This window comes from Setaria italica, chromosome III, assembly GCF_000263155.2.
Source record: "Setaria italica strain Yugu1 chromosome III, Setaria_italica_v2.0, whole genome shotgun sequence".
NCBI classification, from domain to species: Eukaryota; Viridiplantae; Streptophyta; class Magnoliopsida; order Poales; family Poaceae; genus Setaria; species Setaria italica.
This window is the reverse complement of record NC_028452.1, coordinates 22,735,847-22,807,525: the sequence shown is the minus strand read 5'-3', so window position 1 is coordinate 22,807,525 and position 71,679 is coordinate 22,735,847. Positions and strand designations below refer to the sequence as shown.

General features: G+C 47.6%; 3 protein-coding genes and 1 pseudogene across 3 annotated transcripts; 2 read left to right on the top strand and 2 right to left on the bottom strand.

Moving 5' to 3' along the window:
* Positions 1–8,993: 8,993 nt before the first annotated feature.
* On the bottom strand, positions 8,994–10,033 carry LOC101761337 (probable calcium-binding protein CML10). Its single transcript, XM_004962159.3, has one exon. The coding sequence runs from the start codon at positions 9,873–9,875 to the stop codon at positions 9,258–9,260; it is 618 nt and encodes a 205-aa protein (XP_004962216.1). The 5' UTR covers positions 9,876–10,033; the 3' UTR covers positions 8,994–9,257.
* Positions 10,034–14,787: 4,754 nt separating this feature from the next.
* Positions 14,788–15,394, bottom strand: LOC101764046 (annotated as a pseudogene).
* A 10,752-nt stretch (positions 15,395–26,146) lies between these two features.
* LOC101761724 (atherin) lies at positions 26,147–31,792 on the top strand. Its single transcript, XM_004962160.4, has 7 exons — positions 26,147–26,694; positions 27,389–27,798; positions 28,104–28,256; positions 29,861–29,953; positions 30,721–30,779; positions 31,200–31,293; positions 31,453–31,792. The coding sequence occupies exons 1-7, from the start codon at positions 26,223–26,225 to the stop codon at positions 31,663–31,665; spliced, it is 1,494 nt and encodes a 497-aa protein (XP_004962217.1). The 5' UTR covers positions 26,147–26,222; the 3' UTR covers positions 31,666–31,792.
* A 7,716-nt stretch (positions 31,793–39,508) lies between these two features.
* LOC101762140 lies at positions 39,509–43,877 on the top strand. The gene is made up of 3 exons (XM_004962161.4): positions 39,509–41,554; positions 41,638–43,291; positions 43,391–43,877. The coding sequence occupies exons 1-2, from the start codon at positions 39,937–39,939 to the stop codon at positions 43,278–43,280; spliced, it is 3,261 nt and encodes a 1,086-aa protein (XP_004962218.1). The 5' UTR covers positions 39,509–39,936; the 3' UTR covers positions 43,281–43,291; positions 43,391–43,877.
* The last annotated feature ends 27,802 nt before the right edge of the window (positions 43,878–71,679 follow it).

The window sequence follows — 71,679 nt, the reverse complement described above, 5'->3', positions numbered from 1 at the left end:
GCATTGTTGACGGTGATGGATCCTTCCAATGCTACATCATCAACAACCAAGAGAAAAAGCATCTCGACGAAAACTCTCTTCGACAAGCAGCAGCAGATCTCGTCGAGAAAATCAACAATTTCGATCTGTTCAAACATCGAGTTCGACTACAACACAGACTCGACCATGGCTCGGATTAGTCCACGTGAGTTGGCAATCAAGTCACCGCGCAGACCAACTACAACTCCAAGTTGTGTTCCGTTCGGACTCCGCAATGCAACCGCGGTCCATCAAGCAATCCTTACTCGAAGTCCAATCCGGACTAGAGTCAGTTGACAACTTGGATACAACTATCCGGTGACAACTTCAACTAATCATCTTGACTAGTTACTAGTCAAAGATGACTACTCCGACTACATTGTGACACTCACTGATGACTACTCCGACTATGTCACAACGCTCGCCGACGACTATTTCGACAGATGACTCGCCGGCGAGTACTTCGACTACTCATCTCGACTAGAAAACTAGTCAGGGCAGACTTCGCACCGTCAACAACTAGTCGGAATTGACTCCAACTAGCTGGCTTCACCAGCAACTATCGCGGCTTCATCGACAACTTCGACTCCCCATCACGCACCCTCAACAACTAGTCGAAATCAACTCTGGCTAGTTGGTTTCATCAACGACCGCCACGGCTTCGTCAACAATCATCCACAAATCAAGCTAAGTCTCTTTTCCAACTATTTTCCAGCTTGCTTTCCTCTCACGCACAACGCACGCTCTACTCACCAGAGGGCAGCAAACTTTTGCGCACCACACGCGCTTTACTCGCCGGAGGGCAGCAAACTCTTGCGTGCAATCGCGCTCTCTTTTTATCGCAACAGCAACTACTCACTTTTGTCTTCTCTTAAGTTCACTACTCTTCTCAAGCAGAATACGCCTTAACTCGTGAAAGCCTCAGGTGCATCTATCACGCCTAAGCTCATACACGTATACAAGACAAAGATCTCACACACGCAGTGGCAACGGCTACCCGGAGACTGAGAGCGTAAGCATAACAGGCTAACTACTCAGGAAGAGTATGACCAAAACAAGAGCTTGACTCGCAACTTTCATATTGATCACTGAATAAATTTCAGCAGTTTCAATATCCTAAAAAATACTACATAATGTATGCATCTTTTCTTTCAGATCGAGCTTCGATGACGACGCTAAACGTACCTCCGAAGGCACAGACTAGTTCCCAGGCTCGGGGGCTAAGCACCAATCACTACTCAGAATATCTACAATAGCTCATCTAGCTTCCAAGCTCGGGGGCTAAGTGCCAATAACTACTCAATGAGGCTCCATTGGCTCACCTAGCACATAAGCTCAGGGGCTGGCCGCTGCGAGACTACTCAGATGATGACCTGAGTGAAGATTCAAGATCCTTGAGTTGATTACTCAATCAATTCAAGGCTCGGGGGCTAATAAGCTACACCCAAGATTTCTTTCAAGCTGAAAGGAGAAAATTCAAGATTTTGACCCTCAGCCTGATTCTTCCATTCAACCTAAGGCTCGGGGGCTACTCCATATGGAGTGCGACTTTCGCCACCCTCCATATATGAAGACAACAATATCAAGATGATCAAAGGCTTTGAGCACACCATAGCCTCATGGCAGCCTTGAGAAACTTTGAAGATTCAGATGAAGTACTCGAAGAGCACCAAGACTACTCACCGAATATCTTAAGACTACTCGAAGACTGCTGCATTCGACTATGAAGCACTCGGGGGCTTGACGGGGATAGATCCCCAATACCCACAAGGAAGAAAGAAGTCGGACTCCTATTAGGATTCCCCTATAATCCGACTAGGACTCATACTGAGTACTCCTACTAGGACTCCTCATTGTAATCCAACTAGTTCTTCTGCCCCCTGGAGTATATAAAGGAGGGTAGGGGTATCTAGATCGGAAGATCACCTAATCTCACAAGCTCAACGAAGAACAAGATCAATACAATCAACACACGGGACGTAGGGTATTATGCGATCTAGCGGCCCGAACCTATCTAAATCGTGTTCCTTGCGTCACCATTGACTCCTTGATTCTCGACAACACCCACCGCACAAAAGACCACCTTGGGTACTCCCTAGGCGGGTTGCCGGTCTAAAACACCGACAGTGGCCAAGCTTGATTTGTTGTTATTTGATGGCTGAAAATCTTCTTCAAACCGGTGCCAACATTAAATAACAGTGTGATTTGTCCTGTCGCATATCTGACACCGAGGTCTGCTTGACTGTCCTCCAAACTTGAAATTACTGTTAATGGAGTTGCTGCTAGTTGAAATGTTGTTGCGCCCTCCAGAACGGCCGCCTGACCCTCGCCCACGGTTTCCACCGCGACCACGAGGGTTGAAGCCTCCTCGACCTCTAGAAGCTGAATTTGCCGACGATTGATAGTGACCTCCTAAACGTTGATCAAACATATCCAGCCGCATCTCATATGCCATGATTTGAGCATAGAGATCATTGATAGAGATTGGATCTGACCAACCCAAAACAGAAAAAACAATGGGATTATATTCCAAATCAAGACCATTCAGAATAAAGGATATCATCTCATCATTGTCGATAGGCTTCCCCGCAGCAGCAATTTCATCTTTGTTAGCCTTCATCTTGTTGAAGTATGTTCATCTTGTTGAAGTACATTGCGATGTTCATGCTTCCCTTCTTGAGGCTTGTAAGTTGCATCTGTAGATTGGTTACTCGTGCACGTAATTGTACCAAGTACATGTCTTCTAATGCCACCCAAACTTCGGACGACGATGTCAACATAGCTACCTACGCCAACACTGTGGACAACAAGGAGTTGACAAAATGGCCGAGTACCTGCTGGTCCTGCACCAGCCAGATCTCATACGCCGGGTTGGAGACGACGTTCTTCTCGTCATCTTGAATTGTTTTCGGTGGTGCCGGGATCGAGCCATCAAGGATGCCAAGAAGACAAGCACCCCTGATCGGCAGCAACACCTAAGCCTTCCAAAGGATGAAGTTCTCTCGCGTGAGCTTCTCGAAGACGGGCGGCCCGAGAGCACTTGACGACGATGACGACGACGAGGAACTGGAAGCCATAGCTGCGGCAGCTTAGATGTATTTTGAGGAAGTAGCTCTGATTTCCATGAAAGAAATAAGTCCCCGTTTGGATCATTGGAATTGAATTCCATCCTAATAATCATAATTTAGACACAAATTAATTAAGCTAATATAATTGTATGTGGAATATAGTTGTATATTATAGTTGGTGATATGGGAGAGATACTTGTATGATGCAGTTCTACTATAGAGAAGCGAGTCTAAGAGCGTGCTATAAGAATTGAATTCCATCTAATAACCATAATCTATAGAATCAATTTCCATCTCCCACCCCATGAATTTAAGATAGGCTTATATCTAAACTTTGGAAAGTTGTGGAATGCCACATTCCAACATAAATTAGCCTACTCCATTAAATAAATTCCAATTCCTTGGACCCAAACGGGGCCTAATGGTAATTGGGTGAACATGGCTGCCTACTCAGGCTAGCGCACGGTTTCATGTTATATATGGGGAATTCCCAACAGATTACAGAGTTTGATTACAATGTGTGACACAAGATATAGTTAGTTTAAACCTCCTCTATCTATACAATATCTATCTGTAAAATAAGGTTTAACCAACATATCTATGTGTCCAGTACCACCACGTTCATTTGACGTGTTCACATAAAATTCTTTTACAAGAACCAAAACCTATCCTTTAACAGGTTGGTGCCGAGAGTGAGAAATTGTCCATTTTTTGTATTGTCGGGATAGGAGGATTGGGCAAGATAACTCTGGCACAGCTGATCTTCAATGATGACGAGGTTAAAAAGGGTTTCCAAAAGCATTTGTGGGTTTGTGTATCTGAGAAGTTCAGGGTCCCAGATATTGTGAAGAAGGTTATTGATTCTGCAATTGCATATGATTGTGGGTTGAAGAATCATAACATGGAGTTGCTACAGCAGCGCCTCCGGGAAGAATTGAGCCGAAAGAGGTCTTCTTGTATTGGATGATGTTTGGAATAAATATGTTGAGAAATGGGATGCTCTAAGAATACTATTTGGTTCATGTGGTGTGGGGAGTGCAATAATTGTGACAACCCGAGATTTGGAAGTTGCATCTATCATGGGAACAGTAGAGCCATTCTTCCTGGAACCCCTCAGTGAACAAGATTCTTGGACTTTATTCACTAGAAGAGCATTTGGCATGAGTCAGTTGGAGTCTTCTGATCTTATTAGGATCGGTAATAAAATTGCTTGCAAGTGTCAAGGAGTTCCATTAGCTCTCAAGAGTATTGGGGGCTTGATGGGTACAAAACTTGAGATAAGTGATTGGTTTACCATCCTTGAAAGCAATACTTGGGAGGATGAGGAAAACCCAATACATGCAGCATTAATGCTGAGCTATAAACATTTGCCATCTCACATGAAGCAGTGTTTTGTTTTTTTTGTGCTGTATTCCCCAAGGATTATGACATTAATAAGTTGGAAGTGATACACCTTTGGATAGCAAATGGATTTATTCCATCTGAAAGGACATCTGATCTGGAAGCAAAAGGCCATGCTATCTTTTCACAGCTAGTTTGGAGATCCTTTTTCCAAGATGTTAAGTCGTGGGTCTTTGGGAAAGGAATACTATGCGTACAATGAAAGGAAAACATTTTCGTTGGGAAAGGAAAACTATGGGTACCATGATGTGGTAACATTCAAAATTCATGATCTGATGCATGATCTTGCAGTAGATATAAGTGGTAATGAGAGTTTTTGCTTGCAAAAACTTTCTGACATTAAAAAAATTCCAGAGGACATCCATCATCTGGCTTACCCTCATCCTCACAAGATTGATTTAGGAGTGCAGCATTGTCGAATCATCCGTAGTATGTTTTCTTTGTGTAAGAATCTTGTGACTAGTGACCCACATCCTAATTTCACAATTTCCACTTTGAGGGTGCTTGGTCTTCACATACATCAGAGTAAAGCATTTTCGTTTGAGCTGGCATTCATGAAGCACTTGAGATACCTAGATTTATCTTTCAGCCGCATAAAAGCAATACCTGAAGCCACAAGTGCACTATATAATTTACAAGTACTGATGCTCAATGGCTGCAGTAATCTGATTCAGCTACCAGAGGGCATGAAATATATTGTCAATCTTCGCCATGTTTACCTTGACAAGTGCAGCAGTTTAATGTGCATGCCAGCTGGTCTTGGCCAACTCAGTTCCTTACAAACACTTACCATGTACATAGTTGGGGATGACCTGACCGTGGTATCAAGGAGATCAGAAATTTAAAACCCTGTGGCAAGCTACAGATATATGGTTTGATGAGACTAACTAATCCATTAGAGGCCAGAGAAGCTGATCTTGAGACTAAAACAAATATTGAGCAGCTGAAATTTTGCTGGGGTACACGTACATCTCGGCACACACAAGTACGCATGTCTAAAGATTTGCACGTGGATGTTTCTAAGGAAGTCTTTGAAGCTCTGAAACCTCACAGCAATTTGAAAGTTCTAGAAATAAATCAGTATTTAGGGACACAGTTCCCAAGGTGGATGACAAACAACATGACCTTGCATAAACTTGTTGAGCTCACTTTGATTGGTTGTGCAAACTGTACTAGTATTCCGTCAGTGTGGGAGCTTCCGTGTCTAGAGGTCCTTCAGCTAGAATTGATGGGTAATTTGGCATACCTGTGCAGCAGTTTAATTTGGCTGTGCAAACTTGTTGAAGAAGAGTGCAGTCACTCTCTACAGATATTCCCCAAATTAAAGTTATTGGCTTTGGAGAAGAAGGAACTCTTAGAGAGGGGTAGTATCATCAGTTGCTTTTCCATTGCTTGATGCAGTGAAAATTGTGGACTGCCCTAAGTTGACAGCTCTACCTAAGGTTCCAGTACTCAAATCCTTGATCGTGAAAGGAAATAAAGCACTCCTTCATAGAGCAGCAGGTTTAACAACATTTATCATCCCTTTCTCTTGTTGCAAGTCATTTAAGTTCAGCAACATGACATGATCTTGGCCAGAGTGAGGAAAGCCATGATACTAGTGAGAATAAAAAGTTCACGGGTTTATCACCTGCCCCACTCTCGGTTGATCCCTCTGAGTATGAGGGCCCGTGCAATTAGGAATCCTTGGACATTAGTGACTGCCCCAACTTAGTGTCGTTTCCAACATGCTTTGCCTGTCTAAAAGTTCTTATTATCTGGGGAAGTTCTAAACTCGAGTCTATACCTGCCAAATTGGATTGCCATAACACGTTAAAACTATTGTCTATTGGTAGTTGGTAAATGCCCAAGCTTGAAGTCCATGAATGATATGCAGTGTCTTTCAAACCTACGAAGCCTTGAATTGGCAGACTGTGCCAGCCTGCCATCATTGCCTGAAGGGATGCATGATCTGGTAGCACTCACGTTCGTAGATATTTCGGACTGTCCGGCCATGGATGCTTTACCTGAAGGTCTCCTGCAGAGGCTGCCTAGCCTAGAAAGTTTCACCGTTCTTAACTGCCCTGCACTGGTAAGAAAATGCAAACCCGGAGGAGATTACTGGGACAGAGTGAGGGACATCCCTGAATTAGAAGTGACTGACGAGGCAAGTGTCCAGCAGCACTCTGCTTGGCAACATGCAGCCAGAGCCCTCGTCTCTGCATGCTCAAATGCTTGGTACAAAATATTATTTTGTGGCCAGCAGCTAGACAACCTCCTCTCCTAAGGGCTAAGGTGCACGCTACCCTCCTTCCTTCCTATGTGAATATCATACTTTGCCGCTTTTCTGTCAAGTTCGAGATCTTAATAACCTGGATGTTACATACGATCATTTCTTGGTCTTGTTTCTTTTACAGACATCAACCATATGTACTGCATCAATCTGTTTACACTTGGCAGCTATGCGGACGAGCTGCTTCTGTGTCTACTTGGAATCCCTGATGGCAGATGACTCCCTCCTGCGTAACTCCGCTGCAAGTATATTTTTTAATTTTCGTTTCAAAAAAAAAAGTATTTTGTAAATTTGTACGGGGTGCCATGCACGTAAATTTTCGATTGGATCAAGTGCCATTTGTCACAGGCTACTTACGTTACTTCTTGCCGTTGGTTTGATATCTCGAGGAACATCTGACAAAGAAAAGGCGGTGCAAGGAGAAAGCTAAGGTGTGCTCTCCGCTGCAGTTCTCATTGCCTTTCACATATATTTCTCTTACATGATCATAATTTTCTTTACGCTCGCTCCTAGCATATGCAGAGGTGGCGCGCGCTGTCCTACAAACTCGTGCTGGACTTGGAAGTTTGGAAGGATTTCCTGTTGGCGGATTGCTTGTGATGCCAAATCCTCTGTTTTGCACCAGACAACATATTGCTCTGTCAGAATTACGATTTTTCATGCTCGGCAAACAATTGAAGAAGAATGGCACCCGAAGTTTGTATGAAAAGAATTACCGAAAGAACAAAAGCATCACCGCGGTAAGCTGCAAACCTCTGGAAGTGCCAAACAGAAGTAACCAGGATCGAGGCATAACCTCTGGTAAGCATTCTACACAACAACGTAGCCGGTAACCTTTTGCATATCCATCTGACTAAGGAAGCCAAAAGGGCAGGCAAAAGCTTGCGACACCGCCTCTCACAGGTAGGAATTCGAACCTGGGGTAATGGTACCAGGTGAACATGTTGCAAACTTTTGCAGACTTTCCAGCCTACCAGCAGAAAGCTACCGACAAACCTGGTGCACAGAAGTCATTTGTAGAACAAATATACTACTCTGGACTTGCTTCAGGAAATGGACATGCCATTGCACTGGTCAAGAATATAACACTACCCATGTCATGCAAATTTCGCCGGTGGTTCCTGTTCCTTGGTTAAGTTTCCGATCCCCGTTTCTTCATGCTCTCCTTTCTTAGGACTCATGGTCTGAAAAGTTACCGGTCATACATTCACATTCACACACCGCAGTGACTTGACTTCAGGATGCTCCAGAAGCTGAATCTCTGAATAAAATTGGGCGTTAAAAGGCATGGCTTGTCATCCTCACCTAAGGGCGACAAACAAAACATCCCTTTCGATTGATCTTCACGAGCTCCGTCTTGTTCATGAAAGCCCGAGGCGCCTGATTGATCATGCTATGCACTAGCATCTGGATCATCCCGGACACATGAGTTCCCCGTGCTCGCTGGGGCATGTAGGACAGGTTTGCCTCGTGGGATAACTGTTCTGGCACATGATCTGATTGCCATTCATTCGGCCACATGGTGTAGATTGTGATCTGATGGTGTTCCTGCCAAAAGGCATTTTGATTTTTTTCCCCTTTTGCCTTACAAACCCACAACAGGATACAATTTCAGTGAGAAGATAAAATTCATGAGTCCTGGATTCCGACACGAACTTGATACTAGTATCGAAATTGTTTGTTTGATCCTATCCGTTTTCTTGGATCATCCTCCGCTCGACGTCCTCGTCATCGCACTGTCACCGGTCAGATCTAATCAGAGTATATAATACACATAATCTGCTGGCGCGTCCGAGTTTAGAATTTCAGTTTATTCCAACTTGGCCAATTTCATCTGTTCTTTTAACCTTTGGTGGAGATAGCAAGTTTGGGCTACCATTACTGGTCCTTATTTAAGTTAAACCATGCCCTTGTAAGCCGGTTGTTTTCACGAAAGGAACTTTGAGGAACACCCAAGGGGATCAACAAGGGGTCGTTTTCCTCCTTTCCTGTTGTCACCACTTTTCTCAAAGCCACGGGGCCGATACATCAGTGGAATAGTTCACATGAAGCCTGCTAGGTTTCTCTCTCTAACTGAATGTAACTCGAGCTTTCCAATCAAAAGAGAAACAAAAAGAGTTGTGGTAATTGTGAAATTAAGCAGAAGATCGTCCTTTGTCATATGAACGAAATGCACTCGTAATCTCACAAGTCGCCAAAGTTAACAAAACTCAAAAACCCCATGAGACGCAAACTGAAAAATTGAAAGCCGCAAGTTTGAACTGAAATTGGACAATCCATTAAGCCTCCATACAATGGATGATGCACATTTGCAATATATGCATATATACACAAAACCAATCGTGCTTTTTATCCGTGTAATATGGACCTACTAATTACTACTTTGGTGATAATCTCTTGTCGCTGTTATGGGGTATGTACAATAAAACGAATCGAATTTGTGAGAGCAGAGCATTGCAGAGCCGAAGCAGGGCAGGTTCCGTCGCCACTGCCTTGCCCTAAGAATAGGCGATCCTGCCGAAGCTTCCTCCGGCGGCCATCATGAGCTTGAACTCGTCGAAGGACACGAGCCCGTCGCCGTTCTTGTCGACGCCCTGGATCATGCGCCGGCACTGCGCGACGGTGGCGGCCTCCCCGATCCCCCTGAGGACGCGCGCGAGCTCGGCGGGGGTGATGAGGCCGTTGCCGTCGGCGTCGAAGACCATGAAGGCGTGGCGCAGGTCCTCCTCGACGGCGGCGGCGTCGGCGTCGGCGGAGCGCACGAGCGCGGCGAACTCGGGCAGGCTGATGCAGCCGTCGCCGTCCGCGTCCGCCTCCTCCATCATGCGGGACACCTCGTCGTCGGTGGCCGCGTGGCCCACGCTCTCGAAGAGCGCCGCCAGCTCGGAGCGCGAGATCTGGCCGTCGCCGTCCGCGTCGAACTTGCGGAAGACGCGCTCCATCTCGTCCTGCTCCCGCGGGGCCCCCGCCGCGTTCCTCGGGGACGGGGAGGAGGAGGGCGGCGCGCTGGCGGCCGCGGAGGAGGAGCGGGGCGAGGAGGACGTGCCCGCGCGGAAGCTGCCACCGCCGCCGGCGCGCTTGCCGCTGCGGGAGAAGAAGGAGCGGACCTTGCCCATGGCGCTGGTGCCTGGTGGTGTCGCGCGCGCAGGGAAAGAAGAAGAAAGATGTCGCTGGTGGCGATTGATGCCTTGCTTGTTGCGATGCCTTGAAGCTAGGAAGCACTCGTATGATCGTAGCTGCTGCTCGCCGATGATGGAGGGGAAAGCTGAGGCGGAGGCGCGCGGGGATTTATAGGCGGGAATACGGGATCCCGGGGACCGGACGCGGTTACGGCGGTTGCTTTCCATTCCAACAAGTCTTCCAACCCAACCCAGGCCAGGCGGGCGCCGCGCGGGCAATTACGACGCGTGGGCGGTGAGGGGAGGTAGGCGGCTGGCAGGTGGGCCAGCCGCGTCGCAGCGCCGAACTTGCGGGAGGCCAGCCAGAGCCAGGCTCGGCCTCGTGCTCGGCGGTGCTGCGCGTCCCTCGCGGCGGGATGAGAACGAGCCCGGCGCGGATAGGGCTGCCAGCCGTGAAGCGTCCCGGTTTTGCGGCGGCGCCGCGGAGATTTTCGCAGCGCCGCGGCGCGTGGAGCGGTAGCGGCGGCAGTGGGTTCGGAATTGAACTCGTCTTTGGCGGGATATCGTGTATGCGCGGGCGCGTGGCCGACGGATCTGGTTTCGACGGCTCCTGATTCAAAGAGGGCAGAAAGGGAGATGGGATAGAAGATCTTTTTTTCCTGGTTCGATGAACTGCTTGAGTGGCAGTGTGGTCCAACAGCCCCATGTCGTGTACGTACTCGTGTAGTTTGCTTGCTCGATACGGTGAGCTCCACCAAAAACAGGTGTATTCGGGTTTTTTTTTTTGCTTTAACGTGTTGGAATTATTTCTTCTATTTCTCCCGACACCACGTGTCTTCTCGATCCCGGACGAATCAACGGTGATCAAAATCAGATGCATCTTCTGTGCGTCGAAAGCGCTCCACCAAACTGCCACGGTACTCGAGTACTGTAGCATCGCGCGCGCCCACCCCCTGGGCCCCGTCCGAGATACGTGGCCGGCCCGGCCGCCGCGCACGGTCTATCAGGTTCGGCAGGCGGCACTGTGCCCCGCCCGCTCCGCGAGGTAGGAGCAGAGTTAACAAGGCGTCAGCTGACGCGCTCGCGCGTCACCTTTGACGTTGCGCTTGCGCGCCCGTGCGACGGGCGTCCCCGAGACTCCCCGTCGGCCCGTGCTCGCGCGCGCGCGTGGAGGTGGAGCCCGTCGTGCTGCCTGGGTCGCGTCGCGTTCGCGTCCCGTGCCCGTGGCCGCGGCCGTTGCGTGTGCGCGAGTGGGAGGGAGGGCTGAGGGCGACTCGGCGTCTCCCTCCTCCGTCGCGTCGGCTGGGACCTTGGGGGACCGAGAGCGAGCCGAGCAGCTTGACGCGGCCGTGACGCCGGCGGAAGCATCGGCGTGCGTCGTATACCGGGTGTAATGTATGGGGGTTAATTGGTTTCTGTTCCAGCCTCCCAGGCATGACAGGCGCGGTACTTGCCGACGACGCCCTCTGAAGAAAGGGAAAAGAAAGAACCACGCAACTGCTCAATGTTAGTAGTACATTGTCGCCACGACGAAGCATAAACTCTAGTCTCCTTCATGTACGTGCGAGTTTTAAGGTTCTGCATCTACTAACCTCCAAATACAGTGGCCATACTGGATAAGTACTGCTTAAGCCCGTACCGTACCGTAGCAGCGACCAATCATATGCATGCATTCATTTTTCTCTTGTTCTGCGGCCCCCATATCGTTTTCTCACGGTTCACATCATCAAAGCAGTGGGCGGTAGAATGACTAGAATCAGTAGGATCCGGCTAACCGGTCAAGAGCATACGTGGAGGGTGGAGCTGCCTCATGTCGATCTATCGATGTGCGACCTTTAATTTGGGTCCATAGATCGGATGACGTAGCACCTTTTTTCGCTTGCAGAATCAGACCGTTCTAGAACGTTCCATGGATCGATGGTCAAATGGTCACGCACCGTCCATGACTAGAAACTGGCCAGTGCTATCATTTTCAAGGTAGGTTTTGCTTTTTAGCATTTGGATAATTTTTCTAGTGGATGTATCTAAGAATCAGCATGCCATTTGTTCGGCAGCATCAGATTTGCAGTTGTAAAAAAAGAGCAAAATATACAACCTCATATCGAATTAGCGTGCAAAATGTTTTTATATCTACCATGTGTTATGCAACTTCCCATCTGCATGAGTGATTATAATTGCATCCCATTGTTTCTAAAAAGATTATGATTTTGATATAGTACTGCTACATCTCCAATACCACATCGTTTTATTTTGCTAATTTGTTTCGGAATGGTGTTTCAACCCTTTTGTATGGATTATAAACTTCAATTTAGATTTGTTTTAGACAATTGCAATACTAAAATGAGAAGGTGCAAAGATATTACTTCTTTTCTCTGCACAATATGTTTTATTACTTTTCCTTCTTGTGGTCAAGCATGATTTTGTGAATTTATTGTGCAACGAGTCTAGTCTGGATATTAGATGTAAAAGAGAGAGACATGCAAGTAAAGAAATTACCACAGTTGCTAGATTGCTCAATGGCACGCAATTCAGAAAAGGTGAGCGCCTTGACCTGCACGCTTTCAGCTCGCCCCAGCCATCCACGGCCTGGTTCTGCTGGTGCCGTAGTCAATGTCGAGCACTTTGTCGAGCATGTGTGGGCAGGAGGGTTGAGGAGGCACTGCCGATGGTGCTTGGAGAGGACGCCGTCGTTGTCGGATGCGAGGTCGGAAGGGTCTGGAAACGTTTGCGACACAAGCCTGAGAGCAACGATCGAGAAAAGAGTTAGCTGGGATCGGACGATTCGCAAATTCGGGCGACGAACGGCCGATTTTCGTGCGATTCCAGGGTGAACTTTCGTGCCTTGTTTAGTTCCCAATTCGGGAGCGGTCAAATTGGCATTTTGCCATAAATGCGCAACTGTAGCGTTTCGTTTGTATTTGTGAATTATTGTCCAAATATTGACTAATTAGGCTTAAAAGATTCATCTCGCAAAGTACAACAAAACTGTGCAATTAGTTTTTAATTTCACCTACATTTAGTACTCCATGCATGTACCGCAAGTTTGATGTGATGGGGAATCTTCTTTTTGCATAGTGCCAAAGTTGAGAGTTAGGGTGAAGTAAACAAGGGCTTAGAGATTCGACACTGCAGTACAGTTGAGATACCTGTCCGCGGGCACGATCGATCGATCTAGACATCTGCGAACGAAGCAGCAGCGAAGCTTCCCCTGCAGCTGAGAGATATTCGGCTTTGGATGGACGCAATTCCTGCGGGGAATTAGCTTTGCAACTGTGGCTATACTCCTATGCAACTAGCTAGTTTCGGTTTCTGTGTCCGCACGTTGGGCATCGAGATATCTGTCTGAATAATTCTCGTCTGGACGTCACGTTTTGGTACGGTGATGAATCAGTAGCATGATAATGCAGCAACCGTTCGGAGAACCGAATTCCTTTATCGGAGCATGGAATTCGGCACTGCTCCATCCAGCGTGACATGTAACATGTCTCGACGCTTTTGACTCGGAATCAAAGAAGTTCTAGTCCTGAGTCAAACAGCCATCACCCAGGACATATATACGATATGCATGCAATACGAGCATATACGTGTAAGCAGTGTATGCTCAGGATGTATACGTATAAGTGCATATATATACAAGTGAAGCAACAATTAACAATAATATGGAAAAGAATTCAAGGTAAAAAGAAAAAAATCTTTAATTCTGATTGGTAGGAGCCATGTGCATACGCCTGCACGGGACTGAAGAGGATTTTTATCCCAGGTAATTGACCTAGAGCTAAAAAGGTACCGAAACTAATGCTCACTTTTCCACCCATGTGTTCTCGCTAGAGCACCATTTCTTGAATCATATCCATGATAGCAGTATTATGACACTAACGTGGAGGGGCTGCATGGAGTATCGGAGTTAGGCAAGTTCATCGTGTGTGTGTGTCTGTTTGTTACGTCAAACAAGTGCTAGATTCCCTTCTGTTTTCTGATTGAAATGCGTGGCGTCATTTCTCTGTCGGTTTTTTATGTTCAAGAATGAAATTTGAGTCGGTTTCTCACTATTGTTTCCTTTTAATTTTCTGTAATTCTATTCACAATTAAGTTATTTTATGTTACGTGTATAGGTGCAATCATGCACATACCACGTACTATTTGGACTCACGCTTGGTGCGTGTTCGCCGGTTGGGCCATACTGCCCAACGGAGAGGCAACTCCATTTGGCATGGATCGCGCATATCTCTCATGCTCGAGCAACTAATTAAGGATTAGGAAGGGATTAGACAATCTTTGTTTCTTTTGGTTTGTTTCCTTCCGTGGTATAACACGTATCCCAATATGGCTATACATTGCCAAGTCGGCCAATCGAAATAGCTAATGTGTGGGTTATTTCCACTTTCTAAGGTGTTTGGAAGAGTTTAACACCCTTTTTTAACACTTTCATATCCAAACACTTGTGTTAAAAGTGAGGTGTTAAAGTTTAACACCCCATTTTTCATAAACACATGGAGGGAGTGTTAAAACTTGATAAAGGTGTTAAAAGTGGTCCCCCTATCCACTTTTTCCCAGGTTACCCCTCTCTCTCCTCTCATTTCCTCTCTCTCCTCCCCGCCACCAACGCCAGCCTCCTCCTCCTGCTCATCCTCTCCGCCTGGCCGGATCCACCGCGCCGCCCCTCCTCCTGGCCGGATCCGCCGCGCCACCCTCCCCCCTCCTCCACCGCGCCGCCCTCCCCCTTCCTCCGCCGCGCTGCCACGGATCCCCCCTCCTCGGCGGCGGGTGTGGGAGGCGGCTTCGGCGGGAGTAGGCACGGGCGTGGAGGGCGGCTCTGAGCGGCCGCGCGGGAGAGCCGGCGAGCGGCTTCTCCTCCACCACCGTCGGCCCCTAAGTGCGGCCCCTCCGTCCCCGGTCCTCTCCTCCACCGTCAAGGCCCACGCAAGATCTCTGCCGTGGGGAGGTTGGAGACCTGGGAGACGGAGACGGATCCCTCGACGGATGTGTCGTCCTCGGGGACACGTCGGGCAGGCTGCGGTGCTTGACGCAAGTGACGTGGCCGCCGCCGACGTAGACCTTGAAGATGACGCCGCCGTGGTTGACGAACTCCTGGAGCACGAGCGGTGGGCGGAGCTTGCCGAGGCCCTTGCGGTGGTAGATGAGGGACATCTTGTGGGACTTGGCGGTGCTGTCGGCGACGAGGGGCTTGGCGATGAGCGGGAAGCGGAGCGCGGCGAGGAGGCCGGAGTCGGCGAGCGCAGCGGCGTCGTAGACGACGACTTGGCTAGGATGCCGAAGGTGCGGTCCTTGTCGGCGGCGTGGTCGAGGTCGGAGACGACCTGGAGCATGAAGATGTGGTTGCGGAGGCGGTCGATGGCGTGGGGCGGGTCGACGACGAGCACGGCCGGGTGGCGCGCGGCGAAGGCCTCGAGCTGGGCGCGCCAGTCGTCGCCGTAGAGCTTGTGGATGAGGAGGTGGAAGGGGCCCTGCTCCGCCAGGGGCCGCAACGCATCCACGGGGACGAGGTCCATGCCCCGCGCCGCAAGTTCCTGGATGCCGGAGGGATCGATGTTGAGGCGGCCGCCGTCGCAGAAGTCGCCAAGCTGCAGCACCTCCGCGGGCGGCTCGACAAGGAGCCCCAAGGTCAAGATGAGCGAGGGGATGAGGAACAACATGGGAAGGGGTAGTGTGCAAGAGGAAGGAAGAGCAATATTGTCATTTCTCATGTAACGTGTTAAAGTTTAACAAATTATCCAAACACCTCAATATGTTAAAGTTTAACACTATATTTGAAGGTATATTAACCTTTAACAAACTATTAAACTTTAACAACCCCTTCCTAAACAGGACCTAAAACGCGTATCAACCCCTCCCAAACAAGACTATTCCTCTTGCTAGAGCTAGCTAGTGGTAAGGCTTGCAGCACGCTGCACGCACGGCACGACCCCCGCCGCGATCCATCGGGGTCGACCAGCGGCACGGTGCCACTCCCGTGAGGTCGCGCGCGTCAGTTTGTTGGCGTTGCGCGGCCGCGCGCCGTCGCCGTCCGATCCGATCCGACCCCGCGTGCACGTGAAGCCCGCCCGCCCGCGCTCTGATGGGTCGCGTGGGCGTGGCGTCTGAGCCAGGGAGGAGGTTCTTGGCGCGGGCATGGATCAGGGATGGAATGGAGCTTTCCGCTTTAGCCTTTACTGGGAGCCTAGCCGTCACTATCGCGTAAACAGCTGATCGAGCCAAACCGCTGCCACAGTAGTATCACGGTCCCTGGTTGATCGCAATATCGCATTGAGGAACAGCACTGGATCAGACTCTCGACCGGGAACGTCACATTGTCAGAAGCCATATCAGTATTTTTCCACCGGGTAAGGCATCCTAGTAGGGTAGAAATAAAACGAACATTGAAATATACTCCCTCTATCCCATATTACAATTCATTTTAGCTTTTCTACATGCATAACTTTTACTATGTATCTGGACATAATATATATTTAGGTGCATAACAAAACCTATATACTAAAAAAGTCAAAACGAATAATAATTTGGGATGAAAGGAGTGTGAAACACAAGAATCCGACACGAATGATCGATGCATGTGAAAAAACGACAAGATTGGAAACACGTGAAACTCTTGCTGAAAATGTCATTATTTAAGATAAGAATATAGGGAACGCACAAAAAGTTCCCAGAATCCTATCACATGTGTCCTCAGATTTTATTTATTTATGTAATAAGGTTTATTTCGTTCCTTATAACTTTTGTGATACAGATTTGATGCCACTAGGTTCGGATTAAAATGTTGGTGCATGTGTGTAAGTAAGCGTGATTCATGTGAGCGTACGTACTTTAAAACTTTTATAGGAACTCATTTTATGTTAAAATCCATATAAAATTCCTTCAACCAAAAAAAGCATGTACGTAGACTGGTGGCTGGTCAATTTTTTAAATTGACAACACCTTCTCAATGTTATGGAATCCCGCGTGTTACAAAATCATGTTGTCAGAGCGGGCGCCCCGTCATGATGATAGAATAGAGAAAGAAGGGTCGCGGTCTGTCACGTGGGGACACATGGATTTCGATTTTGGGCTCCGCGAAGCCAAGTGTACTATTTGCTCCTACCCTTTTCTCACACCATTAGCACGTTTATTAATGCGCTGTATACCGGCGTCTGGACGCAAGGTCATTGTGTAGATAACCAATCTTTTTAAATTCATCGTGAACTCGCACATGTCTGGCGGTGACGAGGCGGTCGTCGTGGCAGGTATGGCACCGTGGAACTAGTACCATACAAGTACTAAATCTTGACAAGTGGATCATACATGTATGGTGTGCTACTAGCACCAGTAGTATATCCCAGGACTTTCAGCTTGGTCACGCTGAAATTAACCTGCCACGCCAGATATTAAATACTAGGCCGCCTGACGAAAGCGCGTCAGCAGGACGACCTGTGTGTGTCATTACTCATTAATCGCGGATTTGCCTTGTACTGTCCCAAATCAGCTGCACCGTGCAGAGCTGATTTTTGCTTCAACTTATAAACCGGCTGAAAAGCTGAAACGACTGATTTGTTGTGAGAGAAAAATACTATTTGGTAGCTGATAAGCTAGCTGAATAAGCTGAAGCGAATAGGCCTCTGCTGCAGGTGCAGGCTCGTGGATCAGCGGCGACCGGAGAGAAAGAGATCGATCTCCGTACCCACTGGCGCGGCCCGGAAATCTGAGAAACGAAGCAGCCGCGAAGCTTCCGCGCAGCAGAATCTGTGTGTGGGTCGACCATGACGACGATGCCTCGTGGAGATCGGAGAGCGGCAGGACGAGCTAGCTAGGCGGCTAGGCCGGATATGGAGGCTATGGCCTGCTGTACGCCTCACGCACCATCACACGTCCACCGATACGGCGGCATGGCCCGGTGCGCGATCGAGCTGCGTGGACCGGCCGTTCCGAACATTATTTGCTTCTTGGAACATGGAATTTGTTCGGCGCTGTCTGCGCTCTCCACATTTCAGGGGAAAGAACGGCCGCCCGCTATTTGAGCCGCCGGTTCCGGCACCTGCTTCGCTCTGGTCTGGGCTCTGCGAGTCTGCGTGGAGGGCAGAAGCCGAGAAGCGTTGAGCATCTATCTGCCTTTCGCTTGGTAGTCGCCTCTGCTGTGGCGACAGAAAGTAAGATGGAGTGCACGCCGACGCAGTGGCTTCTCTGTTCTGGTTTGACATCTCCGTGGAGGGCAGAAACGCAGAAGCTAGCGTCGTCGCGTCGAGCATCTCTCCCTAACTGCCTTTCCCTTTGGTACTCACTTGCCTTTCTCCAGTGTCCGGGAACCGGCAGAAAGATACGTGGCATGGCATAGCCGAGCAGCGATCGCGGACACCTGTGCGCATCGAAGATACACGGCCGGCCGGCCGGTCGCCGCCATCGGGTTCAATTCGGCTGGCACCGCGGCCTGCCTCAACCTGCCTGCCCGCCTCCAAATCGACGCGTCCCCCCGCGACCTCGCACGGAAGGCGTTTCTGTTGACGTCACGGCGCGCGCGTCACCTGCGACGGCCCTCGGCCGTGCGCCCGCCCCGGAGTCGCATTCCGTCCGCTCCGCCCGAGCGTGCACGTGGATCGATCAACCCAGAGCACAGCAGAACGCGACCGCGAGACCATGGTCCGTACTCCGTAGCTAGCTAGCATCGGCGTCCAGCCTGAGCCGCGGGTTTTGGTTGGGGAACGGCGCTGGGCCACTGGCCTCTGAATGTCTGATCAACCGGAAGGGCACAAGTCCTCGACGACGATGGCCGCCGCCATCAAGCTAGGTTTCTATTTGCCACGCTAATTAGCTAAGCATGCCGACTAACCCCCGCACAATGCTAAATAATTGGCCTTGTCAGTGAGCAAGTACTTCCTCCATTTCAAATTATAGACTGTTTTGATTTTATTAGATTCATAACTTTTATTATGCATTTAGATATACCCTATGTCTAGATGTATAATAATCTCTATGCATCTATATTAGTTAAGTTTATAATTTAGGATGGAGGGAGTATTAGTTAGTAAGAAATATATTTGTACTTATTCACCGGCCGGGCAAACATAATTGTTCTTGGTCTTGGTCGCCGTCGTGGGGTTCATCATCCATGATTATAATTATCCATTGCGTGGCACTAGTAAACATCAAGTATTCAAGTGGAGCAGGCCCCGGTGCCGTGCGCACTGCCATTTCGGAGAAATTGACCTCTGCAACTGCAAAGAGCTAGCGATAAGCATGGCATAAAACAAGGGCGGTTCCGAGCGACCACTTTACTCGTCTTGCGCGATCTTGTCTCGCTCGCCCACTGGGTCGCTGCCGTTCCGTCGCCGCTAGATAGTGACGAGGGTACTATCTGACCGGTCAAACGCACACGTGGAACCGCACCGTGTGGACGCGCGTCCTTGGTGACGCTCTGTCACTTTCACATTCTCCTTTCTCTCGCCCTCTCCTTGACCTGCTCTCTCACTTCGCTTTCGCGGCAATCAGTTGGTTCTAGAAAGTTCGGCGCTGTGCTCCTCCATTATTCCCTTCCATCACTGCCACTGCGCACCATCCTATGAGAAGCTTTTCGAGCTACCTATTATGCCCTTGGTCTTGTTTAGTTGCTCAAAGTTTGGAGGTGTAAAATTATAACAGCACTGTAGCACACTGTAGCATTTCGTTTGTATTTATGAATTATTATCCAAATATTGACTAATTAGGCTTAAAAAAAGATTCATCTCGCAAAGTACAACAAAACTGTGCAATTAGTTTTTGATTTCGTCTACATTTAGTACTCCATGCATGTACCGCTAGTTTGATGTGATGGGAAATCTTCTTTTTGCATAGTGTCAAAGTTGGGAGTTTTGAGGGAACTAAACATGACCCTTGTTTAGTTTACCCCCAACTTCCAACTTTAGCACTATGCAAAAAGAAGATTCCCCATCACATCAAACTTGCGGTACATGCATGGAGTACTAAATGTAGACAAAATTAAAAACTAATTGCACAGTTTTGTTGTACTTTGCGAGACGAATCTTTTGAGCCTAATTAGTCAATGTTTGGACAATAATTCACAAATACAAACGAAACGCTACAGTGTGCTGCAGTGCTGGCACAGTAATTTTAGCACTCCAAATTTTAGCAACTAAACAAGACCTACGTAGGACCGGCTACGCAAAGTAAGGATCACAAAACGTGCCGCGACCTGTCCGGTGACCGGCGCCTGCTACGTCCACGGTTTGGGAGGGGAAGGAATAACGCGGCATGCGCAGCCATTCCTTGCTTGGAGCACGGAATGTTTTGTTCGGTGCTGCCCACTTGGGAGTTGGGACTTGGCCCTTGGGAAAGGAGGGGAATACCTCGCCCACGTGCATTAGTTCGTTTCTTGCTTCGCGCTTTTCCTGTTGTGACATCAACGTTGACGGATCGGATCGGAAGAGAAACGGATACCGATCGAGTGAAGAAAACTGCGACCACCAATCGCTGTGATGATGTTGTAGTGGTCATAGCACTATTCGAATCAGACCAATAGCTTGTTTTAGGGGCTGTTTGGTCCCCGACCACATCACGCCATGCCACACCACAGGCTGTGACGGTGGAAATTCGTATCACAGGTCGTAGCGTGGAGCTCGTCATGACCGGGAACAAGCACGCTCCTGGTGGCAACAGTGGTGGCTATGACGAAGCAGCGGCGAAAATGTGCCTTTGAGCTTGTTCCTATTCTAGTGAAAACATGCAAGAAGACAATAAAAGGAGCATATCGCGACCTTGATCTATTTGAAATAGTTTGAATCCCACTTATAGTTAAAATAAACTGAAACTAGCAACCAACAGTTTTCTTTTTGCAGCTTCTCTTCGCAAGCTCCGATTTATACAAACGCAGCCGTTTCTTATGCGATCGTTTTTCTCATATTTTTAGGCGGTCGAGAAGTGATTTTCCCTGCCACTGTACCAAAAGAGGGCCCTTATATCTTCCTTTTGGTTTTGCTGGGCCCAGGCCTGCTTGCTAGTCCAGGCCGATCCAACACATTTGCGGCAACGCGGCCCAAGCTAGCCCTGCTGCGTGAGACATGTCGCCGGCGTCCGTGTGGACCTAACTAGTTAGATGTAGGAGAAATTATTTGCATCAATATTTTTGTTATACGACTTATGAGTAATGCCTGCAAAAAAAAAGACAGAGAATAATAATAATAAGAGATAAAAGCTTACTACTAACTGTGACATCCACCGAATATGTTACTTATGTGTTACCTTTAGATGATGCCATGATGGACATGTTTCTTGTAGATGGTGATTAACTCCACCATTGAAGATGATACGCAGGGTTTAGAGGGCGCTTGCGCAGAGTTGCTCGAGGTCATCGATTAATTGGCAGGAGTAGTATGGTGCTTCACTTCAGCTGTTGGCATGGCAGCTCGATCTCGCATGAACCAAAGGCTTTCGCTGGACATTTTCTGTTTCAATGGGCCTAGCCAAGGCCCAGTTGGTTTTAGTTCGGTCCAACTGGGTCTTACTAGCATCCATACCATCGTGCCTTCAACTCAATTTCGTGTTTGTTTTCAGACCACGCGGTGAAAACCATTCTATCCATGTTTTCCTCGCTAACCCTACGAACGCACTAAAATTAGACCAACAGATTTTGAAATCGGCAAAAGTATTATAGATGTCTCATCATCGACCAACATATAATGATTGCAAATTTGATTTAGAACTTCATATTTGCACTGAATCTTACATCTTCGATGAGTTCGACTCAGCAAAATTTATCGTGTGAAGCAAACCGGTCTCGTTTGGCGAACGCATTTCCATTTTACAGCATCTAACGTTGAAGATATTTTTCCCCTGCTGGCATTACGAAAAGATGAAAAATTTAATTTCTCTGAAAAATTTAATTTCTCATCACTCGAAAACTGACCCCCAAGTTGACTATTCGATAGCAGAGGGGACTCCAACCCAGCTCGGGCGACTCAGGCGGCACTCCAGCCCCCGCCGCAACCCTCCACCACCGCCTCCCACCTTCTCGCTGCTGCCGGAGCGGCTGCTGGAAGCCCGCGCAGGCATGAGGAAGGTGGCGGCGGGGCCTCTTCTTTTTTTCTCCCGAGCTCGCCCATGTGGGGGCTCCTTCTAGCGGCCGGCGACGTCCTTTTGACGAGTGGCGCTCAGATCCGGTGCCCCAATGGCCGGATCCGTGTGGCCCGCCACCGGAAACAGTGAACTTCGGGGCGGATCGACCGTCCTCGTGAAGGTTTCAGCGGGGGTCGCTGCGGCAAGTTGTGGTGGCCAGAGGCAGCGATGCGCGGGGCATGGATGCCGCATGGCAGTGGCTACGCGCGAGGAGGCGGCTCAGCCGGGACTGCGCCCGTGGAGTTGTAGGCCGCGCGGCGTTGGCGTCTAGCAGGGCGAGGAGGCGCGAGGAGGATGCACAGTGAGGAGACGGCGTCGTCGCGCAGGGTGACCGCGAAGGAGGAGGAGGCCCCAGCCCCCACGTTGCTCTCCCCAGGCGGCACGGGCGGCCCTACCTTGCCGGGTGGTGGTGGGGCTGCTTTTGCGGACTCTGGGGAAGACCCGGCCGGATCTGAGCCGTGTTGAACGGCGCGGCGGCGCTGCGCGTGGAGCAGACGGTGCGCAGGCGCAGTGGAGATGGCACACGGAGGCGCTGCATGCGGGCAACGGTGGCTGTGTCGCCTGGGCGTAGAGGCAGAGTGACGGCGGCTCAGCCCTGCGGCGCGCCGGCCTAGAGTCGAGGAGGAACGGTGGGCCAACCCTATGACGGCAGCAACGAGGAGGCACGATGGCACGATGCGAAGAGGCATGGCGGTGGCGCCGCCCCCAGGAGGGCTTCCATGACTGTGGTCCTAATAGTGACGAGTTGTGTGCATGCAGCGGTTAGGGATGGGACACTCCGGGCGAAAGTCTTAGCCAGCAATCTTGCCAGTGGCGGTGGTGGCGGCATCCTAGGGTGTCGTACTCCCCATTAGGGGCGTCATATTGGAGCCCCGTCCATGCTGCACGGGGTTCTTTGGGTGAAAACCCTGTCTAGATTCTGGACGAGCGACGGCAGTGCCACTGGTGTTGTCCCCTCCTTAGAGGCGTTGTCTCTAGAGACCCAACTCGACTTATGGCATTGCTGGTGAAGCCGATGGTCATGGGAGGCTGCAGCCGGTGGCAGCAGTCCCACCACGATGACCTTGCGGCGCGGCAAGGAGGCATAGTGCAGGATAGCAAGCTTGAGGTGGATCGTCAAACTCACGTGGAGGCAATCGCAGTTATGGTGCCAACCAAGGGTTGTCGGATTCGGCTGCTTGCAACGAACCACGGCGGTTGGCGTTGTTTGGCAGCAGTCAGTATGGCGTGGGACTGCGTCGGAGGACATCGTTTGCAGCAACGATATCGTGGGACGATTAGGCTACTCCAGTGCGGCGGGGTTGCTCAGCCTTGCTGGTGTAACAACCGACCCCTAAACCTTCCCGAGTTAGTCTTGATCAGAGCCCTTGATCCTAGTCATCTATCTTGCTTGACCGCGCCTAATTGCTCATCTATCCGCCTGGTCCCGACCCCTGAGATCCGACCCCTTCCCGCTTCGCTCCTCTCCCGACCCCGGCGAGCTCAGCCCACCGTCGGATTCTGCTAATCTTCCGCCTCGCCCGAGGGCTTGGCTGTGATCTTTTTCTTCAACTCGAGGGTGTATGTGTAAAACTTGGGAACCCTTCAGCGCTTGCGTCCAAGGACCCCCAGTTTATCACATCCTCTAGTTCAAGGATCAGACCACTAATTCCTTTCCTACCCTTACCTCTTGATCATCATCAGCTCTCTCGAACCACCATAACGTCCTGCTCTTTGTCGCAAGTTTCTGGGCTCAGGCGAGCCAGTGTTGCTGTTGAAATAACCGTCTATGCTAACCCTTGCATTGCATTCGTGTAGAGCTGCACCTCGCCGACGGCTTCTACGAGCTTCACCCGGCGCCAGAAGAAGAAGCTGTAGCCGAGCTCCTGTCCTCCGAAGCCGAAGTCGCCCCCGAAGTCGAGCAGTTCCCGTCCTCCTTGCTTGAAGGCAAGCCCCGGTTGCATGAAAATCATACGTGTTTTGCCAGACTTGCGCATGCCTTCTGTAACATGCTTGTGCATTTACGTATAGGAGTTGTGTGAAACCCTAGATGCATGACTTAGTTATCCCAGTGATCTGAGGACTAGCTGTTGGACCGAGTAGCTGCATTGCTTAACTAGGAGACGGTAAAAGTCGAGTGATTTCCTGTCACTCGCGAGTTGTAGGAGTTGCATGTTTACTCTCCTGTTATAACTATAAGGACGATGGACGGGGTAGGGTTTTGGTAACTTTTTGGTGGTCGGATGGTTGCCCCGTCTGTCTATGAAATCTTTCTAAGGCCCGACAGTGGTGGTGTTCGTGATCAAGTGTTTGAAAGTACTAGCCTCATACTTAGTATGGGATGAGGAAGCTTAGTACCGGATTGAACCTAGACGTGAGCGGTCGCCCCATTGTTCTTGGAACGGAGTTTCCCCTGCTGGTTGTCGCACGTGGTGGCAAGCGTGGTCACAGAACGACAGAGGCCGGGTCTGTGGAACCTTGCACCAAAGGAAATGGGCCCGACACGGGTTAGGGGATTGATGGGGAAGGCCGACACAGGAAGCGACCTCCGGGTGCGCAGATATCGTGAGGCTAGGTTCACCATGCATGGTTAAAGAACTCGAATCGATTCGTCTGCCTCTCACAGTTTGAGATTGCTTGATCGCTATGTCACCCTGAGTAAATGAGGAATCTGATGATGGCAATGTTTGTTGTTATATCTACACATCTTGTTTGGTTCTATGAATGCTTAGAATAAGTGGCACAACCTAGACTGGTAAATGAACCTAGAACCGGAGCTAAAACTTGAAATTAGGGTTACTTAGTGCTTTTGGCAAACAAACCCCTCAGCCAAACAGCTTGCATGTCTAGAAGGAGGAGTAGCCCTTACTCCTATCGGTTAAGTCTTGTTGAGCTTAGTAGCTCAGCCTTGTTGTGGCTCCTGTTTTTCAGGTGAAGTTGCTGCTTCCGACCCCTCTCTGGTTGGTGCTTGGTCGCCCCAGCTCCCGCCAGGCTGGACGGTCGAGTGGGATCCTTCCTCGGACGGCGAGGAGAGGAGCCAGTGATGTCCCGGTTGGCCTCACCAGGGATGTCCGACCCCGACGAAGTCTTCCGCTAGTGTTTTCTCTATTGTTTCTTGAAAACTTGTAAAACTCCGATGTTGGATTTTATGGCCGAACTAAATGGGTAAAACTTGTTCAACTCAGTGGACTTGTCGTATTCTCTGTAACCACTCACCTTCGTGTGGGTTTGCTAAACTCGATCCTGTTTAAGTGGTTAAATCGGATGAAATCCGACGGCACTTCGTATTAACTCGGTTTAGGTAGGAGTGTCGCAGGTTAGGCGGCTTAACCCTGCTTAATCAAGCTAATCCGAGGTGGTTCCGCCACAGCTGGGCTACTCCGGTGCGGTACATTATCGGAAGACGACACAAGCGACTTCTTTAGCATGTTGGCACGGCAGTGGAGGCTAGCGCGGGTGGAGCAACGAGGAGAAGTCGACCTGTGGTGATGGTTTGGCTGTTTGATGGAGACCTTGGGAGCGGGGCAACATTGCTCACCATCCATCATAAGAAACGGATCCGCGGCATGGAGTACTGTGACGGACGTGGCGAGGTCCCTGCGCGTGATGTTTTTTCGAGGCGATGTGAGCGAGTTAGAGTCCAACAACGAGTGTGGCGAGACCCTGCGCGTTTGTGTTATCACGGTGGCAACTGCAAGGCAGCCTGCGGAGGTCCGGATCTGGCGGTATCACTCTGTTGGGTGAAATGTGGTGTTGCAACGGTATTACGGCGATGGGTCCCATATGACGTTAGCCTTCTCGGTATGTTGCGGTTTGTTTCTCTTGTTTCCCTATCAACGTGGGGGCCACGAGTGGAGGTTTCGATGACTACATGAGTGTAAGAATGTTGGTGGGCGCCGCGGTAAGGCTTCGGTTCTACCATGATTCTTCGAGTGGAGTGGTATGGTTGCGTTGATATTCCAATCCAACCGATCAGATTTTGAAGGTATCGATTTGACTGAGTTACCCGCGTTGACGTCCCAAATCCAGACAAGTCTTGTCTGCCTACGGCGTGTTATATTCTTTCCGTATCAATTGAAACTCACAGTATTGCGCTGTTCGGAAAAAAAAACCCCCAAAAAATCTGCTCAGCCGCGCTCCAGCAGCAGCTCACTCACGTCTCCGGTCTCCCCCTTCCCGCGCGTGCAACGGATAACAAACGCTCGGCTTGTCGCCTTCCGTCGCCGGCCGCCACCAATCACCTCTTATCCCTACGGGACTGCCCCCAAAACGATGGCCGCGGCGGCGGCGGGTGCGGCATCTTCCATCTTCTCTTCCACGCCCCCGCGTCGCCTCCCCTTCCCTCCCGCTCCCGCCCGCAAACCCCTCGCGGCGGCCGCGCCCAAGGCCCTCACTCTGTCATCTCAGAAGCTCCTACGCCTCCCGTGTCCGCCCGCTTCGTGCGCCCCCGCCCCCCCGCCGCCCCCGCCCGAGGGGACGGAGAAGCCGGACCCCATCAAGCTCGCGTTCGCCCGCGCCGCCGCCTATAAGAAGGAAAGGGACAGCCCGAGCCCGTCGCCGGCCCCGCCTCCCACTCCCACGCCTCCTTCTCCTCCTTCGCCGCCGTCGCAGCCGCAGGCTTCGGCGGGGGAGTCCGGCAGCAAGGAGGCCTTCAAGCGGGCGCTGGAGTACCGGAACGGCAACGGGACCGGAGCGCGCGCTGGTGGTGGTGAGGCCCCGCTGTTGGGAGGATCGCCGGATTTTGGTGAGCTGATTAAATCCCATGAATAGAACCGAGGAATGGTTGGCGGCAGATGGAAATGCTTGCGGTTTTAGATTATACTAGCACCGCTCTGAGCTGGTGTGTCTTGGTTCTTGACAGAGGGCTGACCAGTCTGGGTCGTGATTTTTCGGGCTGGTTCTGATCCGTGAGAAATTGAGAATTGTAGTTCATCAGCATTGGATTGTTGACACGCTATTTTAAGCATATTACAGACATGATTAGTCTTTTCAGTGAATCAATATCACTTGCTTTGTGGGGTATTGGGGCTTGGGGGTGGTGTGAGGGGGATCATATATTCTAGGTGTAGCAGTTGAGGTGTATTATTTTCCTTGGTAAGCAAGGAGCACACTAGGACACTCCTAGCAAGGTTCAGATTCGTACATATGTTTGAGATAATGCATGCTTGCAGTATATATTTTTGTATTGCATTTGCCATACACATTTGAAATATAAGGGATACTCTCATGAATCATGATCATATTTGATTGATGTTATTAATGCTCATTACAATAGCCTTTTTCACTAAACAATGAATTGGATCTAGCACATGGGCAATTGGAAATGTTTTTATGACAGTAATAGATTTTGATCCACTTCAGTAATGACATCTGTTTTATGAAATAGTAGATTTTGGTCCTCTTCAATTACACTCTTATGATGCTTATTTTGTTTTTAGGTCAAAATGCCTTACTTAGTGAAGATGTCACGCTCGGCAAGAAGGGAGAGTACGAGTTTGATGAGACTGATTTTTTGGGCCTCGATTTTTTTGAGAAAAAGCGTTATAAAGGTCCACCACCTGGGCTGGCTCCAGCTTTTGAGCCTTTGACAGATAACGATTTTCCTGAGGTGGAGATAATAATTGGAGACCGTAGCAAATTTGAGAAGTCTCGTGGCTCAACAGGAATCCAACCAGCAGATGACAGGGAGTCAGAGGATTCACAATCAACTAGTGAAACAAATGAAGCTGACAAGGTTGACAAAGCACCCCCTTCAACTGTTATCGAACCAGAAGAAGATGAAGATGTTTACAGACCCACTGTTAGATCATGGGGGATGTTTCCAAGGCCACAAAATATTTCAAAAGCGGTAAGATATATTTGTAGCATTTCACAAGCTGTATTTGTATCTTTCCTTCCTTTCAGATAAAGAAATTTTCTAGTCTGCACAATTCCTTTGCTGCTATGTTGAATTATAATTGAAGAATAAAAACAACACAACACTAACAACAACTTGATGAAGCTTGATATAGTACATGTTTTGGAACCTGTTGCCATTCTATGATATGTATCATTCATTCATTCATTCTTGATGAAGCTTGATTACAGCGTGATATACTCTATGGTATTGCTGCATTTGCTCAGATCTAATTTTCCCTTTACCTTTCCTTCTAGTATGGTGGTGGAAGAAACATTCGCCTTGGTGGAGAGACTCAAAGTGCAGAAGAAAAGGCAGCCAAGGATAAGCGCACCAAAGAGCTAATAGCTGCATATAGGAATCGGCAAAACATGGTAGTCGATGCAAAGACAAAAGCAGAATGTATTGAGGTACTGATTGAAATATAACTTCATATAAGTTGAGTACTCCAGTGATTTTAACTTGACCTTTCTTATCCCTTCAATGCTTGCACTTTTATGGGACTTCTATGTCATGTGAGGGAATAATATTCAAATTTCTTCTATTTTGTATTCATACTTTATCAGTAGTGTTAAACATGAGCTTTACTTGTGGTTCAGGAAAATTTGTTCCTATTTCATTTTATTTTAAACTAGCAGAAATGCCCGTGCGTTACTACAGGTCTTTACTTGCTCTCACATTCTTATTCACTTGTTCCTAATATGTTGGTTTCGCTTCAGCACTAGGCCACAGCGCCTCTGGCCGCCATGAGCAGGAGTGCGTTCTCCTCTTCTTCCTGTTTCCATCCACCTCCCTTCTATAATCCACTCAAAATCGTTCCAATCAAGTGCAAAATTGAGCCCCCAATTGCTAAATGTGGAGGCCTTAGTTCCGGATCTGAAGGGAATGGACGTCATAAAGAGGGGGGTGTGAGGTCCTGGGCGAGCGGCAGTAGTGCGTGGTGAGCGCGGGGAGGGCTGGTCACGCGAGCGACGGAGCGGTGGCATGCGTCCCGCGCCGCCGCTGGCAAGCGCGCTGTGTGGGCGGGACAAAAGAATAGGAGCAAAGGTTAGACCTTGGGTCAATTGCAGTAAAGTTTGGGGATCTTTTTGCAAAATCATCAAGACATATTCCAAGGACTGCGGGTTGATTAAGAAAAAGTTGAGCAACTTTTTTGCGAAACAACCACGACGGTTGGAAGAAACAACCGTACTTTAATATTAGGTAGAGATGTTTAACCTTTTTGAAAGGATCAGAATTAAAAGAGAATGAATCAGAGCATAAGCTAACAAGGAAAGATAATTTGTTCAAGTGTAGCTTAACATATGTTTGGCACCAAATGATGCTCTGCAGTGCTATATCTGGAGTTACTAATTTGATCAGCATATTGCTTATACAGTTTATCATTTTTACAATTCTGTATCTGATAATTCCAGTATGATTTTAGATCTCCACACATGATCTTTTAAATGTTCCATGTACTTATCTGCATTGCCTATGAACATGGTATATTGAGAAGCAATTTCTTGTTAATATTAGAATGCTTTGTAAGCAGTGTCAGCCTTGGCGTAAAACAATAAGAGGGCTGTATTAGTTTATACTTAACATTTAAGTAGTAAAATTAACTAATATTTAAAAAGAATAGAGAGGAGGTGCTCATGGTCCACCCTGACCCCTCCACCATTGTCAGTAAGGATAATTACATTCCTATATCTCAATCAGGCTCCATTTGCAACGCAGCAATATTTCCTGACTCCAGTAGGAATTGGACTGTTCTGGTGAAATGCCAGCCTTCCAAATAGGCTGCAAGGTTTGAAGTTAGTTGCCAGCATAGTATAAAGTTGTTTGTCAAGTTTATTAAATGTGCATAAATGTCCCACAGTGCTAGTTTAATTTACAGATACTCCCATTATGTTGGTTTGAAACTTGTTATACTTTTCTGTACCAAGTACTTTTGAAACATCTTGGAGCAGTTTTCATGCTATGCTATGGTACACATGACTTTGGTATGTGATCTAAAATTTTAATGCTGAAGGCCTTGAGGGAAGGTGATGAGATGATGAATACTGGAAGGCTTAAACAAGCATTGCCTTATTATGAAAAAGTGATGGATGCTGTGGACTTTAAGGTATTACATTACATGACTGATATTATGTTCAATAAAAGTTATTAAATGTATTGGTTTGATATATGTCTGCGGTTCTTCTATTATTAGTGATGAATTGTTGGATTCTGGTGAGAAAATGAACTTTTGAACTGAACCCTTGTCTTGGTGAGAAGTCTATTACTTTACTGTTGAATGTTTAATTAACATACTTTTATGCAGCTGTGATTTGTTTCTCAAACATAGTAGAGAAATAAACTGCACTTGTGTGTCTCAAACATAGTAGAGAAATAAACTGCACTTGTGTGTGATAGTTTACCAAAACCGTTTTCGGATATTTCCTAAACTCAGGAAGCCATGTTTTCTATCATTCAGCAACTACTATATTGCTACTTTAGGCAGATCTGTTCAGCTGCTTTTGGTTCTGTGTTTCTCCTTTCAATTACTTCACTCTTTAGATATTATTATGACAATAATGTAGCAATTGAACCTAGCCTCAAAGCACAACCCTTCATTAAATTGCTTCAGATGCTGAGCTCCTAATTTTGTAAAATAGCTGAACATTGAAAGAACAAAAGAGTTGTGTATTTTCTACATTGTTATAGTGCACCTTGATGATGTATAAACAATATGCTATATAATCGATTAATGGTTGTCCTATTAAACTCATGTATTTCTTTCTCATGCTATCTGTGCATTCTAGTTTGCAAGTATCCTGCCTTGCCATTGTTTATTGCTGTGCCCTTCTCAGTTCCTACTATATATTTATTTGCTCATTAAGTTAAGTGCAGACTGAACTTCATGGAAGGGCTGCTTTGCAATGGTCCATCTGTCTCGATTCACTCTGCAGGTAGTTCCCTTTGTTTTCTGCTTCTTATGTCCTTACCCTGCAGTGCTCTATTCATCAAGTTTTATGTTTTTCCTGCTAAGATACAAATGAACGGAAATTTCCTAATCCCTTGATGAAAGCTACATTTCATGCTTACATGCTGAATAACACTGGATTTCCCTTTTGGATTTGAAAAGATATCATATTTATAAATGTCTGCATGTTTCCATGTTCATTTGTGCAAAATGCCCATGTGGTTACTTGTAAGCATAAAATATAACTAACTAAATTGCAGTTTGATTCAGAGTATCATCGGCTTGCACAATGCTTAGTGTATTAAACTAGCCTGTTCCCAATTCGGGACACTAACCTGGCGGCAGTTTGCTATCTGTGGTTCCCTTCATGTTGCACATGTACTTCATGGACACCCTACTTTTACAGGTCCAAGGAAGCAATGAGCATGTATAGCAAACTCAAAAACCACCCGAATAGTGAGATTAGCAAGAAGGCAAACATGTTTGTGTTCAGCTTTCAGGTGAGTCTCGAAGTCTTTAGCTATTCCTTCCTCGCTCCAGTGAAGTAGAATCCGAGCAAACTGTAAGCTTATTAGGCATGATAAGCTGATGCGATGTCCTTTGAGCAATATCTTCTATGGTCACTTGACTGACATGTTTCCCTTTCTGACCATCTTAAGGCGATGGACTTCATGAAGGTGAACAGCACGCCGGTGCCCAAGAGCACAGGCTACGAGACGTACTTCACAAAGTTTAGCGGGCAGAAGAACTACTACGCGAGCCTGGACGAGCCCGAGGTGGGATTCGACCAGATCATCCCTTACATGCTCTTCCTCGTCTCCCCGATATTTATAGTCGCGTTTGCTGCGCTGAGGAAATCCTTCCAGCTATGAACAGAAATCACGAACGAATCACTGAAGCTTGAATACCATACAGGAGCATATAGCTTGGTAAATAGAAAAAAAAAATCATGCTGTATAGTTTCGTTGAGGCGTTCCTTTTGCATGTTCACTTTTTCTACGCTCGCCTTTACTGAAAGTTCCTCGGTTCCTCCCCCTCTCGCGGCTACTTGGACCGAGTGAAGCCCAGAAGCCTGGTTGGCCCAAATTGTGTGCGCGGCATCATGGTTTCTGAACTTGCTTCCTTTCCCGTGGCTTGTGGGTCAGTGCATTGTTGAAATTCGAGTGCCACCATGCAGGAGTAAAATTCTCCTGCATTGACATTGAACCAGTAGATCTTTGTGAGGCGCCGTCCTTGCTCCGCACATCTCCCCCTCTTGACCTATCTGCGGTCTCGCTGCGTGGTCTATTGCCGCTCTACGCACGGCACGGCCAAGGAAGGATTCGCACCCAAAATGTTAACTGCCGCAACTGCCCTCTGAAATCTTTAGCACCTTACCGAGTCACCGGTCCAAATTTCACCGTCCGGGTGGGCTATTTCTACCAGAAACTTGGTCCACACCCCCAGCCCCCCAGAGGATGAGAGGACACCCCTCCCTTCCTCCCGCTCACGTACGCGACCTTTCTCCGCAGCCGCGCCTCACGTTCTTGCCCCTGGACTGCTGGACCGCGTCCTTTTTCCTGGAGCGGCGGTTTCAGCATAAACAAAAAGGGCGTAAAAGCTGGTCCATAAAGCTGCGTCTGCGTGTACCGCCGGCCCCTCTCGCGCCCGATCCGGCCTTCCAGAAACACGAGGCAGTGGCGGACCACCGGAATACCGGATGATCGTCCCGCACCGACCAACGCGACCAAAACGCGGAGAGATGTGGAGCACGCATTTCTTCGCCGCCGCCGCCGCCCGTCCGTCCTTGGTTCAGTTGGTTGGCCCTGGCTGGAGGAATTGATAGCGAGCGGGCACACAGGGATGGAACGGGAATGGAACGGCCGGCCGCGCGCTGGTCGTTGTTGGGCCGGACCACACGTACCTTTCGAGCAGCAGCAGCTCTCTCGCTTTCCAGCCGACCACAGGCTGGTGGGCTGGCCCGCGCGGCCGCCCACACGGCCACACACACCCTTCCAAGAACCGCTCGTTCTCTCTGTTTTTTTTCCTTGCAGTTCCATCGCCCATCGCTCGCCCCACTCCGGGCCGTGCCGACTCGGCGGCAGGCAAGCGACTTGCCGAGAGGACTTGCCGTCCCGTCATTGCCTTTCCACCTTCTCGGACCTCCTTCGTCGCCAGTTGCCTTTTTACCTTCCGCCCGGCCGTCCTCACGTTTCTTCCCTCGTACGAATGCTCGTACACGCGCGTAGGGGTAGGAGTATTAGTGTAATGGTGTAAAGCATCTTTGCACAGGCCCCGGTTGGGTCAAAGCTGTTGCGAGCCTTCGACTCCAAGGGAAAACAGCACAGCCATGTGCCGTGCGTGTCTTGTACCACGCGGGGGCGGCTCGGAAAGTCGGTGTGGTTTGCAAGGACACGGTTGACATAAAGAGGGCCTGGTACCGTCTTTCCAATTCAAGGCGCACCGTGTGCCGCCTGCTGAAATCATCGTTGCCCTACACTCCTAATCCTTACGTTCCCGGTTCGTGCGTGCTTGGTCGAGTCTAGGGCGTGCACAATGTAGTTGGGGGTCGGAAAAGGCATCGAAGAAAGAAGCAAGGTGTTTAAAGTGCCACGGCATCGAGCGTTCATGTAGGTCTCCATGTGTCGGGTCATGGAGCATTCGTGCAAGAAGCGCCCATGCTTTCTTTGTGGAATTTTGAAACGCCATGACACAGTTTCGCATGGTGCTCTGCCTCTCGAATATACTAACGCGTAGTCAACGAAAGAAGCACCGTCCGCCCAACGGCCCATGAAAAAAAAAACGAAAAAGCACCACCATCGAATACTTTCTTTGCTCCTCGAAAAAAAACAGAATCCTTTCCTTGCTGGTAGAGTGGTAGTAGTATTCCGTAGTACGGCGGCAACTGTAGCCAGTCCAAAGGGACTGAGTCAAGTTGAATCTTTTTGACGCTAACCTGCTAGTAATTAGGAGAACTTGAACACGCACTACTGCATCTCCAATCCTCCACAGCAGACAACCGGTGGAACTGAAGCTGTTACATCGGTGTTTGGATATTAATAAAAAGTATTAAATATAATCTAATTACAAAACTAATTGTATAGATGGAGTCTAATTCGCGAGATGAATCTATTAAGGCTAATTAATAGATTGTCAAATCATGGACTAATTAGACTTAATAGATTCGTCTCGTGAATTAGACTCCATCTGTGCAATTAGTTTTATAATTAGCTCATATTTAATTATTCTAATTAATATCCGAGTATCCGATATTTAGCGCATCTTATCAAACACCTCTGAAATGGGAGCCTAGGCCCTTGTTTACTTCATCCCCAACTCCCAACTTTAGCACTATGCAAAAAGAAGATTCCCATCACATCAAACTTGCGGTGCATGCATGGAGTACTAAATGTAGATGAGATTAAAAATTAATTGCACAGTTTTATTGTACTTTGCGAGACGAATCTTTTGAGCCTAATTAGTCAATGTTTGGACAATAATTCACCAATACAAACGAAACGCTACAGTGTGCTACAGTGTTGTAGCAGTAATTTGGCACCTCCCAACTTTAGCAACTAAACAAGACCTAGCTAGCTTGTCAGACCGTCAGGCTGCAGCCGGAGTAAGCCCTTGTTTACTTCCCTCCAAACTCACAACTTTGACACTATGCAAAAAGAAGATTCCCCATCACATCAAACTTGCGGTACATACATGGAGTACTAAATGTAGACGAAATCAAAAACTAATTGCACAATTTTGTTGTACTTTGCGAGACGAATCTTTTAAGCCTAATTAGTCAATATTTGGATAATAATTCACAAATACAAACGAAACGGTACAGTGTCGCATTTATGGCAAAATGTCAATTTTGCAACTTCCAACTTGGGAAGTAAACAACGTCTAAATAGTCCAGGTCTGCAGGGCATCAAACCTGGCTTTGGCTTGCAGCAGAAAAATAGCCGGTTCCCTGCTGACTGCACGCGGTAGCCGTTGGAGTTGGACTCAGGCAGCACTATCGGACAGCGTCGCAGAAATCACCAGCTCTCGATCTCCCTCACCAGTCACCAGCGGGTACGTAGGTTAACGACAACAACCGGCACGCGGAGGGCCAGCGGCGTCGCACTCGCATCGCACGGGAGTCACCTTTTCCCCTGCAGGAAAAGGCGCTCCCATCCGCCGTGGCCTGTCTGTCTGTCTCTAGTGGGCTCTGCTCTGCTAGCTGCCGCCTGCCGGTGGTGGCGCCAGAGCCGAGCCCCGCAGGGTGGTAGGTTAGGTTTGAACCGACTAGCCGTTGCGACCCGGGCATGCCCCGTGCGCGCACTCATTTCCCGAAAGAATTCTATCGAAAATACAGTCATCCCTTCAATGCCATCGGATCTATTTTTCCGTCCCTTCTGTGCCATTCCGTTAGTTTCAGCCGTTACCTGTGCTGGATGCCGCTGTGGGCCCCGCGCGTCAGTGGGTGGGAGGGAAAAAAATTCCTCTTTCCTCTTCCTCGGACCAAGCCGGGGCGCCGCCGTCGATTCTCCTTTCCAAGCCGAGGCACCGCCATCGCTCCAATCGCGCGCCGCTGCTGAGCTGCTCCCGGCCGCCGCCCCGCCACCTCCCCCGCGCGGTGGCGCTACTCCAGCCACCCGTGCGCCGCCACCGGCCTTCCCCTCACCCACCCGTGCGCCGCCTCCGGCCATGGCCAAGCCGCAGAGCTCGAGGAGGGGCTCTGGCAGGCGGCCGCCGTAAGCAAGACGCGTTGCAACGAGGCCGTCGCGCTGAGGCTCCGCGCCGCGCTCAACACCCTCCTCCTCGCCGATTCGCCGCAGCTGGAGCACCCCGATGTAGACTAAGACCACCAGGAGGTCCGCGTCATCCACCGTCCACCAGAGCACCGCCGTTGCGTGGAGCCCGAGCTGGCCTCTCGTGCGCGGCAGGAGGAGCGCCGATGGGCCCGCAGGCGCCGGCCTCGCGCACTGGCGGGACGGGCGCCGGCCGCGCACGCCAGCGGGACGGGCGCCGAGGGGGCCGCGGGCGCCAGCTGCCAGCACCGACCGCCTCCTCCGCGCACCCTGCTCGAGGCGCGCTGCCGCCGGTTGCCTCCTCCGCGCGGGGTCGCGCACTGCCGTGGTGTCGTACGCAGCGGGGCGGCCGTGCCGCACCTCGAGTGCGCGGCGGCCATGGGCGAGGTGGCACTCGGCGGTGGGCGGCACCCGTGGCGGTGGGCTGGGTTGCGGCATTGCTCCGAGGAGGAGGCCTGCGGCGGCGCGTGGAGGATGCGGCGCGGCCGGCCTGCGGGCACCTCTGCCTCAGGTCAGAGAAGAACAACAGTGATGAGAGGCTAGGGGTATTATTGTATTTTCAACTGTCATTCTAACGGATCTGTTACTGCAGTGTGACGGCAATGGTATAGAGCACGCGCGCGCCGCGCCAGGCACTAACCCCCGACGAGGCAAGCCGCGCCCGCGCGCGCGTCGGCGTCGCCCGCCGTGCCCGTGGTGCCTCGGGTGTGCCGCCCGGGGGAGCGCGGTTCCCCGATTCGGACGCACATTGAAGCCGAGCGTCCCCTGTTGGCCTGCTCCCCCGGGTCGCGACGACACCAACGGCCGGCTCGGTCTCGATGCTCGCGGAGTCCGCCAACGGCCGGATGGTGCGACGCCACGGGATGACTTCCGGGGCAGGCTCGCAGTGTTGGCGCCGTGGTCCGTGCGTTGCAGTGCGCGGGGTGTAGTGTGGCCTCAGGCCTCCTCCGTCCGCGGCAGTGCGGCACACGCTACTAGAGCAGCAGCTGCAGTTCCTGTTCCTGCTGTACGCGTCCCGTGCCTTGCGTGGTTGGTGGGTTGGTAGTACGTGCTATAGAGAGGAAAGGCTTCTGCCGCATCCCTGCCGAGTGCGGTTAACCGATGCTACCGTCCGATCCGTGTCACCATGCGCTCGGCTCGCCTGCTGTGACGCCCGGGACGGCATCGGGCTGGCACGGCATCCGTTGGCAGTGCACGTATTGACATTGTAAACAAAGAAAAACACAAGAATTGCTAATGCTACTCTAATGTCTTTTTATAGAAAATTTGCTCCATCTGACAAGAGCAAGCATGCTATGTTTTCATGATACGGTTGTGCGGTAGGAGGATGCAGATGTTTGATGATTTGGGTCTGAGCGCTTACATTAGGAAGTGCCACAACTGGTCAAATAATGGTCGCACTTTCCAAATCTGCTCTCTCTGCTTCTCACTGAGTTAATTTGCCCGCACGTTCTCAACATCACACAACATTAATCTCTATGGCAATTGGCAAATTAACCCGTACTATATATATAGAAAAAGGTCCTAGTGCTAAATGGACATGGACATGTACAGTAAATTGAATCTTTAAGATTGTATGCAGTGCACTGAATTGGTGTGACACTTTTGTTTGAAACATTTGGTCGTGTAGTAAAAACTAAAGCAAGCAATTGCAAAAACGTACGGGGTGATGGGTGAAGTACGTTACGTCTTTTGCATCTTTTGCACGTCATAAGCAATCAAGCCGCAGCGTTTGTACTCGTGCATGCTAGCTTGGTACGCCACGCAAGCAAACCGGAAGTTTGCGGCTGCTCAAATTTGTAGCACTCGCATATTTCAGTTAATGTTCAGTTAGGGTTCCTGAAAACGACGTGGCGCCATCAGGCAATCAAGGGGGCTCACGGCCGATGGCCACCGTACCTAATATTCCTTCTCCCTCATTTTATATATATAGTTTTTTTTTTGCCAGGTCGAGTCCACGCCAGAAGATCGCTGGGCAGTGGACACAGATGAAGCGAGGACCGAGAAGAAATATTTTGACTTTTTTTTTGGGCATATACGGCTCGGATGCTGGCGATGAGTTCGCTACACGTGCGATGTGCGTGCATCACTTGCACCAGATCGAGGCAGGTCAGACAACGTAGCGCAGCAGCTCTATCAATCATGCATTATTATAGTATTATATGGATCCGTCCAAGAGACCGGAGATGAGGATGACGATCTAGGGATTAGCTGCGGCTTTGCTTCTCGTGGATGCTCTAATGATTGGGTCTCGTCTCCGGCCATCGGATTAAGAAAATCATAACGGGCATGGAGTACCGATCGACCAGAAACCGCGACGGCTGCTGATCGAGAGCGATTTCGCCCTTGTTCACTTGGGGAATTTGGGAGGTGCCAAATTACTGTAGCAACACTGTAGCGTTTCGTTTGTATTTGTGAATTATTGTCCAAATATTAACTAATTAGGCTCAAAAGATTCGTCTCGCAAAGTACAACAAAACTGTGCAATTAGTTTTTAATTTCGTCTACATTTAGTACTCCATACATGTACCGCAAGTTTGATATGATGGGGAATCTTCTTTTTGCATAGTGCAAAAGTTGGGAGTTTGATGAGAAATGAACAAGGGCTTCGTTCAATCCTTGATTGCAGGTTGTACGGCGCTACACGTACGGCTCAAAGAACAAGCCAAATATTGCATGTGAGAATTTCTTGTGGTTGTTAATTTTTGATAAACGGTTAAACCTCAGTGACTAAGTAAGTCGAAACGAGTCTCTAGTCTTCAAGTGACGGAATAGTGTCATTTTCAGATTTTTTTTTTCATCTCCAGTTCCCATTGATCTGATCTTCTTTTATTGCCGTTGTGTTGCTGGGACGAAAACGATTGGAAATAATCAATAGTGATATTATTTATACGGAAACGATTGTCGGTCGATCTCGCATATTTTACCGATTTCACTATTTAACTATTCAGTAAAAACAACAACATAAAAAAATTAAAAAGAAAATCAAATTTAAATACGGTAATGGTCGGAAAACAGCATCACTTGTACAGAAATTATTCGAAAACGTATCCTGATGAATGAGATGTTCGGTCACGAACTCACGATGTTCACAATATGTGCCTTTTTCGGCCGCTGAATTGAGCCAAGAGGAATCCAACGTTTTCTATGGTGCTCCAGCATCAGAATCCAAATACCTGGGCCCGCACCACACCCTGTAATTAAAGACTAATAATCCCCACGAAAGCATATTGCAAATCTCCATCAGTATTGTGGATATCAACGTCAGCATCTTATCTTGACGTCCCAGTTTTGCCTTTTTGGGATCCTGTGAGAAGAAACTTCAAGAACAACCATGAACCATGAGCTTATGTACATTTTCCTCGCATAAATTAAGCTCCTCCGATTTGAATGTCAGTGGTACACAATAACGAACACGAACAGATCAAATGATTTTGTTGCACTTCATTTTTACTCATGTACATCGTGAAAGAAATGGTGACACTAAAACGGCATATGCTTTAGGATTAATATGAACATGGCTGACGTTCCCAAAAAAAAATTGAAAATGGCTTACATTAGGAGTTAGGAGAGCACATCCACGTTGTCATCATATGTACTAATTTTAATAGATATCCTAGTTATTAACCTGGTTGGCAATTAAATTTGTTAACTAAAGATAAAGATATTTGGCAAAAATAACGTAAATAAACAAATCTAGATGGGCTTTTATATTTATTATTGGAGGAAAAGACGCGTGCGTTATCAAAGTCACACCCAGTCCTAAAGCATATCTTAATGGTGGAGCAATAAAATCCATTCTCTTTCAAGTTTCACCACGAACTCATAAATGCGGCCTGCAAAAACCAACGCAGAAGCGGCCCCAGAATGGCCGCCACAGAAGATGCACGCCCGTTGCCAAAAATTCTCAATGGACCTTCCGCTCAAAGGCTCAAAGATGACGGCCGCTTTGAGCCGCCCACCCACTGTCTCCGGCTCCCCCGATCCATCTTCCATCCACCACCATCGCCGTCCCTCACAAACCTCCGTTCTTTTCCTCCACCTTTTCCTTGTGCTCTCCTCTCTATCAAGTGAAGTCTTATCCCTCCCCTAATCCCCTTCCCCCTGCCTTCCTTCTCCCTCCCTCCCTCCCAACCTCCTCCCTCAGTTCACATCACCTTTGCTTCGCTTTGCTTTGCTTTCGTGCCGTCCTTCAACTCAAGAAGCCAACAGGTGCAAGCAAGCCTTCAGTTTCAACAAGACAAGAGCTTGGAAAAGAAACTGTCGTTGATCTCTGCAAGCCAAGAAGAAGTCCAGAGGAAGTAGCCTCTAGCCCATCCGAGAAGTGACGGAATCCAAGAAGCCGCAGCCGTCGCCGCCGCCGAAGTAGCAGCCATGGTGCGGAGCAAAGAGACGCCCAAGAAGAAGCCCAAGGACCCGCTCCTGACGCCTCCGTCCAAGCCCAGGGGCGGCTTCCTGGACGAGCCGGGTCGCCCGTGGAACCGCGGCGGCGTGGCCATGTCCCCGGCGCCGGCGTCGGTGCCCAGCTACATGAGGGGCACCAGCAGCTCCGACGCCAAGGCCGGGCGCCGCGGGCGGCCGGTGGCGTCGGTATCCGCTTCGGCGTCGCCGGCGAGGCGGATGACGGCGGCGACGGTGTCGGCATCGGCGTCGCCCGCGAGGAGACCGGCGGTGCGGGTTCTGACAAGGGGAAAGGTGCTGTTCCCGGAGGAGGCGCCCGGCTCCGGCTCCGGCCTGGGCCGCGCCACGTGCTCATCGACTATGAAGGAGGCCAAATTCCCCGACGCGCTCGACCTCGCGCCGGGCGCCACCGACGCCGAGGGCCCCGCGGCGCTGCGGGTGTGCCCCTACACCTACTGCTCCCTCAACGGCCACACGCACTTGCCGGCGGTGCCGCTCCGGAGCTTCCTCGCGTCACGCCGGCGGCTCATCAAGACGCAGCAGAGCATGAAGCTCAAGGGCGTCTCGGCGTTCCGCAAGAAATCAGGGGAGAAGACCAGCGGCGGCAGTGGAGGCGGAGGCGCAAAGATCGCGCCTTTGATCGACGAGGAGGCCGTCGGCGATTTCTTCGTCGAGGTGTACGCCGGCCCGAGGGTGAGCACGGACATGAGCTGCAGCGACATGTCCCTGGACGAGATGGACGCCACGGTGAGGAAGATGGAGTTCGTCATGTTCGATCGGTGCGGCGCCGAAGAGGACAGCGAGAAAGGCAAGGATCCTACCGTTTGCGACGAAGGTGAGCCTGAGCCTCACCTGAGGTTGGAGAAGCATGGTGCCTTCAGGGACAACCTGTCGGAGTGCAGCGGAGCTGACACCGGCAGTGATTTTGTTGAGGAGTTGCCATGGATGAGGTACCATGGTTACGAATACGATGATAGCTTGGATGATGAGATCTCGGAAGAACAGAGGATAAGAGAAGAGGAGGCTGGTGGAGCAGAGATTTCTGTGGAGCAAGAAGAGGAACAAGGAACATCTGGTAGATTGGGTGATGATTTCAAAGAAGATGCTGCTGAAGAACAGGAAAATGATGATGATGAAAACACCTCTAATTTGGTCCAAGAAACAGAGATCATTGCAGATCAAGGTGTTGCTTGCAGAGTGGAGACATGCCAGGAGCCAGATGGAAGAGATGAAGACAACATCCTGGACACGTCGTGTTGTGGGGAGGCATCTACTGGACAAGGAACAGCAGAAGAGCAGCTCTCTGAAGATGTCTACAAATCAGAGATTCTTAATGAAGAAGTAACAGGATGGGCGGGTACTATCCTGGAAGAGTGCTGCAAAGAGGAGATTTCAGCGGATCGAGGAGCAAATGATGATGAGTACAGCGTGCAATCTGATGATGAATCAGAGGTAACCAGGGAGCAGGACAAGGATGAAGAGAGTACACCAGATGATGGCTCTGAGATGGAGATTTCTGAAGATACTATCTCTGGTGATGGATGCAGAGCTGATTTCTCTGAGGAAGTAACCTCCAGAGCTATCCCAGAAGGTAAAGTTTATCACTTCAATGTTTTAGTTTTTGTATGTTGACATCCAGAGACTTATCAATTGATGACCATGCGTTGAATACAGATGATAGCACTGTGGACTATGCATTTGAACAATATGTGGGCACTGTGGATGATGCATTTGAACAAGATGGCAGCCCTACAAATGGCCACAATGATGCTCGAAAGGGATTTTGTATCACAAGAAGCAAACTTGAAGTTATCTCTGAAGGAATCGCTACAGGTCAAGAAACCTATCAAGATGGCTCCATGGATGGCATGGTTCCAAAGAAATTGGAGATTACTGCATGCAGATTGGAAGAAGCTTCAGAAGAATCTGGTAATTCCGAAGAAAGCAACCAGGGTGGTATCTCCACATGTGTCGATGATGCTCAAGTGGAACTGGATATTACGACATGCAAGTTGAAGGATGCTTATGAAGAATCCAACACCACTGAAGAAAGTGGGCTAAACAGTAATGCAGAGAATGTTACAGATGGCGCTGAAATGGGGCCAGAAATTGCCAAATGCAATTTGGAAGATGCTTCTGAAGAATCTGATATTGATCAAGACACTGCAGAAGATGATTACTCTACATGTAACAGTGGTGATACTCAAAATGCTGATCAGAGTGATAGGTCTGCAAATGTCAGTTCTGATGCTCAAGAAGCCATGGGAGATGATGGTTCTGCATATGTCAGTGATGATGTTCAATATGATTTGGAGATCAAATACAGCTTGGAAGATGCTTCCAAAGAATCTGTTATTGCTCAAGAAGCTGATCAGGGCCATAGCTCCGCAGATGTCAGTTCTGATGCGCAAAATGAATCTGAGCTTACCACAAGTGAGTTGGCAGTTATAGCCATCACCGATGACCATGAAAATGAATTCAAGATTTCCACATGCAAATCAGAAGATATTTTTGAGGAATCTGTTATTGGTGAAGAAGCTGATCATGATGAGAGCTCTGCATATGTCGGTGATGGCACTCAAAATGAATATGAGGTTACCACTTGTCACTCAGAAGGTGCTCAAGTGGAATCTGATGTAATTAAGGAAGATGAGGATGGGATTAATACTGCAGGTGGTCAAAAGAAATATGAAATTACAGCATGTGAATCAGGAGGTGCTTCTTTAAAGCCTGCTATGCCTCAAGAGACTGATGGAGATATTAATAACGTATATGCAAGTGACGGTTCGCAAAATGATACTACCATGCCAAAACTTGATGCTTGTGAAGCTGTTCATGTTACTGAAGAAGCAGATCAGTCTTTGCAAATACCAGCAGAATTTTCTGATGCAAAAGAACCTTCTATTGACGACATATGCGGTGCATTCAGTGGGATGAACCTCAAGGGAGATGTATATTTTGATCCTGCTGAGTCTGCCACATGTCCGGGGAATAAACTGATCATCTCCAGGAGGAGGAGAACGCCTGAAGAGGAGGAATACCTGCGAGGTTTCAATCCGCGCGCACCGAACTTTCTTCCTCTGGAATTGGATCCAGACGCAGAGAAGGTTGATCTGAAGCACCAAATGATGGATGAGCGGAAGAATGCTGAGGAATGGATGATCGATTATGCGCTTAGGCAGGCAGTGACAAATTTAGCTCCTGCTCGAAAGAAGAAAGTGGAGCTTCTGGTCCAAGCCTTTGAAACCGTTCTGCCACATGATGAGGAAGATAAGAAAAGCATCTCACCCACAAGGCCTGTCCAAGCTTGCAACTGATAACATTAGAGGTAAGAACATTTTCTGAAATGTTGTTCCTACAAATAGTTCTGTTGTACTAACAAATTCTTTACTCTAACTCTCCAATTGCTTTTGCGTATCTTTTGCAGTTAGTGGTTACACTAATGGCGATCTTGACCGCCGAAGCTACTAACTCGGAGGTCGCTGCAATATTAGTGCCAGTGAACCTGCTCCAAGTTTAAATCGGAGAGCTGCTTACTAATTGCTAGGGATAACTAGAGATCTCTAGCTGAGTTGTTTAAGAGGAGCTCACTCCTGCTCCACAATGAAGGATAACTGCTTAGTGCTTACTACTGATCAGGATATTCCTATCCAGTTGCTGAGTTGCAAAGGGAATAGCTCACCGGCTTGAGTTGTGTTATTCAAGTGTGTATACATGTCTCGTGTGCTAATGTCGTCTGATATTGTACTGACGGCTCTGTGAGGATTGAAAACTGTCAAGGGTGATGGTGTGCATGTGTCCTTTGGCATAGGTCAATAAAACTCATCTTGAGTGCACAACTGTTGTTTCCGAAGATGATTCTGTGTATCATATTATAACAGGTTTGCATTTGTAAAATGTAATACACCAGCAAATCTTGAGAGCCATGTGCCTTTGTAACTGCACACACTGACGCACATGATTTCTCATGAATACAGTTGGTGCGGTAAACGGTCAGTTACTGAATAATCTGAAGAGACCAGGTCGTTGTACTCGAAGACGAACACTTAACCCGTTAACCGAGCTGATGCTTGCAGCTAAACTGTTTCAGTTCTAGAGCAGTGTATGCCGGTGCTAGGTGCCACCAGAATTAGAGTCCAAAGCAGTCTCCATCTATGTTGACGCAGGAACAGATTGGCTCAAGTCATGAGTCCCAAGTTCCCAACGGACGAGATCGACACGCAGACGGCAGCCGACCATGGATCTTTCGATGTGACGCGCGAGCTGAACAATCGGCATCCTCGACGTCGCTTCTGCTGTAGCCTGATCTTCGTGTATCACATGAGTAGATATGCTTTCCATTTGGTCGAATTCATTCGGTCGCTTTTTGAAGACATTTAAAGTGACGACAAATCTGGAATTATTAAATCTATTTTGGCATTCTTTCGGTGGAATTTGCACGGAATGAAAGCCACAACACTTATGATCTGGTGGTCACCACATCACCGAGGAAAGTTCAGTTGGAAAACAGCACGGTTGGTCATTCAGTCTGATGCAATGCAGAAATGTGCATCAGGGTAGGTAAAGCATGAGTTTAGTTCAAAAAGGGAGTGGAGCAATAAACGGCAAATTCAGTGGAAGGATCATCGTCGTGTAAATGGATTGAAGAACTAACATTGGGAAAAAATGTCAGAGTGCTTAAAAAAGGAATCTGGATCAATGTATGTGCAAAAGGCACATGTTTCTTACTTGTGATCATGGCGATCAACATCCTGAACAGAGATCATGGAGAACCATCAATTAGTTTTTTTTGAGGCAATAGTTTTATTGAGGAAGGATATGAAAAGGGCAAAATACAGTAACAAAAGGCTACTTGTTCGAACTGTTTGTTACTCAGTTGCATAAATTTGCAGTAACTCTTCATACTACATGAGCTGCAACCTGTTTTTCAGTGTGTATGACTGTTTCCCCCAGGCCTTTTGAGGCTGAGCTGCAAAACTTGAGAGAGTTGCATTCAGGAATCAGGACTACAGACTATGCATCAGAGTCAGAGAACAACGATCCAACAACAATATATCACCAACAGTTCTCCTTGCCTAATCATTTCTAAGGATCCCATGTCAAAACTTCATGTCCCGGCATCCACGCAATTCAGAGTTGTCTGGTCTGACAGAATCCTCAGCTCTGTCCACTTGGCTGTCATCAGTTATTGCAAGAGTTGTCGGCAATGATGTTCTGGAACAGCTGAAGTGCGTCATCTGCAGAGATCTCTTGCACAGAGCTGTGCAGCTCCTGCAAGTTGTCTCTGTTCTGGGTATCATTCAGGCGCCAAATTTTCTCTCAGCAAGGCTAGTTAGCGCACTGTTGGGACCGCAATGAACAAGAACCATGAGGAAAATGCAAAAACCTTGGTAATGCTAGAGCAGATTAACAGAAAACCTTTGCAGCTGGCCACACACATCCTTGCTCCGTTCCTCCACCTCAGAGTCAGGCAGTCCCTCAGAGTTTCAGAGAGCTGGAGACTAAGAGGCACGCCGATTTTCAGAATAATTAAGCACCAGACAGTGAACACGGATTCGAATGACACACGACGCCATCAATCGCCGACCCCAAGGAAGCTTCTCTGTTCCACGAAGCTGTTGCTGTTGGCGGCGGAGAAGAGCGGGCGAGAACACCAGCTTCTGCCGCGGGAGGAGGCGGCGGCGGCGCGGCTGACGGTCGACGGGTTACGCACGCCCCTTCCGTTGCGCAAGCGAGTCGTGACATCGCCGATGACATGCGGGCCCATGATCCACGGGCCTACGGGCCCACGTGTCAGTGACAAAGTCATATCCACCCCGTGTGTGTGGGAGCGAGGAATGAGCAGGACTACTGGGCTCGGATGCGACGGGCCTAGGCCGCATGAGAGAATGGATACAAGGCCGGTGTGGGTTATTTTTGAAATTCTGGGTCAAAGAAGATTCACGTACATATAAAAAATCCTAATCATACCACGAAAATACGAAATCAAGCAGAAATTAGATTTATTAGCCTCTTGCGATTTACGTACATATAAAAAATCCTATTAGCCACGCGTACATAAATCGTTATCGTGCGAGATGTCCGAACTTTCTACTTCCTCTGTTCCAAATTGTAGATCATTTTAACTTTTCTAGATTTATATATATTATTATACATTAGACATACACTATCTAAGTGCATAGCAAAAACTATGCACTAAAAAACTAAAACAACCTACAATTTAAAATGGAGCATACCTTTTACTAACTGTCCTAAATGTCATATATTTATGGACAGAGGGAGTAAATTTTTTTTGAAAGCTGCATGCTTTTTACATTCATTGCAAATCAAGATGAATCTTAGTCCTGTTTGGCAGGAATTATGGCTTCCAGAAGAATACTTTTTTTTGTTGTTGTTGAGAAACGGGTATTTCTACTTTCTAAGTTTTTGGTAGTAACTAAAAAACGTCTTGTTTTGTTCTATAAAATTAATAAATCATTTTAGTAGGGATGATCTGTTTCTCTTCTGAAAGTGTTTGCATTTGGCATAGTTTCTTCCGGATTCTCGGGAATGAATCCGGAAAGAAAAAACCCTACAAATGGGAGCGTCCAGATATCATCCAAGGCGATAAATCCACCACAAGCTCATCATCTTCCTCTCCACCCATGAGCTGCTCGCCATCGTGCCCCGCGCCACCACAGTTCCTCGTCTCTAGTGCCCCCTGCTAGATCCACTACCACTACCCACCACCATCTCTCCTCTCTTCACCCCGTACCGCCCTCCTCCACTGTCTCTTATGGCCGGAGCCACCGAATTCGCCACCACCATCCACCGCCACCCTAACCTGACTTCGTCAGGAAGCTCATTGTGACGCCCCCGCCTCCTCCGCCACCCACCGGTCTTCCTCCGCCACCCGTGGCCATTGGTGCCCGGCCACCGCGCCGACAACCCGACGTTGCCACCTAAGGGCCCTCCTTCTATACCTGTGAACTCGTCGACGAAGACCACCCCCATCCCGGCAACCCGAATCCCAAACCCTAACCGGCAGAGCTCGCGTGCGGGAGATGCGGAGGTAGATGTAGGAAGAAGAAAGCTAGGCGGTCGAAATTAAATTATCCTTCGTGCATGAACCCACTTGTCGTGTATGCATGTAGGCGATATATTACTATTCATCGCTTATGTGACATATAATCGCTGGCCTACAAACGGGCCCGTGACAATGGACAAAAATCGTGTGCAGGTGGGCTGCAAACTCCGTGCGGCGCAGCCTTGCTTCGGATGGCCTACACGCGGCGGCCTTCCACATCCGATGCTTGGTACGAGGATGCCCGTCCGCACAGGCTCCATGCACGGGCTTGGCTCAGACTTGCTCAAATGACAGCTCATCTACGCACGCTCGACTCAGGCTCGGAAATATAGCTCAGGCTCGTAAGGCTCGCCGCAAGCCAGCCAGGCTTGACATGCTCCCATGTTGAGCGAGCCCCACCAGGTGCTTGCTCTTCTTCTCTCCATGCTTACTCTACCTCATGGCAGACAAGAGCAGGACCGGTGGTGGTGCGACCGGAGAGCGTGGGGGTGAGGGTGGTGGTGGTGTGGCCGGTAAGCACGGAGGTGGGGCCGTGGGAGGTGCAATCCGCGAGTGACGTCCACTACGCCTAGTGAGTGTAGGCGTGGGGCCGCCACAGCAGGCGAGCGTGGAGCAGAGCCGAAGAGGGTGGAGGCAGGGCAGGGTTGAGCCGCCGGCTACGCCATGGGAGAGGAGTGTGAGAAGAAGAGTTGAGAAGAGAGGATATGATAGGATTGAGAGCATTAAACAAATGCTGACATGCAGACCCTATATTAATTTAGAAAATTGTGCTACGGTAAAGATTGTTGGATAGGTAAGCTATATAGTATATATGTGCTGTAGCCCACTAGCGTATCTTATGTCAACTTTTGATTTACCTTCGTTATTGCAAGTTTTGCATGTGGTGCCGATCCTAGTGGAAGCTGCTTTGTGCAGCAGGAAATTGAGGTGGCCACATGTGAAGAGATCGTTAGGGTCTATAGGGAAATCATGCCATGTTTCCGTACGCTGGCGGTTAATGTATTTGGAAATTATGCAGTCCATAAGGTTAAGTGTCACTAACTCTATCAAATATATATACGAGCATGGTCTCTATTAATTGAGCATGAACTCCCACAATATTAATTATTAACCCACTATTTATTTTACCACCACATTCTTGAGTGTGGATCTAAATCCTACAAGAGGAAGCTCGTTAGTTACCTTATTAGGCACGTGTTACCCCTAAGATTTCATATGTATGGTTGCCCGGTCATACAGAAGGTAAACCAATATTTCAGTTTTGGAAATGCATGATGTACGCAGTATGCGTGCGTGCGTGTGCTGTGTTGTGTTTGCGTTTGCGTTTGTGTGTGTGTGTGTGGGCTGGGGGGAGGGGGACTTCTGATTTAATTTTTAGGGTCAATACGTATACGCCGTATACTACATTGATATAGCACTTGGCATTTGTTGTGCCTATTTCACGCTTTTGAAGAAGGGAAACATGGCCAAAAGAGGTTGCAATGGCCAAAGGATTGGGTTGCAACGTGCTCAAATGTGTTTAGGATCAGTATGCAAACTATATATGTCATTCAGAAGTGCATAGTGTGTACCTCCAAAGAATATCTAGTTCATCTTCCGGAGCTTCTGCGAAAAGGCCAAGGCACTGTCCACCAACCCTTACATAGTATAGCAACAAGGAAAATCTTGTGTATTACATGCTTGGATCAACCGCCCGGCCTCATGAGAATCATGTGGCCAGTGGATCGAACAATATGATTTCACATGTACAACACCCTTCACCGGCAGCAGTTGGCGACTCCAATGATAATAAACACAACACTGAGCCTGATGCAAATAAATGGCCAAGTAGCTGCATCTTGTGCATTTTACTGTTTAATTTAAGCCCACTATTGCATTTTACATGCACTTGTGATTTTCCTTCCTTATTGCAACTTTTATTTAAATGTAGTGCCGATCCTAGTGGTAGCCGTGTACAATAGGCAATTGAGGTGGCCACACGTGAAGAGATCATTCCATGATCTATAGGGAAACCATGGCCATGTATCTGTAAGCTGGCCGTTGAGGTCTTTGGAAATTAAGCAGTTCATAAGGTTAAGTTTCTCTAACTCTATCAAATATATATGCGGGCTTAGTAAGTTAACTAGAGCATGTGAAGCACTCACTAGAACAACATAATAAATTGAGCATGAAGTCCCATATTATTTATTAACCCACTATTTGTTTCACCATCGGATTCTTTTTTTTTGAAAGGAAAAGGGCACGAGAGTGTGCCTATTTCATTGATAGAGGAGGGTTACAGCCGGCGAACCGGGCAAAAAAGGGGAAAAGGGGAAAAAAAGGAAAAATAGAGCGGGGAGGCGCCCAGAGTGTTATGTTTACAAAAGAAGGGCCGCTAGGTCTCTCGCTCCCGCTGCTAACCACATGTTGGTTGAGGATTTGATTTTCGCCATTAGTGATGTCGTCGGGGAACCCTGGTGGCGGAAGATTCGGGAATTTCGCTCGTTTCATATTTCCCACATAATGAGTAGGGCGAGGCTTCTGGTCGCTTTGCGCGGGATCCCTGTTGTTGATGTGATATTGGTCCACCAATCTATGGCCGTTATGCTGTGCTTCCATTGACCCGGTTGCAGGCTTTCTTGTGACAACCATTGGGCCACGAGTTTCCAAATTTGTTTTGTGTATCTGCATTCGGCTAGGAGATGGTGCGCAGTCTCCTACCCCTAAGCTTATCGGGAAGCTCATTAGTTATCTGGACCGAAATCCTACAACTGGAAGCTCATTAGTTATCTTATCGGGCATGTCTTTTACCCCTAAGCTTTCATATGTGCAGTTGCCGGATATAGATGGTAAACATGGTAAACCAATATTTTAGTTTGGGAAGTGCATTGCCTCTGTGTGTGTGTGTTGTGTTGTGTTGTGTGGTGTGTTGTGTGGTGTGGTGTGGGCGCATGCACGCTCCTATAACTCTGAAGGTTTTTATAACATCTTATTTAAGTTCTAGGTGTTCCTATATATTTCTATGCCATATACTACATTGATAAAGCACCTAGCATTTGCTGTCCCTGTTTTAGGGTTTTGAAGTAGGGGAACATGACCAGAAGATTGCGATGGCCAAATAATTCATTTGGAAAGTTCTGAAATGTGTTTATGACCAGTATGATCCTGTGAAATTCCTATGGATTGGCTTGTTTCACAGCAATATAATTTTAGAGGAATTCTACCAAGAGTTAGACCTCATGAAAAGTATACTTTGTGTTACTCTCTCTCATCCAATTCTTGTGTTTTCCCGTGTTTCTTCTGTCCATAGGATTGAGAATCCCGCGTGCCAAAGATGGCTTCCAAAGCTCCTGTTCTTTCTTCAGCCATCCAAATGACTGACTTCTAATTACTTAATTCTATCTATAATTAACTGCTTTTTTTTGCGATTGATGTATTTCATATGATTCTGCCACTCTATTAGGAAAAAAAGCAGAGCCCAAATTGCAAACTTTGCTTCATGTGCAGCCACGTAAAATGCACCTTTTCTTTTGAGAATTTGCATATGAAAACTATACTATCAAGATAAGTAGAGGACAAACTCGTGTAACTAATGGCAGAACCCCACCGTATCGTCGTGTTTTCTCTTGTTTGAAATCAACATGGTAACAATATATGTTGCAAATTTGTGATGCGTGCAAATGAATTGCACAAGCGAGAGTACCAAATTAATCTTTTATCCATGATTGCTGTTTGCCTACCCGGTAAAATTGCACAAAGGCATGTTTGGATGGGATCAGGAACTTTTAAAGATCAATATGATTCATGCAGAATTTATGAAATTATCTAATTTAAACAAGACATTAGTTGATGTAAGGTCTTATTTCTACAAGAGCGGATATTAGATCTTTTTCTGGGAACACAATGTTCATGTGAGGCTTATGTGGAATTTCCCTTTCAAATAGCCCTCAATTTTGTGAGTGGAGAAAGCATGTAATAGAACTCCACTTGTTGAAGGGAATCTCCTTATTATCACTAGGCGTAATGGCTAGGAATCTGTAGGCGGGTGGCACGGGCAGCTCTCCATCCCGCGCCGCCACCGGTTGCGGCCCACCCTCTACCCCGCCTAGCCGCCGCCCAAGTGGGATATCGGAAGCCCGGCGGCCGCAAGGATGGCAGTGGCAAGAACCTCCACCTCCTCCTCCCCTTCTCTCACATCGCAGATCTAGCGCGCGGGGTCAGGCTCCCCAGCAGGCGGCCAACCGCGGCGGCGGCGGCATCGGTCGGATCCCCAGCGGGCAGTTGCCCGCGGGGTGGCAGCGGCACAGGTCGGGTCTTCCCGCGGCCACCCGTGGCTGCGGTGGCGCGGGTCTTCCCCATGGCCCGGATGGTGTCCCTAGCGGCCGAGCGTGGGTGACACAGCTTGCGGTGGTGGTGGTCCGTGGCGGCCGGGCCTTCCTGAAGCGTCCCCACATAAGTAGAGACTAAATGTGATACAAATATCAGTCCCAGGAGGCTGATAACACATTTATTCGACAGATAATTCAGTTACCGTACAACTCCCGAGGGAGTGGGCGTGAAAGCCACGCAGCGATAAACAGTAAATAGATAACGGCGGCTAACCAAGCGACTGCAAAAAGACAGCACTCGGGACTACACGGCAGCAGCAGCATCTTGGGCAGGGCAACACCACAGGCAGCGTCGGGTGCGGACACAACCTCTACTCGAGGTCTTCTGCGACGAACTCAGGGTCTTCCTCTGTAGCAATGAAGCAAGGGTGAGTACTAACGTACTCAACAAGTCCAACCCCATCCACGGAGGGGATACAAGCAAGTTTATGCACAAGTATAACAAGGGTAGGCTAGGGTTTATTTTGCGGAAAAGCTAATTTTTAACACATGCAGGGGATCGTTTTCGAAAGGGTTTTTGTAAAGTTTTCCTTTAATACCCGAAATACTGAGTGGGGTTGATCCTACACAAAGGATCCAAGCTTTTATCGCTATCGGACTCCCTGTCCGTCATAGCGCACGGCACAACTGCCGGACTCTTCTGAAATTCCATACGCACACCCACACACACACTCATGACATCCTTGCCCAAACACTAGTTATGTGACCAAGCCGTAATTCGTCCAATACCGTGGACACGGCTACCCGGATAGGTTTTCACTCTGCAGAGGGTGTACACTTTTCCCACAAGTAGGGTACCGTAGCACAATCACCTTAGTGACGGTACGGATCCTAACAAAGCCATTACCCACCTTAGCTAAGACGGCTAGTTCTCGCGGAAACACCCAAGGGGTTCACGGCTCGTCCAGGAGACCGTAACCGGGACTTAAGTCACCAAGATCTTACTCCTTTTCCATGGGTTCCCGTTGCTCACCAGCACTCCTGAGGACTAACCATCCAGCTAGTGGGATTTATGCTAAGCCGTTGCCCATACAACGGTCGAGTGGTTGCACTTTAGTGGAATTAGGCAAGATGACACATTAACTCGGTCCTTAATTACGACCGGATGGATATCTCCCAACATTGCTCAACCACCAAGGTACGAGCACAACAACTTGGCATCCCACACAAGGAACACCCATCCATCCCGTCCACACATTCCTTTTTCCCCGAACCTAAAAGCCATTACTCTTACTTGGACACACACACACCCCTTGATTTTCCGAATACACCATTGTAGTAATGATTGCATTTGAGTAACAGATTCCTAAGCGTTCTAGCAGCGGTTATCAACTAAACAGAGCGAGTCATATTTAGAGATAAGCATAGGACAACAAGGAATGTTCATATCAATCAAGGGGTGGCTATCCAACCATGTCTTGCGATAAAGTAATATGCATTTTGTAAAACAGGCCAATGGGTCGTGTTTGAAAAACTAGGTATTAAGTATGCATCAAAAGGGTGAGATTGGACTTGCCGTCTTCAAAGCCTTCCGGGAGTTCCGGCTCGCGGTACTGGTCCTCGGGCTCAGGCTCGCGATCAAACTCTTCCTCGGGCTCCTCCTCGGGCAATCCGCGATCTACGGCACACACAAACAGACACACAAATAAATAAAAGAGGAAAAGATTTTTAACCGTGAGCTCCCAACAGGAAACGCGAACGGAAAATAGGTAGAAGGATTATTTTTGGGAAATTTGGATATGTATCGGCGGAAGTATCCCAGAGGATGGGGTGGTGAAATTTGGGATTAATTGGAGGGAGTTTGGCGCATGAAATGACGGGTTAAACAAGGATTAGGGGCTTAAACGGCGGTTTAGGACTGATTTTGAATAAATCAGGGACCTATTTGTAATTATTTTCGGAGGTGGAGGGGCTTATGTGTAATTTGGGAAAACCTGGGGGTCGGATCTAAAATCGAAAGAAATTTTATCTCCTTCTCCAGGAACTTGGAGAGAGAGAGGGAATAGGGGGGATGGGCCGGCGGCCGGCCGGCGGGGCGCCGCCGGCGGCGAGCCGTGGGGCGGAGGGGCGGCGAAGGGAGCCGAGGGGGTGCTCCATCTGCCTCACCTCGGGTAGGTGGCGTTGGAGGAGGGCGGGACACAGGTGCCCGTGGGGCGGCGGCGACGGCAGGTGTGCGGCGGCGGCGGCGGGGAATGCGGCGGCGGCGGAGTGGCGACGGCGGCACCGGGTGGAGGTGGCGAGTTGGGAGGGAAGTGGCTTGGCAAGGGGAGGCCGGTCGTGCCCCTATTTATAGGCCGACGGGGTGGTGGCCGGAGGTAGGGGCCGGTTATTGGCCGGCGGTGGGAGCTCGATGGCCACGGCACCGGTGGCGTGCCGTGCGGGAGGTTGGGCCGGCGAGGCGGCGTGGTGCGGGGCCGAGATGGCCGGCTTGGGGAGCGGCGAGCGGGGCCGGGGAGGCCGGCGCCGGAGTGGATGGCGCAGGCGACCGGGGTCCGGACCGGGCGCGCGGATCGAGGGGGCGGCGGCGTGGCCGACGCCGGGCCGGTCGACGGGGCCCACGCGCAGGGAGGCCGAGCGGCGTGGCTCCAGGAAGGGGTGGCCCCGGGTAGTAATGGCGGGGGGGGGGGCCGGCCAGGGAGTGGCGCCAGGAAGAGAAGGAGAAGGAGAGAGAGAGAGAGAGAAGGAGGGAGGAAGAAGAAGAAGAAAGAGGAAGAAAGAAGAAGGAAAAAAAAGAAAAGGAAAAAGGGGAGGAAAAAGATAAAGAAAAAGGGAGAGACCGGCGGCACTCGCGGCACGCGGTCGGAGCACGCGCCCGGCGTCTGACACCGGCACGCGGCGAGATTCGCGGGCACAGATAAAAAGACAGGTGGGGGTCGGCATGGGTACCGGGACGGCGAAATCGCCGGGGAGATTTCCGATTTCCGGGAGCTCAGCGGTAAAAGATTTTAAAGATGGTTTTTAACGGGTGATTTTAGTTAGTGATTTCTGCGGGCGTTACACTTCCTCCTCACGAGCCGGACGATGTCCCCGATGACCATGCACGGGCGAGACGGTATGCGACGCGATGGCTCGTGGCTACTGTGCATACACTGGCGACTGGACCTCTCCCCATGGCCCGGATCTGCGTGCTCTGCTGGCCTTGAGGGCTTGCCGGTGGCTAGGTCACCTCCTTATCGGCCGGATGCCTCCCCAGCCAGGAGATGCCTATGGCCGCCTTCAGGCCTCCAGCAGGTCCTTGATACCTCTTTCGCGCTGTGAGGTGGGAGCTTGACATAATTCTTGTTGTGGTAATGATATGGTCGTGCAGGAGCTACAGGCGAAAGCTTTACCCGGTTGTTGGATCGGTGTCAGCAACAACGACATCGTTGGGTGTCGTTTCCCTCCCTTGAGGCATTTGTTGTGATGTTTTCTGCAAGGTCAGCGGTCTTCTAGGTGAAAATCTTACTCTGGCTCGCCGGATGGGCGGCGACGGCGTCTTCGACATCGTGTCCTTCTTGGAGGCGTCATCTTGGAAGACCTTTTGGCCTGACATTCATTATCTAAGGTGGAGTCTATTGTGCGAGCAATAGAAGACAAGTATTCCAAGTCCGACATTAAGTTTGTAAGAAAACGAAAGATGTGATGGATTGTTGCTGCATAAAGACAACGCAAGTTTGAAGCATGGACGAAAAAGAAGAATGAAGCTTAGTCTTCTAATTTTTTCTTTACCTTAGAAATTACTTTCTTGTGTTTTGAGCTCCTCGTTGAGGATTAGAGTCTAAGAACTTTGTGTAACCTTTGGCTGTATATATCCACCATGTGGATATAGAAGGTGGATTTTTATCCTTAAGCTAAAAAATTACTAGACGTAATGGTTAATAAAGGTGAAGGTTGTACGGTAATATCATACGGCGTCAATTACTGTGTATATAGAAAATTACCATAGTGCCCCTAAGCCATGTGGCTTGATGAAGGGTAAATGTACCATTAACCGTATCCCCTCATGCATATGAGCCCCATGTGGGCAAGAGTAGGGGATTTATTTTGTAGCCATTTTTCTCACGAGCCCTCTCATTTCTCTCTATTCTCATAAACTATCCACTCCTTTCCCCTCACCGTTTTCAAGCTTGAGCTCTCTTGCCCACTTGTCTGTTGGGAAGTTTTATTCCCCAGCAACATCCTACTCTAGTGCATCTCGAAAGGATGATCAAACTTTTCTCAGTCCAGTTTTTCAACGAAGAGGAAAACTTACGCAGGACCACCCAAGGGAAGTAGAAGAAATTTTAGAATTTGTGATATCCATCCATCTCAAATTACGATTCGTTTAGACTTTTGTAGGCACATGAATTTTGATATGCATTTAGATATATACTATATCTAAATTTATTTTAGAAAAAGGAAATTTTTAAAAAAAGATGTTTCCGGCCTCTGCAACCACACATAGCCAAGTTTTACCGCGCTCAAAAGCTGATGAAAAAAAAGGAAAAGATGTGGAATAAATCAAAAGTAAAGTTTATTATTGTTTGTCCATCCATTCTTAGCAAAGATATCCAAAGCGACAATCTCCAATGTTTTACTTGCTGAACAGATAGTTTCCCTTGATTCCTCACGCCGTAGTAGAGGTCAAAATCGTAACCAATATGCTCCCCTAAAAATAGCCTGCATAAAAGAGGTAAACCATTTTTTCTCAAAAACCAAATCGTTACGCATACACCAAATAGCCCACATAAGAGCTGCGACCCCACCAAAATCAGTAGTCTTTCTTTCTTTCTTATGCCCGTTAACCAGGTTTGAAGCATATGAGATACTGATTTAGGTGGAGTTAACCCAGTAGCTATATCCTCCAAATAGTCTTAGCATGCTAACAATCAAAAAAGAGATGTTTAATTGTTTCATTACAATTGCAGAAACAACATTTTTGACTTCTAGACCATCTTCGCTTTGCTAAATTGTCCTTTGTTAAAATCACACCTCGTTGGAGGTACCAAAGGAAAATTTTTATTTATAGCGGAATCTTCAGCTTCCATATGAATTTATTGATGAAGGGGTACCCTAGTTTAAAAGATATTGATACATAGACCATACTATAAAATAGCCGTGACTATGTAGGTCCCAGGTAAAAATGTCGCTCCCATTAGAAAGTCGATAGATAAGAATTTTAGCTACTAGGTTATGCCACGCTATTAGCTTATCCCCAACTAATGCTCTCCAAAAAGAGATATTCAACGGCATTTGATTTATCACATTTACCACTATTTCATGGGGATTATGGACAATGTTATACAATCCAGAAAATTGCTCTTTCAAAGGTTTAGAGTCCACCCAAGCGTCCTCCCAAAATCTGGTTTGTGACCCATCTTTTATCTTGAAGGTCCTACATCCCAGAAAACTTCCCTGGCCTTTAATAGACCTTTCCAAAAATGTGAGTCTCTTCGTTTGATTTGAACTTGAGATAAACACTTTGAAAGATATTTATTTCTGAGTAGAGTTTGCTAGTTGTCATCTTTGTTAAGTAATTTAAACAACCGAGAAGGCATTTATTTTTAATCCAAAGATTTGTTATTCCCAAACCCCCTTATCTTTGGGACGACACAAGATATATCCCATTTAGCTAAGCAGTATTTTTGTTTATCATTATTACCTTGCTAGAAGAATCTGGATCGATAAAAGTTCAGTCTTTTAAGAACACCTTTAGTGATTTCAAAGAAGGACATCATGAACATAGGAAGGCTACTCATAACTAAATTTAATAAAGTCAGCCGTCCGCCATAAGATAAATATTTAGCTTTCTAAGTACTTAGTTTGTTTTTAAATCTTTCCTCCATTACACTCCAATCTGCATTGCAGAGTTTATGGTGGTGCATCAGGGTACCTAAGTACATGAAAGGGTAAGGCCCTAGGGCACAACCAAACAAATCAGTATATTCTTGCTCATACTGTTTAGCCTCTCCATAACAAAAAATCTGACTCTTATGGAAGTTAAGTTTTAGTTCTGATAATTGTTCAAAGACACAGAGCAATAGCTTCATATTTTTAGCTTGTTTCTAAATCATGATCCATGAACAAAATCGTATCGTCTGCATATTGTAAAATAGAGAATACATCTTCCACAAGGTGAGGTATCACCCCATTAATTTGCCCATCATCCTTTGTCCTCTTGACTAAAATAGAGAGTATATCTGCCACAATGTTAAAAAGGATAGGGGATATGGGGTCTCCTTGTCTGAGGCTTTTTTGTTTGTTTGGAAGTAGTGTCCAATATCATCATTAATTTTAATGCCCACACCTCCTCCTGTAATAAAATTTGCAATCCATATACGCCACTGCTAGCAGAACCCCTTCACCATTTTACCTTATCATAGGCCAAAGTCAATTTTGAGAATCACAACATTAAGTTTTTTTGTGTGGAGTTCATGAATAGTTTCATGTAATATCACTACTCCTTCCATAATGTTCCAACCTGGCATGAACGTTGTTTGGGAAGGTCGAACCACTTTGCTAGCAACCCATGAGTCTATTTGTAGCAACCTTTGTGAATATTTTAAAGCTCACATTGAGCAGACAAATTAGTTTGTATTGTTGTATTTTCTTTGGCTCTTTTATTTTAGGTATAAGAGTAATTACTCCAAAGTTGAGGCTATACAGAGGAAGATGTTGTTCATAAAAATCCATGAATAGCACCATAAGATTTGATTTTATAATATCCCAGAACACTTGGTAAAACTCTGCTAGGAATCCATCTGGACTAGGGGATTTATTACGCTCCATTTGAAAAACTACATCTTTTACCTCTTTCTCTATGAATGGTGCAACGAGGAGATTATTTTCCTCCTCCGTTACATGAGGTATGTCATGATTATGGTTTTCCACCATGCTAAAATTATATACTATATCTACATATATAGCAAAAGTTATATATCTAGAAAATTAACTATGCCGGATCTCACCCATGAGATGAAGTAAAGTAATTTTTTCCATGAACAAAGTAGCGAAGCAATAAATGCAAAGATAATTAACTGCATTTGCATATATCTATGCCGGATCTCACCCATGAGATGAAGTAAAGTAATTTTTTCCATGAACAAAGTAGCGAAGCAATAAATGCGAAGATATGTTGCATTAACTGCATTTGCATATATGTAATGGCTATGGATGGACTCCATTGACTCTGGTACTAGACGCAAAGCCATTTCTTCAGTGAAGGGAGCTTATGCAACAATATAGATGTTCATAGGGTTCATAGATGTTCATAGGGTTCCTACCTATACCATCCAACAGTAGTACTAAGTGACATGAACTCAGGCAGCAGTTCTATACTTAGGGTTCCTATATATTTCTCCAATACTACTAACAAGTGACATGAACACTGGCAGCAGCAGCAGCTACAAGACAGCACAGGCCTGGGACGCATCGGGAATTAAAAGGTTGGTTGGTTTCTGAATATATAGTTCATTTAATTAGCAGCCGTAACTATTTCTCGCTATAATTTGATTACCCATTCACTAGTTAACTGTTTCTTGCACATCCATGCACACTCACTGGTCCATCCATTATTGATTCATCTGATGACTTCAGACCGCTGGGGAGAAAATTCTGTTTACGTTTGGCCATCGTCACTGCTAGACCAGGGTGCGGACAAGATCACCTATCTGCTCCTGCTGTGCGACGGGAAGCAACTCCGTACATGTGCGAGGGGAAGCAACTCCGTACAAAGCCAAATCATGCTGCTCTCTGCAGCTCTGCTGTGTGTCCATTGTCAATTCTCGAAGTGAATAATTTATTTTCACTTTTTTTTGGTCCATATGGTCCTGCAGAAAGGGTATAAAAGAACTCATCTTACTGTACTAGATGCGAGCCATTTTACCCGTTGAAGTAGGGGAGCTGAAGTGTATATAGAGGCAACAATGCAACATTATACCAACCTCTCTAAGCAGCCTCAAGTCGTCATAGCTTGGACTCTATTGCACATATGCATGGTACTTCAGAGATTCATGCAATTGGAGGGATGATCAAAGCTGTTCTATATCATCCAGTGCCACATACTAAATGGCATGAACACGATAACCGCAGCACTGAGACACTAGCTGTGGCTTGGGAGGTATGGAGGATTTTACGGTAGGTTGCTTTCTTGATTATTCATTTTAAACTAGCAAAGATTATTCCACAAGTATTTTTTGAGGAACCATTATTCCACAAGTATGATTCACACAACTAACTCTTTCCTTCCTGCAGTCTTTCAAAAGAAACTATTTCCTTCTTGCACATCCACACACATGCATTTGGTGGCTCATCGATCGATCCATTTGACTTTAGGCCACCTGAGAGAAATATGAATTTTCGGATGTCCATTGACCTTGGACATGGTGTGTGCGCGCGCGCGCCCGTGCGTCTGTGCTGTGTAGGGATGCCTGCATCTACATCACTTAGTACTCTTTGCAGCAAAATCGAATTCTTGAAAGTCTTATCCCTTCGTATTGTGCTAGAGCTTTAATTCATATATACATCACAAATTGTTGGGACCATTTCCCAAGAATCATCTAGCAAGGTTCTCCGTGATTCGAACATGGAAGGTTGTGGTGCGTATAATCCGGGCTTGTTTGGATAATGGTGGATTGGAGTGCAATGGGAGGGATTGGAGGGGAAATTAGTTCATTTTAGACTCAGTCCCCTTCATCCCACTCTAATACTCTTCGATCCAAACAAGCCCTCAAGAAAAGATGATCTCTCTAGAGCAATTCTCGGTCCGATAACGGGCCTGTTTGTTTCAGCTTTTCTGAGTAGCGATTCGCTGGAAATCTAGCTACCCTAAAAAGCTGTTGTCGACAGAATTTGCTGGTAGGAGAAGCAGAGTGTTTGGCAACCTGATTTTTTTGTTAGGGACAGGGAGCTCGACGGCAGGGTGGTGCTCGGCGGCCGGTGGCACTGACTGATGGGCGGCACAGGAGGTGGAAGGGCCGGGAGGGGCCGGTGGCGGGGCCACACCACCACCAGCAGCACGTGCCGACGCTTTGCCACGCCGCCACCGGCGGCACGCGCAGGTGCTTCCTCTACACCGGCTCCTCCTACAGCTATGTCAAGGGACACCGCCTCGCTGGCGCCATGGTCGGGAAGGGCCGGTGGCGGGGCATGGAGGGGCCGACGGCGGCGCGTTGACCGCTCGGGAGGGGCCGGCGAAGGGACTGACGGTGGGGCACGAAGGGGCCAGTGGCGGCGTGCTGACCGGCTGGGAGGGGCTAGTGGCGGGGCGTGGAGGGGCCCGGTGGCGGGGCGCGGCGGGGCTGGCGGAGGGCCGACAGCGAACGGTGCGGAGGGGAGAGGGGGTGCTGGAATCGGTGGGATTTTCCCGCAAGTGGCACCCCGGCCCGATTCTCACCTCACGTTATACTTCCGCTTGGGAGAAAATCTGATTGCTGTGGAATCGAACAAGAATCGTGGCGTTTGGGAGAGTTTGTTCGATTTTTTCACTAGAATCCGCCCAGAATCGGAAACAAACAGGCCCAATAGCGTGCTAGATTAATCTCAGTTAATCAGTAATACAAAGTTGACCAAGTGTAAAACTAGCTTACTCTTTGTGCTAGTTTTATGTGCTTTGCTAACAGTGCATGTATTGCCATATGTTGCAACTTTTAGTACTAGAAAATGTTGCTTATTTCTACGACAAGTGCACCTTTTGATATGGATCGGAGCATCCTTTTTAGAGCTTCCAAAGAGACTGGCAGGAAATGATTTTAAAAGTAAAATGCATGATCCGGTCCTTAAATTTGTCCGGCTGTGTCATTTAGTTCCTTGTACTCTCAAACAAAATGCATATCTAGCTTCTTGAACTTAGGTTCGGGTGTCACTTAGGTCCATATACTCTCAAAATACATATCTTACTCTCTAAACTTCACTTCAGGTGTCATTTAGGTCATTAAATTCTTGAAATGCAGTATCATCCCACTAATAGAACTTGTAAGCCATTACTTTCATGGCACATTTTCTGATTTGTTTTATTGCTCCTTCAGCTTCTCCAAATATTCATCTAGTAATTTATCTTATAAATTCCTGATTTTAGTTTAGTAAGTGCAACCATGAGTTGTTCAAATTTAATTTAAACAATCTTCCAAGAATAATAGAGCACACCTGTCATGCGCACCTAGCAAGTTAATTATTACCTCCAAAGTAAAAGATTATCAATCTTTCTAGATTCAGCACATCAATATTCTCCACATAAGTTAAACTGAAATTCACTTTATGTGACTATAATTAAATTATATCTATTTAAAAATAAGTTTTTTTATCAATTTAATTAAGATGACGATGCTTTTTAGAGAGTATATGTTCCTAGATGACATGCGAAGCCAAGTTTAGGGGGCTAGATCTGCATTTTGAGAGTATAGGGATCTAAATGACACCCGAGCCCACGTTTAGGGAGCTAGATATGCATTTTGAGAGTACAGGGGATCTAAGTGACACTGCCAGATAATTTTGAGAGTACAGGGATGTAAGTGACACTGCCGGATAAGTTTAAGGACCGGTCATGCAGTTTACTCGGATTTTAACACTAAGTCACTAAAAAGCCAAAATATGTTCGTCCTTCCTCTAACTAAAAAGGGTGTGTATAGTAAATGAAATTCTTAAAACATTGTTCTCTAATTTCCTTCATAAAAGGATTTCATCCTGCGATTACTATACTACTACTTGAAACAGACCTTTTCTCTAGCATTTTCTGATTCCAAGTGGATATAAAAGGATTACAACTTACTATGATACGAGACATAAGACATTTGTCGCCGGCACTAAAGTAGAGAAAGTATATGTGAAACCAGAAAAAAAAACTGTACAAAACACTTCAAGGCATTCTTAAATCTCAGAAGTTTGGATAATACAAGACATCTGTGGTGCTACATAGATGCATGCACGTCACTCTTCTAATTAACTCTACACGTCCATGGACCTGCACCGGCCAATCCTCGATCCACCCAACTTCAGGTCATTTGAGAGAGGAGGTTCATTATGCCTATGCTAATTAACACCTTCTGAAAGTTTGATGCATGGTTGGCCATATTTTAGCTTATGTTTCTTCTACACATGCCCGTTTGCACCCTCGGACTATTAAAATACATGACATATTCACATTTTTCTTAAAAAGACAGGTAATCTCTGCCGTTTGGACCAACCAGGGATGCACACGATAATTCATCTTTTGAAATGTGTATACAAGATCTAAATCCTAGTGGATGGAGTCATACACTCACAGGTCCGGAGCACATGGTGGTTTCACATATTCACATATAGTAAATTGGTAGGCATTTGATTTCTTGATTCGAAAGGCCCTGTTCTTTCTCGTGCTGCGTAAATGATTGGTTTCTAATACTTTTTTTTCATATAGTTAGCTGCTTTTTTATGTGATTGATGTGGCGCGTATGATTTTATTGCTCGTGTGGCTATCTTTAACACCCACTGCTCTTGAACATAATTTGAGCTCGAAGGCCTTTTTGATTGGGGGCTAGTTTAATCAGAACATTAGATCGATCATCCTAGGTGTCCCATTGGAGAAATGGAAATTTATTGAGCTCTTTGCAAGAATTACTCTATTTATTTCCATATCTCTGTGAACTTTGTATCAATGGGCATTAACTTTGTAAATACATAACAAGGCTGCTTCGTCTTTAAATCCATTGCATTGAAATGAAATAGACATCTCTCCAGTCCAGTGCTTTAAAATGCAAATCAGTATAGGACCTTCTGATCAAGAATGAAAAGTGAAAAAAAAATTATGCAGGACCACTGCCAAAGGAGAAGTACCATAACTTTCTTGATGAATGAAGCAACAAAGAAACACATGAGCAAGATATGGTAGGTCCATGCATATTCCTGATCTGCATTACTACAAGGAACCATTTCGTCTACCAAATGGATAGAAAAAGACTCCCATCTTACTCTGTTTCTATACGCAAGCCAAAAATTTCAACTATATAGATGCAAGCACACCAAATGCTCTGAGATGGTCTAAACTCAGCTGTTTTTATTTTATCACCCAATACTACTACGTATATAGCAAATGCGGCGGCAATCATTAAGCCAATGTAGGCCTAGGAGGCATCAAGAATGTTATGGTTACTTGCTTTCTAATTTAGGCAACTGTTCCAACCATTTACTACTAATTAACTGTTTCTTGCACATCCATGCACGTGAATTGGCCTATGGATCCAACTCCAGGCAGCTTGAGGATTGTTTGAAGCAAAATTGACTCACCCAATTGCACAGCTGTGCCATGCCAAGCGTCGTTGCACGCGGTCACACAGCTTGATCAAGGCAACTCCTGATGCTGCGGAGCTTTGGAGCAGCAGCGACCAAAGCAACTCCTGATGCTGGGGCTCATCGCAGCTAGCTTAATTCGCATGCATCTACGGGTGCTCGGTGGCACTGCGCACAAAATAGGACCCATCACATAAACTCGGGAGCAATGGTATAGTTCATTCATCAAAAGCTGTTATTCTTGGAAATTGCTATTGCAAATGATTGCATATTTCTATATTACTGATGGATGTAGTTCATACCATTCTTTCACTAGCGTAAACAATCGACAAAGACAGAATCACAGAATTCTAAACTGAACTTCACGCGCCGCCATATGCCATATAAAATGGACATTTCTCAAGATTTTGTTGATCGAAACTCATATCTAGATAAGATAACAGAGTGGGTACTGCGTAGAAGATGTGGGTGCATTATGTTTCATAGCTGTATCTGCAGCACACTACTACTAGCTTGCAGCAAAGTTTGTTCCATTTTCTAATTTCACTTTAAAAGGTACTCCATCTTTGTGAAGGGCGTACGAGGATTTGAAAAGTCAAACTTTGTAAGTTTTAACTAAGAGTTGGCTAAATTATATGCAAGTTTAGTGTCTAAAAGTTGTACCAATAGATTCATATTTGACGTATCTTCAGTATAATATTGATTGTGTGATAATTGATAATGTATTCTAAGAGGAAAAATGGCCAATTTTTTTTTCGAAAGACCATTTTTCAAATGCTAATATGCTTTATACAAAGAAAAGAAGGAAGTACTTGTGTACAAGCCATGTAGCTTGTCCCACCTAGAAATTTTGGCTATGCCAAGATAGCTCAACCATTGTTCCGCTGAAATGAGAAACTCTTCCATATATGACAAGACATTCAACGCTTTAGAATCCACAACTAAGCCGCTCCTGATCTGGTGTTTCGATCTATTAGTGGTTACGAAGTCCAAACAAGTATGTGAGTACTTCTAGAGGACTATAAGAGTCTACAGTGAGAACAATCGATGAATGGATCTTCCTTTTGGGCTAGTGCCCTACCCCTCTATTTATAGACAGACGGGAAGAGAGCCGAGCATCCAAAAAACACAGAAAAAAAGTACTCATTAATTAAACACCATCCTACGGTAGGTTTTGGGGAAAAAACGTAGCACTGCCGGCGTGAGCCATATTTTTCTGAAGGGAACTACATATATGCACCAGGACAACACTATGCCACACACTTTAAAGTATTCTCTACCGTCGATGATGCTTTCCTTTTTCCTAAACCTACCGTCGATAGTTGGGACAATACATAGATGGACGCATTGCAGGGTGAAGGATGCTGAGATTGCAAGTGACATGAACATAGTGACGATACAGAAGAACTGTGTCTCGCCCTAGCTAGTCCTGGGAAGCATTGGGAACGTCGCGGTTAGTCGCTTTCTCAACTACTCATTCACATTCAGAAGCTACTAGTCTCTAATGAACCCTTTTTCTGGCACATCCATGCCCACGCACTGGCGCCGGCCATCAATCCATCCGACCTCAGGCTGCTATATTGAAGAGAATGCTATCTCTGGATTTCCTCATGTTCTGCTACCACCTTCCACAGATGTGCGAGGCCTCGTTCCTGCACACTACCAGAAGAGGTCAGTGCTTTGAGCATTGGATTGGATCAGCCTCTAATTCGGATCTGCATACGACGCTTTGTGAGATTTTGTAAAAGGAAACTCAGTCACAATGGAAACAAGACTGAACACTAGTGTATCATCGTGGTACCTCTTCTTCAAAATTAATGTGACAAGAGCCTGCTGCATCATTAATCTTATATCAATAATATGTATTGCAAATTTACCATGCTTGTTGGTTGTAAGTTGTAACTTTTGCGAACTGCCTGCTAACAGGCTGCGAAGCTGGTACATGTAACCATGTGCATGCCCTTTCTAATTAAATTGCAATTTCTACATGAAACTTCTCTTTATTTAATTTTTTTTTGACGGGCAACGGGGGGACGAAGAGTCCCACCTGAATTATATTACCACATATGCCGGCAAGCCGGCGATGGTACAACAATTGCACGGTTACAGTGGCTTCAAGAGCCAGAATGGAAGTAGAAGGGGACGGGATAGATACAACACCAGAGTACAACAGAGGAACGGGGGGAGCACAACTTCTCTTTATTTCTCTCTGTGTGGTTGTATCTTCTGCCTGTTTGATCTCTAACTGAATCGCCTCCACGCTCCAAGCTTGAATTTCCTTCAGTGTGTGTGGGTGCTGAGATCTGAATGCAAATTATCACTCATTTTCACAATTCAGTACTTACAGATCTGAAATGGTGCATCCTTTTCATAGCATTCATAGAAACTAATAAGGTCACTAGAGATTCAAGATATGGTCTTCTTACTAGCTAATGAAATTCAAGATATGCTCCCCCCCCTCTTATGTACTCATAAAACAACACATACAGTTTGTGCAGGGCATCAAATCAATTTCTTAAAAGCTTTTATTCATTTTCTTCTATCCCGATGTGGAAATGAAGTCATCTAGCCATGAGACAAAGCATACAAATCACTACACAAGAAACCAACAAGATTTCTTTTGAGAATTAATTACATTATTGTGTGAAATCTTTGTGAACCTTTTATGTACCAAAAGGACCTCAGTTTTGTGAAAAGAGAGAAAAAAAACGACGCAGGACATTGCCTACACTACGGGAAAGCATAAAGTCGCCGAGTGTAATAACTTCGCCGAGTGCTTTTTCTCGGGCACTCGGCGAAGAACCGTTTTGCCGAGTGTAACACCAAAAACTAAATTGTGAACAATGTGGAAACTAAATTGTGAGAAGAACTTGGATTTATGGATTATTTCGTGCTTATGTTGAACTATGCCTGTGATGTTTATGAATTGTGCCTGTGGTTGTGAATTATCCATGTGGTTGTTTATTACAAATGCCTGTGATATGTGTATTGTGAATTGGGAGGGGTCCGTTATACGTGGCAAAATATCGAAAAAGGGGCGGTTCTGGTCACTTTGCCGAGTGTTACACTCAGCAAAGAGGGGCCTTTGCCGAGTGTCGTGACCATAGCACTCGGCAAAGGAGCATTTCCCAGGTGTAGGAAAGGTCCTTTGCCGAGTGCTATGGTCAAGGCACTCGGCAAAGGGGTCGGCTTTGCCGAGTGCCCGGCAGCCGGCACTCGGCAAACATAGGACGCTTTGCCGAGTGCCCGGGCGCGTGGCACTCGGCAAACTCCCTGCCTTTGCCGAGTGTTGGCACTCGGCAAAGCCTAGGTGTTTGCCGAGTGCCTCCCGTTTGGCACTCGGCAAACTCGCCGTTAGTCCGACGCCGTGAGTCCGCGGTTCGCCGAGTTCATATGTTCGCCGAGTGTGTTTCCGCCGTCGGCAACATGTTTGCCGAGTGTCCGAGTTTTGACACTCGGCAAACTAGGCTTTGCCGACACAATATTTGCCGTGTGCCCTTTGCCGAGTGTTACACTCGGCAAAGGCTTTGCCGAGTGTTTTCATGCCTTTGCCGAGTGCCCCAGGCACTCGGCGAACTTTCTGTTTCCCGTAGTGCTACAACAATTTATAGCAGAATACATGCGAATGTACGGTAGATGCCTGCGTCTCCATGTGTGCGTATTTGTGTAGCATGTCTGCATTTGCATTACTGCTCGCACAAGGTAATAAATAGCGAATAGCGGGTTGGTAGCGGATTGACGTCGAGGTAGCGGATTGCGGATAGCGGGCGATATTGCGGACGATAAGTTCCAATAGCGGCACCTAATAATCTCACATAATTTTAATTATATATATATCATGAATAATAAGTATAAATAGATATTTAATTGCATACAAACAACTGATGTCTCACATGCTTAAATTAAGAGCGTAAGACGGCAAAGGTCTATGAGGATTAGGAGGAGCTCGAGTCGAGTATGTGAATCGGCGGCGTTGGCGAAGGGCGGCGGCGCCGGCAAAGGGTGGTGGCGGCACCAGCAAAGGGTGGTGGCGGCGGGCAACCAACACGGGTGGTGGCGGCGTGTTCTGGATGGCGAGGCCGAATGGCCGATGGGGGTCCACTGGTAGGCTGGGCTATTAGGATTTTTTCCCACGCTATTGCAGCCTGCTACCACAGCTATTGCGGCCCGCTATAGCGCAATTGCGGCCTGCTATAGCGCAATTGCGGCCGCAAAGTTCCAAACCGCAACAACCCGACCGCTACCTAGTAGCGATAGCGGCAATAGGCCGCTACCGCTATTGCGGACGCTATTGCGTCCGCTACCGCCGCTATTTAGTACTTCGGCAAAGGCTTTGCCGAGTGTTTTCATGCCTTTGCCGAGTGCCCCAGGCACTCGGCGAACTTTCTGTTTCCCGTAGTGCTACAACAATTTATAGCAGAATACATGCGAATGTACGGTAGATGCCTGCGTCTCCATGTGTGCGTATTTGTGTAGCATGTCTGCATTTGCATTACTGCTCGCAGTGGATCATATATATAAGGATATAAAGGTCCTGGCAAAAAAAAAGTATGATATATAGGACTCCATCTTACTGTATTCGATGTGAGCCATTTTTCCCAATGAAGTAGGGGAACTGAAGTGTATGAAGAGGCAACAATGCAACACTGTACCAAGCGCTCTAAGTAGCCTCAAGTCTCGATAGTTTGGATAGTGTTATTTCCCATGCGCGGCGCTATATGAAGCAAGGTCTAATTCATGGAGTAAAAAGAAAACTTTATGGAGCTTAATTCTTAAGAGCTTATTCCTCGAGCTTCTTTTTACCCTGACTCCGACCGCATGCCTCTATCTTATGCTTCCAAAGATGCTCTATCATCTTTAAAGCTTTGTAAGAGATTGTCAGGGCAAGTACTGGAGTACAGTGCCAGGTGCTACTTAGAAAGAGAACGTCGACATATCCTTGCATTTTGCTTAAAACCTCTCCGATATCTAATATAAATTGGTGCTTCAGTAGGTCCAACCATCTTGTTACACACATTAAACAACTAAAGAAAAATTAAGCAACTATTCCTTCCTCTAAGAAACCATGCCATATGATTTCGTAAAATTTTTGCTATACATCCGACGGAGCCATACAACTGTAGTCATGGGCACACGGCTCAGTGTCATGGCTTTGAGTGAGCCATTGGAGCAATTTGATTTCTTGACTTTAAAGGCAATGTTCTTTCTTCATGTGCGCTGGCTGAAGGCAATGTTCTTTCTTATGTCTCTGGTTCTTGGCCGCAGACGGAACTATATATGCAATGATTTTCTTGATGACTGGTACAAACAAACAACATCCGAAGGTTTCTATAAATCAGGGAGGTTGAGATATCCTTTGATTGAGGTCTCTATATATTGTAACCCTTGTGTACGGTTCAATACATCTAATTTTCACGTGAACCTAATCTCTATCATGGTATCACGAGACTGTCACGATCCGTGACTTCTCACGCTTCCGCTACCGCTCGTCGCCGTATCCATGGTTGACCTCCCGAAGCCTGATGACCCCGCCGCAAGAACAAAGGCGGCGCTGCTTGGCCATCCATCTACAACCCGTGGACAGGCAAGATCACGATGTGGCCCGGCACCACGGGCAACCAGCAGCAAGGCCAACAGCAGCAACGGGGGGCCGAACCAGCAACAGCAAGCTTACCAGCAGGCGTTCCTGCAGCTTCAGGGCGGGTCGCAGCAGCAGCAGGCCGCCTCGATGCCGCCGGTTCAGCAGATGCCATCCAACCCCTACTTCCAGCACAGCAGGCCGTGCAACAGCTAGCTCCCTCCCGCCATGCAGCAGCAGCACGTGCAGCCGGCCGCGCAGCAGCCCCTCCACACCTCATCGCCAAACTGGACACCTTGGTCTGGTTCTTGGGATCAACATCGTTGGCTAACAATTTTAGCACAATGACACCCTTAATCCCCCTAGCGTCACCGAATGGGTTCTCGACTCCGGCGCTTCAAATCACATGACACCCGACACAGGTAACATTTCCCTGTTCCGTCCTCCACGTTCTTCATACCCTTCATCTATCATTGTCGGCTATGGGTCTACTCTTCCTGTGACAAGCTTCTGGTCATACAGTCTTACCTCATCCTTTTTTCCTTTTTTCTTAATAATGTTCTTGTTGCTCCAGATATTATTTAGAATCTAATTTCCGTTCGCCGGTTTACGACTGATAACCACTGTTCTATTGAATTTGACCTCTTTGTGAAGTATCTTCGTTCCAGGAACGTGATCGTTAGGTGAAATAGCTCCGGGCCGCTCTACTCCCTACATCTCCCGGCATCGCCTCCCACACCATCCGCCCTTGTCGCTACAACTCCTCCCTCCACCAGATGGCATCGACGTCTTGGACACACTGGTCTTGAGGCCCTGTCCAAACTCATTAGCACTACTGCCATTACCTGTACACTCGTGATTTTATTTGTCATGCTTGTCAACTTGGTCGTCACATTCGGTTGCCTTTTCATAATTCATCCTCTAGAGCTGTTAAGAATTTTGACTTGGTTGGACTTACTCAACTTTGACTAACTTCTCTTACGTGATAACTTAGTTTGGCTGCACCATCAAAAGTGTCCAGTGTGACAATGGCCGTGAGTTTGACAACTCGTCCTCTCGGTCCTTCTTCCTAACCAACGACATTATCTTGCGAATGTCATGTCCCTATACGTCCGCTCAGAATGGTAAAGCTGAGCGCATAATCCGTTCCATCAATAACATTGTGCGTTCTTTACAGTTTCAGACTTCCCTTCCGACCTCATACTGGGTTGAGGGTCTTCACACCGCCACATACCTGCTTAATTGCCTCCCCACCAAAACATTGGAGCTAGGAATGCCTTTACTTCTACCTTTTTGGATCACACCCTACATACGATCATCTTAGCGTGTTTGGTTGTGCTTGCTACCTGAACATATCCGCCACTGTGCCCCATAAACTACTACTAATTAACTGTCACTACTACACCGCTAGATCTGCGGAGATACTCTATCCAGTTCAGTGGGATGATTTGGCAAGTTGGGATGGCATGCAAGATTAAAGTCAGTTGGGTGTCTTTCTAAAAAAAATCAGTAACCTAATCTTGTTTGTGCCCCTGTTGAAGGGAATCTCAATCTGGTAGGCTTCCTTAAATGTATGAAATTATGTTTTTCCTATGGTGGACCAAAGAGCTGGCTCAACCAACTGTCCCGCTGAAATTAGGAACTTTCGATCGAGAATGCAAAGAAAAAAAAACAGCACAAAGCCACCACAACACAGAGAGTGCAATGATTTTCTTGATAATAGAAGTACAACGCAACAATATGCGAAGATTTGGTAGGTGCGTAACTGCACATTCACATCGCATTTGCATTACTCCTTGCAGTGGATCAATTTTTCTACATATTTCTTTTTTTAAAAAAATGGGGATATACATATTTCTTTTTTTTAAAAAATGGGGATATAAAAAGGACTTGCAAGTTGCAACAGTGCTAGGCACGCGTCGAGGCGTGAGACGTTTTAACTAAAGGGAACTGTATATACCGCAGAACAACACTACGCCACACTTTGATGGGTTGGATTACAAGTGACGAACACATCAAGGATGCAAAACTGTCTCGCGCTACGCCTGGGAAGCATCAGGAACTTCCCGGTTAGTCACTTTCTCAACTACTCCGGATTCAGGTATAACTAATTTCTCTATACTATGAACTGAACTGTTGCTAACGAACCCTTTTCTGGCACATCCATGCCCACGCAATATGCCTGCCCGGTCCATCGATCCATCCGACTTCAGGATTCTCTGGTGAAGCGAGCCCTCTGGTACGCCTCGAGTAAACGCTATCACTGGAATTCATCCTGCTATGGTACTCTCTCATATAGCTATGCCAAGAAGTCCTAGGCGACTGCGCAGTGGGGTGGACTTGCCATCCGCCCGCATGTTGCCAGCCATAGAACATCGCGGCTGACTGCTGAGTTCTGTTGTACCTGAGCTGGTGTCCTGCATTTTAGCTTAGAAGTTGGCATCTCTTGGAACGATTATGCTATAGATCCTGTCAATGGCCCTTTC

Coding starts and splice junctions, on each gene's coding strand:
- LOC101761337 (XM_004962159.3), bottom strand. CDS start 9,875: ATGGGCAAGGTCCGCTCCTTCTTCTCCCGCAGCGGCAAGCGCGCCGGC.
- LOC101762140 (XM_004962161.4), top strand. CDS start 39,937: ATGGTGCGGAGCAAAGAGACGCCCAAGAAGAAGCCCAAGGACCCGCTC. Junction 41,555..41,637: donor CTCCAGAGCTATCCCAGAAG/GTAAAGTTTATC, acceptor CGTTGAATACAG/ATGATAGCACTGTGGACTAT.
- LOC101761724 (XM_004962160.4), top strand. CDS start 26,223: ATGGCCGCGGCGGCGGCGGGTGCGGCATCTTCCATCTTCTCTTCCACG. Junction 28,257..29,860: donor CAAAAGCAGAATGTATTGAG/GTACTGATTGAA, acceptor TTAATGCTGAAG/GCCTTGAGGGAAGGTGATGA. Junction 31,294..31,452: donor TGTTTGTGTTCAGCTTTCAG/GTGAGTCTCGAA, acceptor GACCATCTTAAG/GCGATGGACTTCATGAAGGT.